The sequence below is a fragment of the Lygodium microphyllum genome, chromosome 1 (genome assembly GCF_053477565.2).
Source record: "Lygodium microphyllum isolate KBCC chromosome 1, Lygodium_microphyllum_v1.1.10, whole genome shotgun sequence".
NCBI classification, from domain to species: Eukaryota; Viridiplantae; Streptophyta; class Polypodiopsida; order Schizaeales; family Lygodiaceae; genus Lygodium; species Lygodium microphyllum.
Window position 1 is genome coordinate 9264077 of NC_141135.1, and position 72089 is coordinate 9336165.

General features: G+C 39.2%; 1 protein-coding gene across 1 annotated transcript; it reads right to left on the reverse strand.

Annotated features, from left to right (window-relative positions):
• Positions 1–28745: 28745 nt before the first annotated feature.
• On the reverse strand, positions 28746–34354 carry LOC148040826 (uncharacterized). Its single transcript, XM_087687052.1, has 10 exons — positions 33987–34354; positions 33570–33643; positions 33065–33272; positions 32123–32403; positions 31431–31585; positions 30943–31222; positions 30440–30565; positions 29930–30260; positions 29405–29632; positions 28746–29144 (listed from the first exon to the last, which is right to left on the reverse strand). Exons 1-10 carry the CDS (start codon positions 34060–34062, stop codon positions 28948–28950), a joined length of 1956 nt encoding a protein of 651 aa, XP_087543178.1. The 5' UTR covers positions 34063–34354; the 3' UTR covers positions 28746–28947.
• Positions 34355–72089: the final 37735 nt, after the last annotated feature.

The window sequence follows — 72089 nt, forward strand, 5'->3', positions numbered from 1 at the left end:
GGCTCTTCTTATCCATTGGGATGGGTTCCAAGCATCTCAAACAACTCAACGTGATTGTGGAGTGGTAGAAATAAAGGTTCTAAATGCTAGAAAAGATTCTACTATAGGTGTCCTTCGCGTCTTGTTTCTACCTTTGAATTCTTATAAAGCCCTACGAAAAACTAGTGACGTATTTCATGCCTTTTTACGGACTTTAATTACTAAGTTAGAATATCTTTATGTTAATGGTCTTGAAAATTTTTATAATTATTTAGTAAAATGTATATTTGGAGTTTCGATAGGCCATTCTAAAACATGCAAAATTCACGCAGTGTTAATGATCGTTACTGGGGACCATCCTGCACAATGTAAAATAGGCTCATTTAAAGGCAATGGTCAATTCTTTTGTCGCAAAAACAAAGCTCATGCAAGTCTGGATGTTAACAATCCATCCTTTCAAGGTAGATACATGTATGATTTAAATAGAAGCTAGGTTAGATATTCACCAATCAAATGAAAAGCTAGCGATATGGTCATAGCCTTATCCAAAGTAATAGGTGAGAGGGAGAATATACTAAAGACATCAGGGTTGTCTAGAGAGTCATCACTTTGGAGATTATACAACTTGTACATGTTAGATTTGTCATTAGATTTAGTATATGATACAATGTATATTCTCACTTAATTTATTTAGTAAATATATATCATCTCTAATGAAAAAAAATTCAAACAAGACAAAGAAATACATTGACAAAACTATACAAAAATAATCTATAAACTTGCTCCTCCTTCCATTCGATATGGACGATGGCCACATGCTCCAAGTAAATACTATGAAAGCTTTAAAGCACAAGAGAATCAACTTTTTATACAATGGTGTTTGCCATGGTCGTAAGCACTGTAGAGGGTATTCCAAAGGAATTTAGTGATCTAGGAATTCTTTTGGTGGATATAACACATGCATTCTACAATTATAATAGAGAAAAAGGTTTGTCTAAGAAAAGCATAGAAATAGTCTACACTTTGCTTATAGCTTGGCGCATTTGAAAATATGAATATTTTGGGCCAACCTCTTTATCACTAGAGTGTGTAGCACGAAATGGCAAGTTATTAGATGCCATTTTGAGACATGGCTCACATGCCATTTTTTGGTGTTATACCTTTGAGCGCATGGTATCATCATATATGGGGATTAAAACAAATGGCCAAAAGAACAAGGTATCTTATGTATCTTTTCATACCAGAAAGTTATTTACCATGGCATTTAAAGTACTACGTGAGGAAAGAGATGGCATTTTACTAGTAGAAAAAATACTTGTTCAATGCCACCAATGTATTTCACTTCCTGATGGTCTTGTGATTGCTAATCATCAGAGTTCTATTTGCCATCCACTACACGAGAATGGAATATTAAAACTTTCATGTGTTGCAAAGGCAAAGAGAATTCAGAAGGTATTATCTAGGGACCATGAGAATTCATCGTGCTTCAACATGATTAAATAGAAAGGAAATTATATATCTCCAAAAAAAAGGATCCGTAGAGGGCTTTTATGTGAAGAGAAAATGTATGTTCTACAATTTTTGTCCTTAGATGATGGTTACCTTGATGAGACTATAGCTACATGTTACCAAAAAGTACTTTATAATGGAGAAATTTACAAAGTTGGAGATTATGTACTAGTTTAAGTAGATAATACTTGTGAAGATGTCTCAAGCATAGGTCAATGGAAGGCTCGAATAACTAATTTCTTCTCTGTACAAGTGAGAGGTGTGAACTTTAGTTTTGTAAGCGGAGAATATTACAAGCAATGCATAATAAGAAAAGATGATGTAGAGGAGCTATTAGTCGACGTTAATACAAGGATGAGTGTGTTACAACCAGAAAGGCTTAGGTTTGATTGGAATTGCATACGACCCATAACCTCATTGCTACCTCGAGTAGGTTACTCATTAATATATGTATGTATCACATGGGTTCAAAATAAGGTATTTTTAAAATACCATTTTTATACATTTTTTATATATAATGATGCAATATAAAAGGGTTATTTATAGATTGAATAGAAAAAGGTTATGTTTTATTCAATAAAAATTTACAGATAAGGATATTCATAAATAGGCCATGAAGCCATGTGATATAGAGGATATATATATCATTATAGTAACTTCCCCAAGATTGCTATACAAATTTATTCCTATTCCTAAGGGTAATAAAATTATAGCTTATGAGACAAAAGATTTATCCCAATACACTAGATTACTAGAGTTAGGGCAACTTGGCTATGTACCTCCTTGGTTGGAGAAAGATGATATCGTCATAGGAAAAACAAAATTGACAAGAATAGAAATAACAAGTATTTTCATGCTCTAGTTAGAGAAATAATTGTGGAAACAAAGGAGTGTAGGCTAGTTCTATTAAAACGTGATTGTATATGTTCAAATATTTGGAGAGTATATATTGAAGAAAAAACATTAAGACAATGGGACACTTGTATAGCATTAGTCTCAGGCTTTGAAGTTATAAGTCGAAGGAAAGTAATCTTGTCTAATGGTGAATTGTGTTCTCTTCCTATGATGTGGAGTTTCTTAAACTAGAATTATTGTCATGTTCTTTTGAATAATTCTTTGATGTGTATATCACATCTTTTGGATTGAGTTGATTCTATGCATATGCATTGGATTATCCTTAAATGAGTAGAGTTTTTGAAAGTATTTTAAGTTACATGTCAATCTTGTCAAGTCACATGCATGTGTAGGCAACATCTTTGAGATGGCATCTCTTCTAGTAAGAAAAAAAATGATTGCCAACCAGCTCCACATAGTGCTATAGGCTCAATGAAGAATAGCAAATCACAAACATTGATTCCTAGAGGAGGCAATGTGGCTATGTTAGAGACTCCTTCATATGAGCAATTTTTTTGGCCTCCCTAATTGAATGATCATAACAAGAGCAAAAAATATAAAAATTTATTTTTGTTGAAGTTCTATAGATACAACCAAAATGGTGTTTATTGTGCAGACCATAGAATAGCTAAAAGTTGGCTAGATAGCCATTGTATACATCATGATTTGCCATATAATAAGGAATAACAACAAAAACTCATGTATATAATTGATGCAAATCATCACACTATTTTGCCTCTTGAGTTTCCTAGAGCTTCTTACATATGGAAGAGAGAAGATATATATGTTTATCTTTGCGATACTTTAGGTGCATGTCAGAAGAATCAGGAGGCAAAAGAAAAAGCAATGGGTTTATTTCTTGTAATTCATTTATCTTACTTCTATACTGTGGTTTTGTAAGAGTTGAATTTCATATTAAATACACATTTTTCTTATAGATGTAGGGAAAGTCTATCACAATACCTGAGGTTCTTATGCAAGAGGAAAGGCTACTAGAGCAAGTAGAGACCAATATTCATGAAAAATATATATTGGATGATGAAATTATCCAAGAAAGTGTAAGTGTATTTTTTAATAATTATTTTAATTTTTTATTTTCACATTTAAATATATAAACTTCATTCATTCTGCAAAAAACATTATAAGAAGCAAATAATTTTTATGATGAAGTGGTTACATTCCATAAGAAAGTGGAAGAAAACAATATGATTGTAATGGTGTGTACTTCCTTTCATATCTTTAAATATTAAGCTTGTAAAATATGAATATGTCATATGACTTATATGAAATAATGAAAACATATAGGATGTAGAAGAGGATGTGTATAAGCTGCAATTTGAGGATCAAGTTTTTTTTAATAATGAGGTACAATCATTTTTAAAATGTATAATCTCTATATTTGATCTTTAAAGTAGTCACAGATGATATTGATAACTTTCTTATATATTTCATGATTCTTTGCTATCAGAAAAACAATCATTCATGGAGCTATTAAATGACTCTACAAAGGTTTTATATCTTTACAATTGGTATATATAAAATAAAATTTTACTTATATTCATCAAAGTTTTTTTACAAAGGTTTTATATTGTTGTTGGTGAGAAAAAGTAACCATACATGCAAGGTAATTTTACATTTCTAAGTTAAATATTCGATTTTATCCTTGCAAGTCTTTTATATGAAGTGTATTTATCTAAAACATTGATGGTATTTTGAAGATGACTGAGAAAATGCAATCCAACATTGAAAGTAGAAAGATAAGTCATGAGAACAAAGCAAAGAAAAAAAGGTGTATGCTTTTGTAAAAAATTATTGTTCTTTTGATTGAGATTAGACTTTATATCGATTTATATGTTGATCATAATATAGGATCTTAGTTTTATCCAAGATTCTAAAAGATCTCATTCTTTATCACAACACAACAGAGCTCAATTATCTCATCTTATAACTACTTTAGTATGCTATAAATATTTACTATTATATTTACTTTATAAGTAAGGATTATAACTACTAATTTCATGGATCGCATTTTAAAAGTATTTCTCATTTATACATTATGGTTGTGTAGTATAAGTCTATACTTATGTTAGAATATTTATCCTTTATAGATTACAAGTGATAATATTGGATTGTTTTTATTACCCTTTATGTTTTTTCAACTTATATAGGTGGAAACATATGACGATGAAGATCAAGAGACCATACTTATGAAGTTTTTTGACATTCAAAATATTGATGTGTTATATTTATCATTGAAATCATCTTTCAACATCACGAAGAGAGATGCCACCTTTGAAGGGGATTGTAGAGAGCAAAATCCTTTTTAATTAAAAAGCTTATTATAGAGACTGGCTTCTTTATTTTAAAAAAAAGTGTTGTTACGAGAAATGTGAAACAGTGCACTAAGTGTTGATTATGTACTCCTACTAGACTGAAAATTTTATATTAAAACCCTTTTATGAAAATTTTAATTTATGATGCGTTGTTGTGCCGCTACACGGGCACAACGTGAAAAACTCTAGAGTACATTGTCATTCAACTTTCTTATTGATCTGGAGAGCCAATGTCATATTAGTCTCATTAATTTTAGTGTCCGTAGTGTGGATGGTTCCAAAATACTAGATTTTTGGACAACTTTAGCTAAATTTTTATACTATAGATATTGTGTCTTGTAAATATCTAACAACTGTAGACAACTTCCAGAATAGGATGACATGTAAAAGAAAGCAAATGGCTTTCAACCATTTTTGGGGGATTTTATGCAAAAAGGAGGATTGGCGAAATCGCATGATTGCGGTTTATAGGCACAGAACATCACTCCAAACTGGGAGAAGAAGAAAGAGTGATTTGGGAGAATTCTGGCTATGTGTCCTAGTACTTTACCCCCCTTTCAGAGTCAATGGAAGCATCAGATTGGTGGTCTGCGTAGTAGAGAGGAAGCTATTGTTTTATATATGTTTTTTTGGTCTAAAAGAGATTTATCTTCTCAGGATGCTGAAATAAATTGACAGGATTAACCTCTATGAGTATTCTTCTACATCTTCTATTTCTTTAAATCCCTTCTTTTCCATCTAATCCTCTCCTTGAATCTCTCTTCACCCTACTATCTCTTACCCCTGTGGTAGACTTTTGACCCCAAACGCTCTGACAGTTGTGGTGAGTCCGATGTGAAAGTCGGTAGTAGGTGTGTAAAGATGGGAGATTCTGCAGGTTCAAGTGGTAGTGATGCTTTACAAAAAATGATTCTGTTGTTTTTGCAACAACAACAGTTATTATTACAACAATATGTGTAAACTCGGCAGAAAGCAGAAAGAATTGATTCCTTAGTTGTGAATGCATTGCATGTAGTGGGACAAGAATTGAAGCAGTTTAAGAGTCAAAATGTTCGGCCTTTATTCGATTGTATGAAGAAAAGATGTTGTTTCATGGGGTACCACAGTATGCACGGAGTCGGTATTTCTCTCATTTGGCCATGCAAGCAATGCATGATCTGATTGATGAGTTACATAGAAGAGATGTTGATTAGGCAGTTTTTAAGAAGGCATTGAGAGAAAAGTTTTTCTTGGAAGATGTAGGATTGGCACCTAAAAAGACATTTACAGATTGGATTGAAAATTCCAATAAAGGGTTGGATGCTACATCTTTGCTCCATGGATTTGAATGTTGGTATGCACAGTTGGATGCCAATGAGCAGCAATCACTGGAGAGTCAGAAAATTGATTTGTTTTTTAAGGTTGCAGATATTGTCTTGCAGAAGAAGCCGAGTGGTCATTTAGAAAATGCCTCTTCTAAAATGGGGCTGAAATTGAATTAGGCTAATGTAGCTAAGACATGCATATGTTTGTAAAGAGAGAGTGGATAAAATTAAGATGGTGTATATGCACCACACTTGCCAGTGCTCTGAAGGGGCCTGAAATTGCAGCCAAGGCAGTTGTGGCTATGGCAAAACAACCGGCTATACCTGTTGACCTAGCTCTTAAAGGTGATACTGTGGGGATGAATTAATCAAAGGCATGTGTGATTTGAGGCTAAATTTGATAGAAATCTTTGCAAAGGTTCAAAAGTTGGATGTTAAGGTAAAAGAGAAGGCTCATGCAACAACCCAAAGACGGTACAAAGAAGGATATAAGAGGAGATGCATTTGGTGTTACAATTTACAACATGAAAAACGAGACTATACAGCCTACCCTGAAGCATAAGCAAAAAGGTTAGTCTTTTGGAAAGATGGTAAAATACATGCAACAAAAACTGGTCTTTCTATAGAGCCAAATTTCGGAAATGGTGGCATGTAGAAGAGGTTGGAAGAGATGGCTCCAAGGACAGCATTTGTTGCCATAGATGTAGCCACATATGGGTTGAGAATTGAAACGATAGATGAATCTCGTAAAGGAGGCATGGCTGAAGCAAAGTCTCGTGTTTGGATGCAATCATTAGATTGCATGGAAAAGGGCAAAATAGCAAAGTTTGAATTGGCTCATGCAAATCAGAGTATACGAGGGAGAATAGGATGGAGTTTCCCAAAGGATTCATTTTCAACCTATGCTTATTTGGCTGGGTTCATAATCAAGAAGCTCTTGTGGAATAAAAGAGAAGAAGAGATAAGGACACTATTGGTCCTTCCTCTTTGGGCCTATCTAAACGTATAACATGAAGTAAAATGGAATAGTAGAAAGAGGTTGAAAAAGCCATACATGAGCATGTTATGGAGGATGCATCTCAAGATAAGAAGCAAGAAGGGAAAAAAAGGAACAAGCAGCCCGGTTATAAGTTACAATCGGATCTTGAGACTGCCACAAACCTTAAAAAGGTCTTGGAAGCTCACAAACTTGGCGGTAGAGTGGAATTCAAACTTGGCAAAGTTCTTAGAATCACAAATCATGAATTTCACGATGTAATCATTGATATCCTGAAATGAAAAAGACAGTTTGATGGTGAAGTTTTGCAAGCATTGATGCAAGTTGACAAAGATATAGAGAAACAACTTCAGAGGGAATATGATGATGCATGTAACGCTGATTTGGAGTAGGTTGATGTTAAAAATGGGTTAAATGGTAGTGTAGACAGCAAGCTTGTGGCTAAAATTGGTCTTATGGGCAGTAGTAAGCATAGAGAGAAGGCTACGTATAATGGGGATGTCCATCAACAAGCACATAAAGAAAAAGATGCTCATTTTATTCCAAGTAGTCATTATTCATGAACGCATTGGGCTTGTGCTACAACATAGATAATTGTTAAAGTGGGTGAAAGAGAGACGCCTTGCATAGCTCTCTTTGGATCATGGTTCTAAAATCAATGTTATGGCACACAACTTGTATGAGAATGGAGGTTGACAGATGATTGATGTAAATTTGGGATTGTGCATGGACAACAAACAATTCATTAGGGGATCTTTATAGGGCTTGCACGAATGTACCTGTGCCTATTTGAGATGTTAGGGATGAATATCATTTTTTGTGCAAGATTCATGTAGTTATTTGGTGATTTTAAGGCATCCCTATATTTTGGAATCAAGACTGGAAAAAATATCCTAGATGATGATTCTTCATATGCTTGGATTTGAAGTAAAGATAATACAAAGACAGTATAGTTTCTCACTATTTGTGTGAATCATCCCCACAATCGAGATAGGCTACGGAATAATTCCATGCCACCTAATGCACAAGAGTTTAAGGGTTTTTTAGACAGCAGTTCTGTAAGTGGAGGCTATAGCAGTGTCTATAGGAAGATAATTATGCCTCTAAGAAAGGGAAAAACTATGTTTGTGTCTAGATTGTAAGAATGTATAGCATGTAGTCTTGGCAATTTTAAGAATATTTCAACCATATGCAGGGCTAAAAGGAAATATGTAGGATGGGCTAAAAAAGAACTAAAGACATATGGTTTGATGGCTACAAATGCAGGTATTTCAGGGATGGTTGATGTTCATATAGTGGCTGAAATTTCTACAACAAGTAATGCTAAAAACATGGTAGAAAAAGAGGTTATTTATGTTGACGCTTTAGAGATGTGTGAAGTCATTTAAGAGTTTGCTAAGCAAGAATGTTAGGGGCTGTAAAATAGGATTGAAGCAAGGGTGGATACAAAGTACAAACCAGTTTCAAAGAAGGTTAAGCCTATGGCTTTGCCTTTACCGCCTAAAAGTGATGGGTTGGCTGAAAAAGTGACTGAACAACCTAGTTTACGGGATCCACGTAGAATAGGACATAAATTTACAGCTAAAACTTTACAAAAGCTGAAAATTGGTGATAAAAGATTTCTTTTGCCTATGAAAAGAGATTATTTATTGCAGATGTTGGCAAGGCATGGGAAAGCCTTTGTGCTTCAGTCAAATGAAGTTGGATGTGTTGATCTGCAACCATAGTTGCACCTATGGTGATCTTTACAGTACCTCATGTACCATGGAATTTAAAGCCTATTTCAGTACCTCAGGCTTATTTGCCTAAGCTATTGGATCTTTTGAACAACAAGATCAGGTTGCGTATTTTGGAGCCTTCTTTAGCTCCATATTTGAATCAGTGGTTTATTATTCCAAAGAAGAATGGTTCTTCGAGGTTTATACAGGATTTACAAGTAGTTAATAAGGTCACTATAGGAATGTTGGATCAGGTCCAATAGTGGATGAATTTGCAAAAGTATTTACATGCAAGGCAATTTATTATATGGGAGATTTATATTCAAGATATGATTAGTTCCATCTTACATTAGAAAGCCGGGATATCACTACCATGAAGACACCACTTGGATTGGTTAGGATGTGTGTGCTTCCACAGGGAGTAACCAATTCAGTGGCACATATGATGAATGCTATGCATAAAGTTTTGAGGGAGTAAATCCCTTAGTTGACCTTACCCTTTCTTGATGATGTGTCAATCAAAGAATGTGATATCTATGAGAAGAATCAAGACTTGAATGAGAATGGATATAGAAGATTTGTGGTTGATCATATTGTTGATTGTGATAGGATTTTGAGCCGTCTTAAAGAAGTGCATTTGACTATGTTAAGAGAAAAGTCATTTTTTGGAGTGGAGGAAGTATTAGTTGTTGGGAACATGTGTGGACCATATGGGAGAAATCCCTCACTAGTAAAGATTGATGCAATTAGCTGGATGCGGAAGACACGTTCAAATGTATTCGAGGTGAGAATTTTTTTAGGTGCATGTATCTTTTACTTGATATGGATTCTATATTTTGCTCATATGGCTAAAAGTTTATATCATCTCTTGAGAAAAGGGCAAAGGTTTTGGTAGGGTAAACATCATACAAAGGTAGTTCAGAAGTTAAAGAGCTTATTGATTTCTGCCCCAATACTAAAAAGAGCAAATTATAAGAGTTGACATATTATTATCACCCTTGATACAAGCCCAATTGGCATTGGTTGGGAAGCGAGTCAGGATGATGCTGATAGGAATAGGAATACCATTCGGTTTGGAGCAAAGGTCCTCAATGAATAGTAACAACAATATTCTCAAATCAAAAGAGAGCTTTAGAGTGTAGTGACAGCCCTTAAGTGTGATAGGGAGTATTTTATGGGAGCTCATGTAGTGGTAGAGACTAATTGTCTACCTCTATTGGGCATGATAGTAAATTGCTCAACTCATGATATTGCCATGTTATTGTAGATTGCATATATAAAGTCACTTGAATATGATTTTCAGCATATTACAGGTAGAGAAAACCTTGTGGCTGACATGCTTTCACGAGCAAGGTTTGAAGATGAAGAGGAGCTAATGGAAGATGAAGAGGATGATGTGATAGTTGCTAAAAATGACTTTATGATAGTAGGGAATGAGTATACATCTGTTGTTACTTCAATAGATATAGCAGGTACAACTATTGTAATAAGGATTTCAATAGTAAGAAAAGAACTTACAGCCATGGAGAAGAGATGGGCAGTAGAGAGAAAGCATAATCAATGTTACGCTTCTATGAGAACACAATTTTTGGAAGAGTTGTATGAGAATGATTGGCTAAAAACAAGCCAATATCTTAGCCTCATGACAAAGAAGGCTCAGTGGTCTGAAGCTAAATTCAAAAGGATTAAAGGAAAAGCTTATGGGTTTTTCTTGAAAGATGGATATTTATGGAAGTATGCAAGCTATACATATCGAAGGATATGCAAGCTATACTGTGGATGGTTCAAAAATACAAGTTTAGCAAATTTTTTATATTATAGATATTATCTCTTGTAAATATCCAAAAATTGTAGACAACTTCTAGAATAGGATAATATGTAAAAGAAAACAAGTGGCTTTCAACCATTTTTGGGGGATTTTAAGCAAAAAGATAGATTGGAAAAATCACGCGACGTGTGATCGCAGTTTATAGGCAGAGAACAACACTCGGAACTGGGACAAGGAGTGATGTGAGACAATTCTGGCCAAGTATCCTGGTATTTTACCCCCCTTTCAAAGCCAACGAAAGCATCAAATTGGCTATCTGAGCAGCAAGGAGGAAGCTATTTTTTTAGTCTACAAGAGATTTATCTTCCCAGGATGCTGAAATGAATTGACAGGCTTCACCTCTATGAGTCTTTTTCTACATCGTCTATTTCTTTAAATCCCTTCTCTTCTGTCTACTCCTCTCCCTGAATCTCCCTTCACCCTACTATCTCTTACCCCTGTGGTAGACTTTCGACCCCGAATGCTCGGACAGCGTAAAGTTGTTTGCATCATTCCTATTCATTGATTCTTTAATATTCATGTCTTATAAAATTGATTGTATTGTTACATTTAAACTAGGATAATTTGTATGGTGATTAATCATTTCCATGAACTTGAACAGAGGAGTTTATAGATAGATAGAGTTATATCTAGCTAAAATCAATGAAAAAAGGGTTGCAATCATCCTCTTCTTCTATGTTTTCTCACCCGTGTAGTAATAGTATCCTTAACATGCCACCACTCTGTTCTAAGACCTGTCTCTATAGTCTGATCCTCTAACAAATCATGAACCTTGTCTTGAAGCTCAAGATCTACTACTTGTAGAAACAATTCCATTTTCTAATTTACAAGAGCATATTGTTCACAAGATCTAATTGCTCAAACCAACTCTTTCAAATTCTCTTAATAGCTATATAGCCACATAATACCCTTATTGGGTTTTAGAACCCACTCTTGGAAAGTCTTGTGGGTATTTAAACTGGTGTCTTCAATATAAAATTATTCCCAAAGTGTCTCCTTGAAAGCTACCCAGTCAGCATCATGTATGCACAATTCAATAACTTTAGTTTTCAATTTATGTACACTGACCCATAAAAAATATTTGCTCCATGCAAGTCGAGCCATCCCAAAGAACTCCATCTATTGAGCATAGGTACGCAAATATATAAATGCATTTCTACCATTAAACAACTTCATCTCATGCTCTATTGCTTGTAGAGCATTCATTACAACAATTCCTGTTTGAGTAGAAGCCTGCATTAGTTATTGTTATAGTTGTACCTGCATAAGCATGTTTATATTCTACACTAACTACTGCAAAACATCACTAGAAATTGTGCTTGAAGGTTCTCTCATTATGTCTTTCCTTTTAATGACCTTTCATGTCGAGTTCACTAATATCGGAGGGATTTTAGTGGAAAGGTCATATCCATCAGAGATTGGAGAGAGAAGAAAGTATAGAATAGGATATAGAAGGGGAAAAAAAGAATAGGCAAAAGATTCAGATGAATCCCAAGAATACTAGAAATCAAGTTATTTTCAAGACATATACATACATCATGAATCAATCATAAAATTTTCTACAAAGTTTGCCAAAGCCTTTACGCAATTAAAAAACAAAGCTCAATGATTCGAAACACTATGTATTAATAGAACTTGAGAAGCTAAACAAAATCCTTATATGGAACTCTAAATACACTTCAACTCTATGTATTCGTGATTAATACAGTGCTCATAAGCTGATTGTTTGATGGCTAAACTCCAAGACAAATGGTTCGCAGATTATCTAGACAATGTCTACTACTACTTGGAAGCAATCTCCAAGCATTACATCTCTTGGAGCTCCTTGTTATACCAAAAATGTGCACCAAACACAACCTTCTTCTCTACTGCTCAAACAAAAAATTTGATAGTTTCGTTGGCTCTGGAGGGAGGTAAAACCCTAGGAAAAATGTTCTGAATTCTCCTCGATTGATCCTTCTTCTTCTTCTTCTTGTCCAGAGTGTTGTTTACTGCTTGAAAATTGCACATCACGCAAATTCGGGAGCCCTTATTTTTGCATTAGATCTCCCAAACTGGTTGAAAGGCAACTTGCTTTTTGCATATCACCATATTCTAAAAGTTTTCTATATCTTTTTATGATATTTACAATAAATAATAGTCAAAATACTAAAAAATGATAAAATTATCCACAAATTATATATTTTTGAACCATCCATACTATGGACGGTAACATTAATGACTAATATGACATTGACTCTCTAGCTTCATAATAAAGCCGGATGATGATGCACTCCAGGGTTTTTCACATTGTGTCCACCACCTAGCAACATGACACTAGCAGCCCCGGGATCCCACTGTTGTTTGGAGGCATTGCCCCCCCTTCCCCCCCCCCCCCCCAAAAGTCCCCCACCGCAAGGTACTACCTCTTGGAACCCCCATCAAGGTGATAGTGCCCCGGAACCCCTTGTTGGGGGTGTTTCCCCTAGTCCTCCATAGGTGGGTACTGCCCCTCAAACCGCCCCTCCCTCCACTCGGGGTGTTGCCCCCAAATTCCCATGGTGACGCGTTGCCTCTCAATATCTTATTACTACTCTTGTCCGTAGATTGCCACATGGAGGGGATACCCCTAAGAACCCACAATTGGGATACTGCCCCTAGATCCACAACTAGAGATGATGCCAGGAGGCATATTCCACGGTGGATTCCGTGAGGTTTTACGGTGGATTCCGTAAACTTAGATGACCGGGGCTCATACGCAAAGAGGATTCTTTGTGCGAGAAGTTGATGGGGACGCCTGTCCTTTTCGGGCGTTTCATTAATTTAGTGTGTACATGGGTGATTCCATAGCGGGTGATTCCGCAAAATGCATATTAAATTAATAAACGTTTATGAGTTTAGAGTGCGCACTCGTAATAAATTAAGGTTAGGATTTATTTCTAACCAGTTGATTTATTTATGTAGCTGAAGACTGCTAGGTATTCACTTTTGTCGGTTTAATTGTGTTATTTTACTAACGATTGTGAATGCTTCAGTTGATGTGTAGAGATAGCAGCAGTGGCGGAGGAAAGCATTGGAGTCTAGCGGGTTTCTGATCTTTGGACTATATTTTGATTATGTCTATAGAGACATCGACTATTTATTATTATTTTGTATGCGCTTATGCGCCTGGATATGTTATTTTTATTTGGACATTGAGATTGGGCGTGCCAGACTCTTTGGGCACCGTCCATTAGCTTTATTTTCCTATTTTTGGTAGAAAGCAAACTCAAAAGCTAAAAGCTTGTCATATTTTTGTAATTGGGCTATTTTTGAGCATAAAGATTGGAAATATACATTAAATACATGCTTTGTGAAGCGCTCACACAAGGCATGGGGGAGATTCAACCCAATTTGTCTCTTGTCTCATGTCGTGCTTGTTTTTACATTGGTTTTTGTGCTAAAAAGTAGAGTGCTTTGTTCTTGGGGACCTTTGGGAATTCACTACGTGAGCTACCTGCATCCGATCTGCGCACCAGTGGTATCAGAGCGGAGCAGAGATCAAGGGCTTCCAATCGCTACCAATCTCGGGCGAAGGCGGAGCTCCAGGAACAAACGACCTCTACAGTCAATCTCGTCGCGAACCGTCGATACAGGCAGACTTCTGGCGATCAAGAACCCCTGTTTCCACTCTCAGATCGCGAAGGACCACTCTCTGTCGGCGGAGGACCACGCAAACATCTTCTTCACTAAAATCGTGGATAATACAGTAAGAAGCCATAACTTTTGCTTCAAAAAGCTTAGTCTTGAAGTTTAAAAGCTTAAGGAATTAAAGAAGTCCCCAAAACTTGTCGACGTGCTGTCTGAGGATGTCCGAAAATTCCGCGACGGCATCAAATCTATATTGAAGTCCTCCACGAATTGCGCCGTTTTCTGACGGCTCTTCATCTCCCCAAAGCTTAAGTTATTAAGCTTATTAAACTTAAGCTTAATTCTTTAAGCTAAGTCACACAATCCTCTGCAAGTCACACTGGGCAGACAAGTTCAGAAACTCCGGGTCACACACTTCAGAAGTCAAGTTTCGCAAGTCGACACTAATCAAGTACTGCAAGTCCTGCAAATCGGCTAAGTCCAGCAAGTTAACAACCCTGCAAGTCTGCTAAGTCTGCAACTCTGCAAGTCAGACTAAATCAGAACTGACTAACGCTCGAAACTCCTAGAAGACTTGTTCGTTTGCAAAAACTCTGAACTGGAAAGTTGTTCGCAGCAAGCTGTTTTACCTATCTGCAACTTCGTTGAAGTACTTTCAGCAAACAGAGACAGAAATATTTCAGAATTTCTGAAAATTGAAGAAGAAAATACCCAAAATACATAGCCTTGTAACCCCAAATTTGAGCTACGCTCATCCCGCTAACTGATTTTGAGTGAGAAAGGTTTGTTGAGTTTTACAGGATGACTACCCCACTTATGGATGATCCTATGGCTGAAGACGATCTACCCGAGCCTACCATGGAACAAAAGCTGGATCTTATCATGTTGCAATTGGACGAAGAGCGAAGAGCTAGGCAAGCCTTGCAAGCGCAATTGACAAAGCTACAAGGAACGTCCACTGATAAAGAAGAACCTCAAGCTGAAGATTTGATACGCCGTACCATCGACGCCACTCTTGAAGCACAAACCATTCGCAAGGAATCCAAGATAAGTAAACGAAGTTTCAAGTTTCGCACTTTCAATGGCATAAGAGAAGGAAAGACTGTTTTATCATTCATTAGCCAGTTTGATGACTATTTCCATGAGGAAACTTATCCTGAGAAAGATAAAATCAAGTGTGTTACTAATCATCTGATAGATAGAGCATCACTTTGGTGGACTGTCGTCCGCAAGAGTATAGAATGTCCTGCTACATGGGAAGATTTCAAGAAGAAGTTCATGCAAAATTTCCTTCCACCGCAATTTCATGAGAAGGCTATTAAGCAATGGGATCTACTTCAACAACGCGACCGTGAGTCTATTCCACAGTATACAGAGCGTTTTTGGAATGCACTCCTACAGCTACGCATGCTTGAAGACGTACCAGAGACGACACATAAGCGGAAGTACATGTCTGGACTTCTTGGACATTACTACGCTGAGGTGAACATGTTCAAGCCTGCTACCCTTGAAGACGCTATCTCCTTAGCTCACGACACTGAAGATAAGTTACGTGGAAGAGATCGACGACCACAGCCATTCCAAGCAAATGGTAATTATGGATCTAAACAATTCAATTCAAATTTCAGAAGGTTTAATCCGGGTCGTTTTTCATCACCATCTTTCCGCAAGAATTGGCCTAAACCACCCGCATTACCATCCACTGTCAATCCAAATCCTAAGCCTATCCAACAAGCAAATCCAAATATACCCAGACTCCCAGCCATTGCAAATAATTTGACCAAAGCCAAGCCCATCGTATGCTACAAGTGTCACCAGCCAGGCCATCTCGCAGCAAATTGTCATTCAAAGAAGCCATTAGCACATATCAACTACCTTGGAGCTATGGACGAGGACGAGCATGAGGATATGCCGGACTTCACTGAAGAAGAAGATGATCCTACTACTATTTCCGACACTTTACCAGGTATGCCTACTTTACATTCATTGTTGACTATGAAATGTATGGTGCATGGAAAAGAAAGAACTTTATTACATGATGACGGTAGTACGCATGATTTTATTTCAGCAAAATTGGTAAAGGAATTGAAATTGCATACTGTACCTACGCATTATCGCATAAAAGCTGCATTTTTAGGTACTAGGTACAATGGCACACAAGAAGTTCAAGATTTAGAAATTCAAATTGGTCTATATATTGAAAGAAGAAATTTCTTAGTTGTCCCATTACAGTCTAGCGACATTATTCTAGGAATGCCATGGAGACACCAACATAATACCAATATAGATTATTCCACACACACAATGAATATTAATTTTCAAGGAAAATCTATTATCTTATTTGGTATGCATGCATCTCATATGTTTCCACTGCTTTCGCATACTCAAGCAAAACGTGCACTACGCAAGAATACTAAATCATATCTCATTTGGGTGAATGAATTGCACGCAAAAGAAACTCATATGCACCCTAGGCATAAGGAATTTCTTGCATATTTTAAGGACTGTTTTGCAGAAGACCTACCACCAGGTTTACCTCCATCACGTCCACAAGACCATAAGATTGACCTAATACCTGGCACACAACCACCTTGCAAAGCCCCATATAGGCACAATCAAATAGAGCAAAAAGAAATCCAGAGTCAAGTAGAAGAATTACTAAATAGAGGCTTAATTCGACCTAGCAGTTCCCCATTCGGTGCACCTGTGCTCTTAGTCAAGAAAAAGAATAATACTTATCGGATGTGTATTGACTACCGAGCATTAAACAAGATCACTGTAAAGAATAGGTATCCTATACCTAGAGTTGATGACCTTATGGACAAACTGCAAGGATCTTCTATATTTAGTAAAATTGACCTTAAATCTGGATATCATCAGGTGAGGTTAGATAGATCCGACATATTTAAGACTGCATTCAGGACACAGTTTGGCCATTACGAATTCTTAGTTATGCCATTCGGATTAACTAATGCACCTGCCACTTTCAGTAGAATGATGAACCGTATTTTTCTAAAATATCAATATTGTGTGATTGTTTTCTTTGATGATATTTTAGTATTCAGTCAAAGTGAAAAAGAGCATTATGAGCATTTATCATTAGTTTTTCAATTACTGAAAGAAAATCAATTGTTTGCAAATCCTGACAAGAGTGAATTCTTTAAGACAGAAATAGAATATCTAGGTCATATTGTATCAGAAGAAGGAATAAAAGTTGATCCTAAGAAAATTGACGCAATATTGCATTGGCCTATTCCTAAAAATGTACATGAATTACGCTCATTCCTTGGTCTTGCTAGTTTCTATAGGAAGTTTGTACGTAATTTCTCATTACTTGCTTTACCACTGACCAAACTTCTTAAGAAAGGCATTGTTTATCAATGGACTGAAAACCAGCAGAAATCCTTTGATTTACTTAAACGTGCATTGACCAATGCTCCTGTTCTACAATTGCCTGACTTTAATAGACCATTCTTTTTAGTTGTGACCGATGCTAGCGGATCAGGAATAGGAGCTGTGCTTATGCAAGACAACCATCCAATAGCATATTCTAGTTCTAAGCTGAAACCCTCCGAGCTCAAATATTCCACTTATGACAAGGAACTCTTAGCAGTTGTACAAGCATTGAAACAATGGAAGCATTATTTAATGGGTTCAGAATTCATGATAAAGACCGACCAGCAAAGCATTAGACATCTACTTAGCCAACCCCAAATTTCTGACCGCCATATCAAATGGGCTTCATTCATTCAAAGTTTCCATCCTATCATTCAATACCAACCTGGAAAAGAAAACGTAGTTGCCGATGCATTAAGTAGAAGACCTGCAATTCATAACATTTCTATCATATCTTTTGATTCTTTGATTGCTATGAAAGACACATATCACCAGGATATTACTTTTCATTCTGATTGGCAAAAATTAGTTCAAAATAATTTCATTCCTGTTGATTCATTATCATATAATGATGGATTCATGTTCTTTGAAAAGAGACTGTGTGTTACTATTCCATTCCGATCTTTTGTTTTAAATGAAATTCATTGTCCCCCATATCAAGGTCATAGAGGTATCATTTCTACATTACGCATGTTAACTGAAGATTTTTATTGGCCGCATATGGATGCAGATGTGTCTAATTTTGTTTCTGAATGTCTGATTTGTCAAAGAATAAAGAGACATCATGGTAAACAGTATGGGTTATTAATGCCTTTATCTATTCCATCTAAACCTTGGGAACATATATCTATGGATTTCATTACTGGCTTACCAAATACTAAATCTAACCATGACATGATTTGGACAATTGTAGATAGATTTAGTAAGCAAGCATATTTCATTGCATGTAAGAAAACTTTAACAGCATCACAAGCAGCACAGTTATTTTTGAAAACTATTTTTACTAACCATGGATTGCCGAAAGTGATTATTTCAGATAGAGATTCTAGATTTTGTAATAATTTCTGGATTACACTGTTTGCAAATCTAGGCACAAAGATTGATTTCTCATCTGCATTTCATCCAGAAACAAATGGACAAACAGAAGCCACAAATAGCACTATTTTAGATCTTTTACGTGCATACACTATCTCTAAACCTCAGACATGGGATACTCATTTACATTTATTACAATTTGCATATAATAATACACCGCACACATCTACAAAGAAAGCACCTTTTGAAGTTATTTATGGATATAGATTATCTACACCTGTTGCATCTTTGTCTAATAGAATACAAAGTGCCGATGATATTGCTGTTATGCATAACACTATTTTTGATGAGGTAAAGGATATGATTGCTAAAGCCCAACAATCATATACCAAACAAGCCAACAAGAAAAGACAAGCCATGAATTTCAAAGTAGATGATTATGTTTGGCTTAGAATAGAAAAGCGTAGACTGCAAAGTGTAGATAGACATCCAGTTGTCAAATTAGCCCCTAGATTCTACGGACCATTTAGAATCATTCATAAGATTAATGACAATGCATTCAAGTTAGAACTGCCATCTCATTGGAAAATTCATAATACCTTTCATATTAGTTTATTGAGACCATTTAGAGGACAATTACCTATCCACCCTGTCTATGAAAACCCACCTTTACTAGAAGAAGAGACTGAAATCCTTGAACCAGAAGCCATCATAGATACTGACTACATGACCACTAGAACTGGCCGAAGGTATTCTAGATATCTCGTGAAATTTAAGAACCATCCTGTAGAAGAAGCACAATGGATGCACGCTAGAGACTTAAATGTTTTCCCCACTCTGTTAGCTCCACATTGAGCTAATAGCAATTGAGGTCAATTGCTATCCCACCCCGGGGGTATGATGCCAGGAGGCATATTCCACGGTGGATTCCGTGAGGTTTTACGGTGGATTCCGTAAACTTAGATGACCGGGGCTCATACGCAAAGAGGATTCTTTGTGCGAGAAGTTGATGGGGACGCCTGTCCTTTTCGGGCGTTTCATTAATTTAGTGTGTACATGGGTGATTCCATAGCGGGTGATTCCGCAAAATGCATATTAAATTAATAAACGTTTATGAGTTTAGAGTGCGCACTCGTAATAAATTAAGGTTAGGATTTATTTCTAACCAGTTGATTTATTTATGTAGCTGAAGACTGCTAGGTATTCACTTTTGTCGGTTTAATTGTGTTATTTTACTAACGATTGTGAATGCTTCAGTTGATGTGTAGAGATAGCAGCAGTGGCGGAGGAAAGCATTGGAGTCTAGCGGGTTTCTGATCTTTGGACTATATTTTGATTATGTCTATAGAGACATCGACTATTTATTATTATTTTGTATGCGCTTATGCGCCTGGATATGTTATTTTTATTTGGACATTGAGATTGGGCGTGCCAGACTCTTTGGGCACCGTCCATTAGCTTTATTTTCCTATTTTTGGTAGAAAGCAAACTCAAAAGCTAAAAGCTTGTCATATTTTTGTAATTGGGCTATTTTTGAGCATAAAGATTGGAAATATACATTAAATACATGCTTTGTGAAGCGCTCACACAAGGCATGGGGGAGATTCAACCCAATTTGTCTCTTGTCTCATGTCGTGCTTGTTTTTACATTGGTTTTTGTGCTAAAAAGTAGAGTGCTTTGTTCTTGGGGACCTTTGGGAATTCACTACGTGAGCTACCTGCATCCGATCTGCGCACCAAGAGATGTTGCCTACACACTCCCTATTCTACCCTACTAGAGATTCTACTCTTGAATTTTCACTAAGGTGACTTCTAAATCCCCAATGATATTACACATTTCATATTAGACATATTAAATATACACAATCTTATAGAATATGATTTAATATATTTTAATTTTATTTATTAATTATTAATAAAATTAAATCAAATTATATTTTTAAATATAATTTGATACTATATTTCATGATATGCACATAATACCATATATTAATATAACATGATTTAGACTAAAATAGTATAACATAAAAACAAAATACAATATGATACATTTTACTATTATGAACAAGTAGGTACTATAAGATTTATAAATATTTAACCACGATACAAATTTTCTTTTCATCTCAAAAAATTTCTAATTGATGGTGAAATTTCCCCAATCTTTATAGCTTTATGTCATAGGGAATGAAATCTCCTATTCTTTAGAGATCCTTATAGTTGCAACATTTAAGCACGAGCTCAATGCTTCTCATTAAATACATTGATCCTTGTTGTCATGTGGTATACATGAAATAAAGTTTTCGATCATTTGAATAAATATTTTCTTATGGAGATCACAAAGACTATTTATCCTCGTTGTCATGTGGAATACATACAATAGAGGCTTTGACCATTTGGCTAAATCTTGTTCTATGGACGCCACAAATAATTATTATCCTTGCTATCATCTAGGTTATATACAATACATGTTTTGACCATGTGGCTAAATCTTTTCTTGTGAACATCACAAAGACATTTAATCCTAACTCTTGTGTAAACTATTCCCAATAGAGGATTTGACCATCCGACTAAATCTTTTCCTATAAAGATCACAATGAATTTTTATTCTTGTTGTATGTATTTTGCTTGAGGTTTTTACCATCTTGCTAAATATTTCTCTATAGAGACCACAATAAACTTTTATCCTATTTGTCATGTGGAATATATACAATGTCAAAGGCTTCAATCATTTGACTATGTCTTTTCTCATGGGTCAAAAAGAATTTTTATATTTGCTATGGTGTGGTATATATACAATGATTTTTGAGTGGGTGGCTAAATCTTTTCCTATATACATTATAAAGGATTTTAATCCTTGTTCTCATGTCGAATAGATATAGTACAAGTTTTGGCCACCTGCTCTATCTTTCCCCAATTAGAATACGCAAAGAGGTTTTTGCTTACACAAAGAGTAGCTAATAAAATAAAGTAAAATCAAGGACAACTAAAAATGATAGAAGAATCCTTTCTTCTTTAGTTTAGGGCATAGTCCATGAGAAAGTTTATTTTTAGCCATATGGTCAAATCTATCCCCTTTTTGTAAGATGTTTCCATTAATACTTTGTATTATAGTTGTTGGACTCATTCTATCTAATGCTTCAGTGCTTTTTTCTTTTCAATGAAGCTTTATACTTCATTGTATTTAGCAATTTCATTACTATTTTCTTCTTTCTGAGAGGTGACAATATACAAATGATAAAATCTCCATTTTTTCACTTGGTAGTAGAGTGGAATTCACATTTGACGAAGTTCTTAGAATCGCAAAGCATGAATTTCATGATGTAATCATTGATATGTTGAAAAAAAAAGACAGTTTCATGGTGAAGTTTTACAAGCATTGATGTAGGTTGACAAAGACATAGAGAAACAACTTCAGAGGGAATATGATAATGCATGTAATGCTGATTTGGAGCAGGTTGATGTTGAAAATGGGTTAAATGGTAGTGTAGACAGCAAGCTTGTGGCTAAAATTGGTCTTATGGGCAGTAGTAAGCATAGAGAGAAGGCTATGTATAATGGGGATGTCCATCAGCAAGCACATGAAGAAGAAGATGCTCATTTTATTCCAATTAGTAGTCATTATTCATGAATGCATTGGGCTCGTGCAACAACAGACATAATTGTTAAAGTGGGAGAAAGAGAGATGCTTTTCATAGCTCTCTTGGATCATGGTTCTGAAATCACTGTTATGGCACACAACTTGTATGAGAATGGAGGTTGGCAGATGATTTATGTAAATCTGGGATGGCACATGTGGGCAGCAAACAATTTATCAGGGGATCTTTATGCGGCTTATCCGAATGTACGTGTGACTATTGGAGATGTTAGGGATGAATATCTTTTTTTTTGCAAGATTCATGTAGTTATTTGGTGATTTTGGGTTAGCCCTATATTTTGGAATTAAGGCTAGAAAAAAAATCCCGGATGATGGTTCTTCATATGCTTGGGTTTGGAGTAAAGATAATACAAAGGCAGTACAGTTTCTCACTGTTTGTGTGAATCTTCTCCACAATCGGGATAGGCTACCAAATAATTCCATGCCACCTAATGCACGAGAGTTTAAGGATTTTTAGACAGCATTTCTATAAGTTGAGGCTATGGCAATGTATGTAGGAAGATAATTATGCCTCAAAGGAAGGGAAAAACTATGTTTGTGTTTGGATTGCAAGAATGTATAGCATGTAGTCTTGGCAGTTTTAAGAATATTTCAACCATATGTAGGGCTGAAAAGAGATATGCAAGATGGGTTGGAAAAGAGCTAAAGACATATGATTTGATGTCTACAAACGTAGGTATTTCAGGGATGGTTGATGTTGATATAGTGACTGAACTTTTGTAGAAATTAATGTTTAAAACATGGCAGAAAAATAGGTTATTTATGTTGACACTTTAGAGATGTATGAAGTCATTCAAGAGTTTGTTGAGCATGAATGTTATGGGCTACAAAATAGGGCTAAAGCAAGGGTGGATACAAAGTACAAAACAATTGCAAAGAAGGTTAAGCCTATGGCTTTTGCCTTTACACTTGAAAGTGATGGGTTGGCTGAAAAAGTGACTCAACAGCCTAGTTTATGGGATCCACATGGACTAGGACATATATTTAAAACTGAAACTTTAAAAAAGCTGAAAGATGGTGATATTAGCTTTCTTTTTCCTACAAAAAAATCTTATTTCTAGCAAATATTGGCAAGGCATGGCAAAGCCTTTGTGTTTCAGCCAGATGAAGTTGGATGTGTTGATCCGTGATCATAGTTGGATCTATGGTGATCTATATAGTACCTCATGTGCCATGGAATTTAAAGCCTATTCCAGTACCTCGGGCATATTTGCCAAAGCTGTTGGAGCTTTTGAATGAGAAGATTAGGATGCAGATTTTGGAGGCTTCTTTATCTCCATATCTGAATCGGTGGTTTATTGTTCCAAAGAAGAATGGTTCTTTGAGGTTTATACAGGATTTACAACCAATTAATAAGGTCACTATAAGGAATGTTGGATTAGGCCCAATAGTGGATGAATTTACAGAAGCATTTGTAGGCAAGGCAATTTACTCTATGGGAGATTTATATTCAGGATATGATCAGTTCCATCTTGCATTAGAAAACCGGGATATCACTATCATGAAGACACCACTTGGATTGGTTAGGATGTGTGCGCTTCCACAGGGAGCAACCAATTCAATGACACATATGAATGCTATGCATAAAGTTTTGAGGGAGTAAATTCCTAAGTTGACCTTACCCTTTCTTGATGATGTGTCGATCAAAGGATGTGATATCTATGAGAAGAATGAAGACTTGAATAAGCATGGATGTAGAAGATTTGTGGCTGATCATATTGTTGATTGTGGCAGGATTTTGAGCCATCTTAAAGAAGTGCATTTGCCTCTATTAAGAGAAAAGTCGGTTTTTGGAGTGAAGGAAATTGCAATGTTCTGATGACCCCTCCCACTAGCATGCATGCCGCTATGGCCATTCCTAATTGTGCATTCTATCCCTGATCCGAAATGCACAGCTCACGTGGCCAACTCCTTGTTCATCCTCTCAGTTTTTCTGATGCCTCTGTGTCTACAACGCACTTCAATCCTCATCTCTTTTCTCACCATCTCTTCATACGAGTTATCGCCATGATCTGATGAAGAACTTGACCGAGTCCGCGCTTCATCCTTTTGTAGTCGGCCTGAGACTCCAAGCTATGATCCTTATTTTCTTCCCATGGAGTGCACCCAAAAACCTCCTCTTTTGTGTCCCTGAAGCACATATCCTTTTCCACTCCTTTTACTCATCCTCCTCTTAACATGCACCAAAGCGGCCCCAAGAGCACACTTGTATTCCAAAAACACATAATTGCTTTCCCTCACCTTCCCTTCTCCAAATTCAGTGCCCTCATCACTTCCCACGAAAACACTTGTAGCTTGAACAAGGCCAATTAGCCTTGGGTTACACTAGACAAAAATCCTCACCACAACGTTGAGTTTAGTATTTAAATGTATCCAAATCCGTATCATTGATTTGGCATAGATTTTCAACACATGTTAACTTCTTTAATGAGAGTAAAAATACATAACCTATTTTGAGGAGGATGTTTGAACTTGCTAGGATCATGGTCCTCTAGTGGAAATTGCAATTTAAATGTGTGAACATATAGTCTACTTATAGAAAACATTCAAGAGCATCTTTGTGATAGTAATCACAGTGAATTATGCAAAGCAACTTTTATATTCTTATTAGGGGACTTACACATTGATATTTTGATGTTCAATCAATAGTATTAGATGTTATATCTCAAACTATCAGCAAAGTTAGAAGGTTACATTTTGAAATGTTGATAGGATAAAATTTAGCATAGGAGTGGGCTTTATTCATTTATGGAGTTTGACATGTTAATTTAGGTATAATACTCAAAAGAACTTAGACGAAAGTAGACATTCAAAATGACATATATTAAAAAGTAGATGATCAATGATTCAAAGATTAGATGTTATTATAAAATTACACATTATTTTGTAAATATTCACCCAACATTAATAATTTGGACATCTTATAAGAAAAAGCATCATCCATGATATTGCAAACATGTAATATATTTTTAAAGGAATAGCCTAATGTATTACACACACATAGGCACTTAAATTTACCCTATTTAGATTGTAGCTCGATCTTGATATTTGAATCATAAGTAGCAATCTATATAGTCTGTGCACACTACAAAATGCAAGTAGCTCATGATCTCCTTACCTACAACATTGTGGAGAAACCCACCTGATGCATTTAGTTGGTAATACACTTTTGGTTAGGGTTTTGCCTATCTCTCTTCATATTGTTGGGCTTCTTCTTCTTTCTCTTTATTTTGTTGGGTTTCCACTTATCTCTCTTTATGTTGCTATGGAGAGGAGCTTCAACCACCATCAAAACAACCTTTGCCATGATGCTTACACCCATGGCTCCTACTACTACCACTCTCATGGGACGGCTCATGATGTCAAGACTCTAGAGTTCTTGTACCTCGATAAGACAAAGCTAATATTTCTAGAGTTACTAAAGATTATGCAGCCATTTATGGTCAAGAAGGCCGAGGGGTGGTCATGTACTCAAGCAGCGCAGCTAGGGTGGAAGGGTGTCCAAATAAGGCCTCTACCTCGGCCATCATTGTCTCTTTCCCAACCTCAAGCTTGGGTCTTGAGATAATGACTACCACCACATCAAAATTTGTATTAAAATAAAGAGAAACATCTACAAAAAACACAACATAGAAGTTGGACTATTACTATAGCAAACCATGATCATAGAAGAATAAACCAAACATCAAAGCAAATATAAGAACATGTATATTGGATAAGTTGATGATTTTTCTTTCCTTTTCTTCTAGCAACAAATAGCATAAATGGTGCACTCTAAGCACATAAGAAATCAACAATTAGATAAATTGGTAACTAAATGATTGGATTTATACTTAGATAACTTAGTAATTAAATATATACTTAGCCTAAGATTAGTGATGCTACCCTTAAATCATTTTAGCATAGGCAAGCATATTCAACCACTATAGCTTGGCATAGCCTAAGCTCAAAGCAAACAAATTAAAATCATGTTTAAGAAATGAAAAGTACTTGTTTTGCACATTTAAGAACTCATCAAAATACCTATTCGCATAGCTCTGCTCTTGCATTTATACTCATGGCAAAAATCATGTTTCTCTTGAGGGATATCCAAAACCCTAATGCATCAAATTAACTCGTAAGCATAGCATGAAAATTGGTGTGAAAACTATCAGAGATAGTTGCATTAACCTTCACGTTTAATTTGTCTTCCATTCTCTCATTTGTGTGCACCAAATTGCATGAGCAGAGATGGTAATGTTTGTGTTTTGCTACACAAAAAACCTAACTTTACCTTCCAGTAATGGTGTCCTTTCATGCCCATCCACACATAATAAACAAAATATACTCATAACAATAATGGAATCTTTATCTTATAAGCTTTGATAGAAGATGTGCCCTCTCCTTTTATAGCAACTACCCTTGAAAGCTCTCTCTCTCTCTCTCTCTCTCTCTCTCTCTCTATCTATCTATCTATCTGTGTATGTGACATTTCTATTTAGGTTCTACTTTTCTTTCAGTAAGAGGAAGCCAAAAATGACTCACCATGGTTTTAAATTGGAAACGTGTGTAACTTACCATTTAAAATCTCAAAAAAATTGGCTCTTGTTTTCATGTTTAAGTTAGTGTTTAAATGAGCTATCTGAGGTTGAGATATACCATCTAAGTAAGTGTGATATTGAATGGTTATTTTGACGTTCTTGTAAATCTCCATTGCCCTCACACATATTTGCTTTGATCTTGATGTAGTGAATATTGTATGCCATGTCTATAATCATGCAAAACAAGCTTTAGACTTAACCTTAAGGTTTGTAAAATACTTATAGACATGGCCTACAAGCTTGTTTTGACACATTCTAAAAGCTTGTAGATAGCCTTGGGGGTTGCAACTATAAGAAACCATCCATATCACATGTATTCAAAAGGTATTTTAAAAAAACCCTTTACATACATGTTATAAAAGATAGTAAAATGACCCCTTTTTCAAGAAAAACTGGCAAGTTTTTTTTCAAAGTGAAGAAAAACGATCCCTATTGTAAATGTGATTCTATCAATTTCTCTGAAATTTTCAATTAAAATGACCCTTCTGTTGATTGAAATGGTACAATTAGATTGTTTGAAGTGCACCCTTGGGTAGATAGCTTGTAGACTCATGGATAAACTATCATTCATAGGTTTGTTCATGACTCAACCTTTGAAGTCCCATAGAGGTAGCTTGTGGCTTGCAAGGGGTAACAAAAGTAAAATGAATTGAGGATGAGTTTGCACATAAATGGATTGCTAATGCAAATTTATGCTCACTAGTGTCATAACATGCACATTGTTTATATTAAACTTATACATTGTCAGTAATTCACACATATGGCTAAAAGACCCAAAATGTACATTCCAATCAAGATGCGGATATCATGACAAAACTAGATGTAACTTTATAAGTGTAATTAGATGAAATAATAAAAATTGGGAATGCTTTTTAGCTAGAAATTCACCATATATAAAAGTTGAAAATTTAAAAGTGCACCAAAATGAAAGGTTGTTTAAAGCTACCAAATGTTTTGATTATCTAATGCCATTGTAGTTATCTCCATAAGGACATCTGTCTTATGAGTCAATGAACTTACTTTTTAAAGTTTTCAACATAATTGGAAAAGGAGGTGCAAATCCTTCAATATGATTTAAGATGTACGTGCTATTGATAGGTGCATTGGAAATTTCCATTTTCTTTGAAAAAATGTACATCGTTATAAAACTTCATATGTACGTGCTCTTCGTGGATGTATTGGAAATTTCCATTTTCTTTGAACAAATGTGCACCATGACAAAACTCCATCTAACTTAACGAATATTGTTGGATGATAAAACAAGGGAATTGTTTTCAGTAGGAAATTCAACATCTACAAAAGTTGGACATAGACAAGTGAAAAATTCAATGGCCAAAGTTGGATTTCAAAAAGCTCATAACAAACCTATCAAAAGCTAGTATATATTGATCATGTGACCATATATATGAACAATTAGAATAACTCTATAAGAATGCATACTATTTAAATCAATGTTGTATTTTTATAAAAAATATTCATTCAATATGAAAGCTAATTTAAGATTGGGGAGATTTTGATTAGAAGCATTAAAAATCATCTTTTACTTTTGCCAAAATAGATGATGATCATAAACATGTCACTTTCCAATTCATTTTCACCTTGTAACACAAGCTTTTTGTCACATTTACTGTTGTGAAAGTGAACAAAATATTTATGTATAGTGTAGGCATAGCCACAATAATGAGCTTTTGTTTAGGAGGCTGTTGTGCTAGCTTTTGATCATTAGGGTAGTAGCAATGAATAGGAAGACTTAATGCTGCAATGGAACTTGCATGGGACATATTAATGGGGAAGACCAATTTACCACTAAAGGTGCAACCAGCAATTCAAAGTGAAAGTAAGAGGTACCGAAGCCCGGAGTCCTAAATAAACCGATGACTAGCACATTATTAGTGTGTAGATGAGGTAGGGACTAAATTTTATTTCTCATTATCAATAATATATTATCAATGATACCGAAATGGAATAGTCAACAAGGTGATTAAAGGTACAAAAGAGAAGATAAATTGTGGATGGTTTTGTGATATAGATTAGACGAGTATAGGGTACACTTTCAAAGCGTTTATGGATAGGATTGTCTTGCTCTATTATAAGAGACACAAGTGAAGTGCTACGTGTCTAGAAGAAAAGGGCGTGGGCATCCTATACTGGTGCCATTGATGGATGCGGTGCTGTTCAGGCCCGTGGAATTGGAGTTGCAAAGCTCGACGCCCGGGTAGACTCTGTTCTGTCCGAGTGTGTCGATGGCATATTGCTGGACGAGAGAGAGAGCGCTCCGAAGGCGGCCCATCACGACGTCGACGTCAACTGTATACACACACGTTCAGCAACATATTATATCGTAGACATATTACTTGTGTCATGTGGCGCTACACAACCCAAAATCAATCAGTACTATAGCTACGCTTAATTTATCTGGAATCATATCAAGGTAGCACTAACTTATGATCGCAAGCAGCCCCTATCCCAACTACTGCGTGGCTCATGCCCGTCTAGATGTAGAGATCAATGCTCCAATGTGCTGTGCAATTGGATATTTAATGTTCGACTGATTAGGTTGATCGTACCTGTCTGTGTTTTCACCAAGTCGATAGGTTTGAGGTTGGAGTTGATTGTTTTGTTGAGTTCTTGCCAGGCGGAGAAGTTGAGGTTGGTAAGCACGTTTTGCTGGCTAGCTTGTTGATAACTTAGCAGTGTGGAATTGAAGTTGCTGACGATGTCAGAGGACAGAGCCGTCACATCGTTCTCGTATTGAATCACGCTCCTTCCAGAGACCACTGATGGGGAATACACACCTGCGCAACCATGCGACAGTGCATGAGATCTTCTTTGAAAGTAGAAGGGCTCCTCTCATTATCAGGAAGTCGATATTGATGAGAGTCAATGTCGTTCCAGAGTATGATATCAATACACGTCTACTGCCCGTCTTTATAGACGAAGCGAAGCAAAGCACATTAAAGTTCTAACGACAGAAGCCCCTAAAACCGTTATGAGGACTTTTAGGTCCTTTGGAGATCGTTGAATCCAGCATATTTCAACACTCGCTCAACTTGCGGTGTAATTCACATTATTGATCACATAATCATTAGTACCTTGGGAAAATATTGCAGCCGTGCACAAGCCAATGACCACGAGCGTCATGACCCACGACGTGAATTGCTCGAGGAACACCTTCCAGTTCACACCCGACAGGCCCTCCATGATCCCAATCCCGACAATGGCTCCGGTGATGCACTGGCTGGATGAGGTGGGCAGCATGAATTGTGCCCCGATCATAATGACAAATGCGGTGGCCAGCTCAGCACACATGCCACGTGTCGGAGACAGCTTGGCCAGCTTCACCCCCATGGCACGTGTGACGTTGTAGCCGTAGGTGGCTAATCCGATGACCAGGCCGATGGCACCAATGAGAATGATCCAAACCTGGGGGCACCACATCATGCACGTAACATGAATTCAACAGGCTCCCATCACATCACAAATTTAAGTATATTGTACAATGTACAAAACTAGCTGCTAGTGCCATATTGCTGGCTTGACTAGCCCTAAGTAACGAGTAATTTGGCAGCCACTATTCAATAAAATTGTTTACATTAACTTACTTGAGGTGTGACTGATTTGGATAGTTTGCCATTCTCGTACACATCCCAGATGGTGGCGAGCGGACCAGCCATGTAGCCTACCTCACCAGCTCCATGAGCAAATATAACACAGATGGCAGAGAAGACCTGCACTTGCCCACGGACAACCAGTTACAGGTTAACCAGTACGCACAGGCCGGTAGAGTAATGGCTTATTTAACTTAGTCTCTAATCTCTCCATGAATCCGCTTCATTCTAGGGGAAACAATGGCCCAATTACAACGAAACTTGATCTGTCATACGAAATGCTTTGTAGTTTCCAATTCCTCTGCTCCTCGAACATTTTAACTTTTGCGCTCAGCCCTAATTATTTTTCTCATGCCCATGTAAAAACTTTCACCGACGAGTGCTTCGAATTATGGAATATTGACAATAATAATAAGACTGTAGCTAACCATGGAAGGTCATGAAATTCCGGCAAGGTTGTCTAATTAGAATATCTTGTTGATCGTTCGGCAATTTACCTGAAGGTAAGCAAAGACGTATTCGACATGGGGATCGAACTTCTCGGCAGCCTCATGGATTTGGTTGACGACGGGGTCATGCTTAACTACTTTGTGCACATCGACGTTCACGCCATGGGTGGCAGCCTTTGCCAGGCGCTGAAACAAGGACGGCTGGGCAGCATCTGCAGCTACTTGATGATCATGAGCTGCACCTCCTCCCAACTGTGCTTGCTGATCCGCCAATTCTATCGATCCGTCGCCATGCGGCTGCGTCGCAGTTTGCACGGGCGTCGATTCACTGTCAGAACCCGACAACCCTATCATCGTCAGCTGCTCATAATATATAATTGATGATGATTACCACTCACCAATGGTATATTGATTAATTACCAGTCACTCACACATTGATTTTACCAGTGAGCCAGTCACTCAATCTTTCTTAATTCTAGGGTTTGATCTTCTTTAACCATCATTGCTGATTGGTCTCATCGGTCTTATAATTATACCTTTCAATTCTCTTGGCCACCTTCACCTTCAACCAGGGTACTGCGATCAGCCCAGACAACACGGCCAATCCCACCGCAATGATGAGAGACACCCACACAGCTTTCGTGTCGGTCCACTTATCACTCGAGTGCTCATCGATGTACTTCTTGACTCCCTGCATTGTTGCGCATACGGCTACTACGGCGTCAGTAAGGTATATACCACTTAAAATTTAACCCTCTTCATTTCATGTGTTATTGATATTGACTCACTAAAAAAAAATCGATTACAAACTAACAAGATAGCCCAAGCCCCATCGAGGGCTGTAAAGACATGTCAAGATGGTCCATAAGAAGTATACTGCCCTTTTACTAAAGAGTTGTACCCAATATAAGCATTTTATAGAGACTATTTTGTCCATCAAGGGTAACGTATAAAGGTCCAAAGGTTTTTATTAAATGGCTCTAAATGTTTCGGTATATGATTAGGTATCCGTATGCAACAAAAGACTAGGTGTTTTAAAGGGTTTTATATTTAAAAGGTTTTTAGGATTAGGTAATATAAAGCCTAAATATTTACTTAGTTAATTTCTATAGGGAAAAATATCAACATTGCAAAACTTTTTAAGCTTGTTTTTAAAGGGTTTAGGATTTGTAAATAGGCCACTCATGAAACGAACACAAAGATATTTAGAAAAGGTGAAGGGTCCTACCTTTGTGAAAATAAAGTACATGTTGACCCAAGTCACTGCTAGGACGAGTAGAGGGAGCACCCAGAAGGAGAGTTGGAAGGCCTTCTTTTGACGAAGAACTAAGGTCCGAAGAATGAAGAAGAATAGGGCAGACGCTGCACCAGTCAGCACAGGTGCAATGAACCAACTAAGCACAATGGGCAAAACCCCGTTGTAAGGTGGAAAGTTGGCAGGTGCCTTGGTGGCCCAATTCACACCATCGCTCCCATTGTAAACCATTGCAAATCCAATGATCCCACCAACTGCATTGAACCCAAATAATCCTCCATGAAACTTGTTATACCCTTTCTAAATTTTCTTTAATTTGTGTACTATATGCATATAATCATGAATATCTTGCTTCTTTAATGTGTGTACCATATGCCTCATTATATGCATGTGATCGTGAACATCTTGCTTTAATTTGTTTGTGAGCATGTGATGTCTCTCCTCTCACACATTTTCATATTATTAATACAATGATTCAACTTGAAGCCCTCTTAATGTTTATGTTCTATTTGATGCAAGGCTTAGTCGATATTATTTGGACTTTTGTTTTGGACAAAATTCAAGCCTGTTTTTGTATGTATGTATGTATATGTGTATATACACGATGACTCTTTCAGCTCTTGACTCTCATCTCTCTCTCTCTCTCTCTCTCTCTCTCTCTCTCTCTCTCTCTTCATGAGTCCGTCTTCGTCGGTGCTGACTACTATTTTTCAATATAAGGTTCTGGACAAGTCATGGTTCTCTCTCTCTCGCTCTCTCTCTCTCTCTGTCTCTCTCTCATAACTCCGTCTTCGCGGTGATGGACAAGTCATGGTATTCATTCACTAAGAAGAAGAAAAACGAAAAGAAATATTGACACACGGAGAGAGAGAGAGAGAGAGAGAGAGAGAGAGAGAGAGAGAGAGAGACGCTCACTGATGGTGTGGGTGGAGGAGACATTGAGCTCCAGGTAGGAGGTGATTGCCAGCCACACTGTTCCCACTCCCAGCGCGCAGGCCATGCCATACGCATAAATCTCAGGCTCACGTTCGAAGCTCTGAAGGTCGGCGATGCCGCCCGCGATGGTCTGCGTCGAGACACGACCCAGCACCAACGCGCCCACAAACTCGAACACGGCCGCAATCTGCAGAGGCATCATCATCATCACCATCATCATCATTAAAATTGACATTAACATTACTGATTACGAAGACCCTGGGTAGGGTTTATCCACATCACATGCATGACAGCAGGATCGATGAAACCTAGCCAGTGATTTCACGGAGCCCCAATCGAGAGAGAGAGAGAGAGAGAGAGAGAGAGAGGAATGAGTCTAACCAAGAGGAAATGCTGTAGAAACATCCGTTTCTAACTCATCACTAAACTTATCACATCAGTTTTTAATGTTGGATGAACTGATATATTGCATACAGTTACTTACCACGGTCGCCTGCTTCAGGGTCAGGGCCTTGCTCCCAATCGAGGTACCAAAGGCATTGGCAACATCGTTTGCCCCTGCAGCGTTAAAACAGCAGCATATTTAGATTAGTCCTGAGGATTAACTTGCATGCTACTCATAATTAAATAAATACCCGATGGAATTCCAGTCCAAATTATGCATGTTACTCATAATTAACGAAATGACTCATGGAATTTCACTGCCAACATTGCATGCTACTCATCTGGCATGCATGCAGTGTAGCTGCAGTGATCAATCGTTATGCATAGCGAAGATATAGATAGATGAGCTCCACAGTCAATTAAATTCCGCGGAATCATTTTGAACTGAGCAAGGCCGATCGTAATTAATCCTGCTTAATCTTGAATTGCTCAGACTTGATGATTAGTGATTGATTACCTGTCCCCCAGCCGAACCCGAAAGCTCCTATGGCTCCGACTACGACCAACCACAGATACTCGTCCAGGACAGCCATGCTCACCCGGTAAGGAAAATCAGTACCCCAATCGATCAGGAGAGAGAACGATGAATATGCAGATGCGTCTTCTCTATCACACAAGTAATTGAGATAATTAAGCGCCGGTTAGGATATCTAGTGCAACAGCGCTCCACAGATCGTAGGAGTACTTTGCTATATGGCCTTTCGTCGTTCTTATAAAATAACCTGAGATCCCATTAAAATAAAACGATGACCGTCCCCACCTACGGAGAGGACAGCCAAAGGATACGGCAAGTACACGGAATAATCCTGGTAATATTCCGAGCTCCCTTAGGTGGAGCCGCGCAAGATGGTGCATCATCTCTACGGGCGTATCAATTGATATATCATGTGCTTGATTCAGGATATACCCTCGGCTTCACCGTGTCAAAAGCACCAAAGTCAACCATGACGAGTGGTTTTGCCTCGTTGCCTCAGGCGGTGTATTAGGGTAATGCCACACGCAGTCCTAATTGCTGAACTTTCTGCACTTTCTCTAAGTATAAAAACTCCGGTGACTCGCATTGTTCACAAAAAATATTTTTCGCAGCAAATACAAAAATCTAACTCAAATTTTTGCAGGGAGTTTTGAATCAAGTTACATGTATTTGCCATTTTTATAACTAAATTTTTTCAAAAGTTCGAGGTTTTAAACCTTCTTCCTTCAATTTTGAAAGTTATTTTAAAAACTTTGCAATTCACTTTACATTAAACCTCGGTTTTTTGTGAACACTACGGTGAGTATCTCAAGGTAAAGTCACACAAAACACTTGCTACACTCTCTCGAATTACAGCAAGTATTGTGTGTGGCATGTGGGCTCCTTTTTTCTCTCTCATACTTGTTATAAAAGGGAATGACTTTACTTACTAGTGAAGAGATGTGTAACATGTTTGCCTTAGGCCTAGGTCGCACCGAGGCGTATTAGAGGCAAAGCACAGGTTTGTAGCCATCTTCAAAATAGTGTAGTCACACCAGGTCTTCTTGTCAACAAGAAGCTTATCAAGCATCAAAGACATTGTGAAGCATGCGATTGGCTAGAAGCGGAAGCTTTTCAACATCAATTGTAGCAATGACCACGCTATTGGAGGATTTTTTGCACGTCGCCTTCAGCTATGAATAACTATTCGTTGGTGCTATTAACCCAATGCTAGCACTACGATTTTTGAAGGGTTAAGTAGGGGAAGGAAAGGGTTTCATGGTACGACCAAGGGTGAGTGGGATCTAGCTCTTAGGCCCTAGAAGTTCGGACAACTCCTTCCCACTTGCTCTTGGCTCCAAGTGCAATGCATAATGATTTTCTTATAACAAGAGGGCATGAACATATATAAATTAAATATATATATATATATATATATATATATATATATGTATGTATACGTATATATATATATATATATGTATGTATACGTATATATATATATATATGTGTGTGTGTGTGTGTATGTATGTATATATACATATACATATATATGTATATGTATATATATATACATACATACATACATATATATATATATGTATGTATGTATGTATGTATATGTATATATATGTATAAAGAAAAAGCGAGCAAGGAGTGATGGCTTATAGAATAGAAAAGCCTTACAAGCAAACACTTAGACTTTCGATAGAACAATTGCCACCTAGCCCCATTTATGGCTTGACTTTATCATAAAGTGACTTTATAATGTGTGAGGCCCTTTGTATGCATGTACATGCTTACACGTGTCATTACTTTTGAGGTGTGCTTGCTTTAAAGATTCCTCTATTACTCCAGCCTCCCCCCCCCCCCCCCCCTTCACATCCATAGTCACATGCAAATGTTTGTATACTTATGTCCGTAGGGCTACTTCCTACACAACTCCTATGAAACATGCCTTATAGCATTCACTCTTGTAATTTGGAACCAATTATAATTGTAACAAACCACTTCATCATTTTGCATTTACCTACACTCTCACTATTTACATTGAAACACACCACTTCTACTTTGAGCTTTACGAAAAAGGCCTTACTTGTAATGAGTTTGTATCAGCTCTTTTATTAGTGCAATGCATAAAATTTCAACCTAGATCTTAATAGAGTCTATTTAAAAAATAATAAAGGTTGATACGAAACTTTGGTTCTTTCAGGAGCTATAAGCTAAGCATCCTATTTGAATAGGGTCCTCTACATGACCATTTGTAATCTTCTAAACATGACATCACTAGTCTTATAGGTCCATTACAACATATTAACACCACTCCAAATCAACAAACTTTTTGTACTGATCATTTTAGACTATGCATTTATAAATTTTCTATGGGCTAATACAACCACTTAAAGTAGTAGTATCAAAATAGTGGCTAGTCAAGTTTAGCAATCGAATGTAAGATTTCAACATTGAAATCTTAGCTTGTCAGTTTGCTTTCTCTTGCTTGCTTATTGTTGTTTGTTATTCATTCTAGTTATGTACAAGTAGATATTTGGAGTAAATGGCATTGTAAGCCAACATTTTTCTCCATTTAATAGGTTTACGTTGGAGTATCATTCTACAAAAGTTAGTTAGTTTATTTTGTGGCTAATTATTTAGAAAGTTGAAAAGTTCTATTCTCAATTTTCTATATGTAGTTTGTTTGGTTGGAAAATGGTATTTGTAATTGTTTCATAGAATTGTTTTCTAATTTGACTTCTTGGTGTATGCATTTGTTATAGGATGGTAGTATTGTGATTTGTTTCACTTGTGTTGTTTCTAAGTTTCTACACATTATATGTAGTTCAATGTTTTTGACATGTGCATTTATTTTATTATCCATCACTTTATTTATTCAAGGTTCACTAAGTTGAGCACTATGTTGACCAAGTCTTTCACATCTTGTACCATTCCAGGATTTTTGGTCATGATTATGGTTATGTCCTTTGGGGTCTAATCATCTGTAGCCTAGCTATTCTTTGTGCAAGTTTTTGCATTTCTTCACCATATTGATGAAATTGTGTGTTATATTTCTTTAAGGTGTTAGCAAGTATATGGTTTCCATTGTGTAGAGTCTATATAAGTTTGTGTACACCTTGAGGAAATGATGCATTTGATAGGCATTGTGATCAACAACATATTGTTTAGGCTAAAGTTAATTGTACCAAGAACTATATATGCACTACTTAAAGCAAAATTTGTTCTTCTCTTTGCGTTTCTTTAGTGATTGATAACATTGTTGTCTCGGTTGTAGAATTGAATAAGCCATTTGCTCCATAGACATGTCTATCATTATTTAATAACATGATTTTATACTTAAATGTAACAAATATGTTATCATATGTTATCTTGTAGTCTTATTTTGGGTTTCAAAGAATAAGACAAGTGTTCGCCAAAAAGGGTGTGAAATTATATACCTTTTTTGTTATGTATTTCGAAACCATGTTATTATGTTCTCTAGTTTTTTAGGATGGAGGTAGATTACTTGAACCATTTCTTGTTTGGTGTACAAATATGTGGTTTAGTATGCATATGTTTAATTGTATTTTGTTGAAAATGTTAACAAGAAATTCATTGTTCTAATCCACTATTTGTTGAGATTCATAACAAGGGATATATTTTATCCAAAAGTTGGTGATGATTGGATTTGGTATTTGTTAAAGGTGGCTAGGCTAACCATTATAAAAGATAGCATTTTTCATGAACTGGTGGTATTTGGTAAGGTGGTAGATAGTATGCACACATTAACTCCGACTCTGAAGCTGTTGAAGAGAGATGAAAACAAGTGATCTAGAGTTCTAGCATAGATCTATGACTTACAAGGTTTCACCTATCTGAGAACTTCGGAAACATCTATGAGGATGGATATAATGAACCAAGTTGACTTTTTGGATAACAGACATGTTGCTGCTGCTGCTCCATATGACATATCATCAACACCTATTCCTTACTATTCTTGTCCAGAAGCTAAGAATGCGTCAAGGCTAATACTAAGGTTAAAAAGCCCTAGCCTATAAAGGTCATTCACACCAGCTAGTCTCCTCTTTCCCACACTTCCTTATTCACACCTACACTTGTCCAAAATCCATTGCCATGTTAAGTCCTTTCAATGATTGTCTATCTGTTGAGCCAAAAAAAATCCCAAAAAAAAAATCAATGTACCCAAAACTTCAATGCTATTCAAAGAAGTATGTTTCCAAAGCTCTATGCCATGTATGTCAAAGAGAACTTGTCGAGGCCATGTATCCATCAGTGAAATCATGTACCACACATTAACAAAAGGGATAAAGAACAAACATAGAAAAAGAGCACCAAGAACAACAAAGATTTGAAAAAAAAAAGATCTAGAAAAGAAAAGGATGCCAAAGAAGCATACTTTCTGCTACTACAAAAAGTTTTGCAAAAACTTTCCATCATGGATCATGTTTTCCCAAAGTGGATTTTTCCCATAGTGGATCTTGAATTCCCTTAGTGGATCTTGTTTCCCATAGTGGATGCAACAAACCCTACCAAGATGTAAAGTTTCAAGCCTTAACTTGACTAGGCTACCGAAGAGCTAGTCTCCTGGTCCATGTTCACATGCAGGGGGGCCAAAAAGCTAGCAAGGGTAGAGACTCATCATTTGAGGGGGGTGTTGAGAATAGCAAATGATGGTTGCCCATAGAGGCTAGATGTATGCCCTGAAGAGGCTAGAAGATAGACAAATGATGTATGTTCTAAGAAGATGGTTCAGAATCCCATATACACAGTGAGGAGAATGGTACTATTCAAAAGGCTATAAAGGCATGTACTTGACAACAATGAATGGCTTCCCCAAAATAATAGGACAGGAACAAAAGTTTTGCACGAAGAAATGATCCAAATCTCTTGCAGTCTTGTTGGCCACATGCATGCGCCAACCATGATCCACATTAACTGGTCATCTACCAATATCATGCAATCCACACACTATGACATTAATCTCGGATGTCCGTCTCACCAAGCTTGACTACCATCTCCATAGTCGCACGAGTCTAGTGACTGCGAGAAAAATGGCTACGAGGCACCAATCTAGGCACATCATCACTCTTCGCATGCTATACGGGTTGAAGTAAAGTCTAAAGAGTCTTCTCAGACTGTATAAATAAAGCTCCATCCTGTTCGAAAGTGCTCTTATGGAAAGCTATGACTCAGTTTGGGTAGGTGACAGTGATTCCAAGAACTTAGTTTCTCGATATTGTTTCTCTTTAGGTTCACGAATCTTGTCTAGGACATTAAGAGAAGTATGGACTCTCTTTTTTGCCCCTTAAGGGGTTTCTCTCACTTCTCTCTCTCTAAAAGGAGATTCCAACATAATATTATAATAAGAGATCTTCTACAATCAAGAAAATCTCATATTTTTATTTTCAATAGATTTCACCTATTATTTTATTCCCAAATTGTAGGATAAGGTCACTTTTCCTCAAAATCCTCATAACTGAAAAAATACAATTCTATTTTCTCTAAAAGCGGAGGCAATCATTAGTATACAACTCTTTAATGCCCTCATGACTTTTCAACATCAAAATATATTAGAATCATTCTCATTCTCATTTCTTAAAAGGGCGAAAGTTAAAAAACGATATAAAATGACGTACACATCATATTTTAAGATTATTTTTTACCCAGAGACACCTTTTTGAGTGGAGAATTTCCTTGTAAATGTTTATCTTTTTTGGGCAAGTATATGCCTATTTCTGGGCATTTTTTCATTCCCTCTCAAAGCTCTAGTTTTGTTCCAAATTTTTTGTACTCTTCTTCTTCCCTCCAGAATATGGTTTCTTACTCGTTTCTTACATACAAATTTTTCTAAAGTAGCACTCAGTACTATCTACAACACTCTCTACCTTGCTACAAGCAATCTCATGAGTGATTTTGATATCATTTGGTGAAATCAAATAATCTCTATCTACAACACTCTCTACCCTACTACAAGCAATCTCCCTCTTCAATTTTATGCTATGAGATATCTTCCTCTTCAATAGTCTATACTACAAGCAATGAAGTGATAATGGAGATATCTTTATTTTTTAATCTCTTTGATATTATTCTTCTTCACAGTTGTTTAATCCTTAAGAATCAATTCATAGAGAGAGAGAGAGAGGGGGGAAGAGAGAGAGAGGGAGAGAGGGAGAAGGGGGAGAAGAGAGAGGACTGTGTGAGATAAATTAGGAAAATAAGTGACGGAGTGATAGAGAGTAAATTAGGGCAGAAGATAAGATTATGTTATTGTTCTCCACTAGCCAAGCTTTTGTATAAGTGTGTTTAAATATCTTTGATCAATTTTTGTAGAGAGAGAGAGAGAGAGAGAGCGAGAGAGAGTATTTTGGATAGAACAGAAGATAAGATTTGATGCTAATTAGAGGTAGATTAAACGGTAAGATTATAAACTAATTAGGGGTTAACTAGGGTCTATCATGAGTGAAATCAAGAGAAAGAGATAAAATCCAACTAGGTAAAAAATAATACATATATAGTGAATCAAAGGGGTGTAATTGTGTGATTTGAATGTTAACCCAAGTTAAAATTGGCATATGTTTTTCTTTTGCCAAAATGCACGTGCAAGACGTACCAAGCGAAAGAGAGATACTCACTTTCAATTGGAGGATGAATATGCACTAATGTTCAAAAGAACTATGGAAAGGGATGATACGACAAGATACAAGATGCAATAAGAAAGAAATGCACGGGGGAAAAATGTGGAATTTTGGGTTGATGGGTGCATTTATCCACCCAATCCAGTCACTCAAAGGCCACCACAATTTGAAGGGCTTACATCATTTGAAAAGTTTGTTTGTGAAGGCAATGAAGGATTGTATGGATACACATGCAGACTTGTCACACAAGGATTAGCAGGGGTTTATCAAGCCTTGAAAAATATGCAAATAATATTACAAGGGAATAGGCTGTCTTTGATGGAAAATGATAGATTATTGGCTAAGAAGGATAGGAAGAACCAACGCCTTCAACAAGCAATGCATGTCATGGAAGATGCTATGTATGCTACATACGTGGAGAATATGAAGTTACAGTCTAAAGTTATGGATTTGGAGAAGGAGAATCGAAACATAAAGAGGAATCTCACAAAAACTTTGGAGATTGCGTCCACTTTAAAAACCAAAGAAGCACATTGGCAAATCCGATTAGTTAACCAATTTACCAATTAACCAAAGGAAGTGGACAATATCATAGACATATATATACTCAATCTACTACAATGAGAAATATGTTTCCTCATGCAGAGAATGATATTATTGCCAAAGTCCTAACCAAGGATATGCTCAAAAATGCATTGGAAAATCATAAATTCAGGAGCATCTTAGGGATGCGAGCAACTTGTTTACTGCTACAAATGCTCTGGGATTATGTGACAAGGTGGGAATGAGTTCTGAGTCATATAATATGCTCTATGAATAATTGGATACATGTTTTAAGCAAGTCTTCAAAACTAAGTGAGTAATGTCTCTACCAAAACCATTTAACATGAAGAAGGCTCAAAAACTACTAAATGAGAAAGTTTTAGAACTAATTGGTGAGCCAACATATCTGAAAAACACACATATATTGAAGTATGGTTCCAAAGAAGTTACATTTGTATTTAATGCATCCAACAACTTTGTATTGGATATATGTAAGGTTTAGATTGCTATGGTCAAGTTCTACAATATATCTATGGAAGAATGTAGAGGCAAGCTTAAGTTTGTCCTCAAACTTGATGAGAGTGAGATTATTAAGGGGCAGAAACTTGAATGTGTGAGTATAACACTTATGAATTGAGCATTGGATCCCAACATCGATGAAAACCATCCTTTATAGTTCAATGTACAATCAAATAATGAAATATTGTGGCTTATAGCATTTTTACTACACATAAACTAGGAAGAAAGGGAAAGATGGAAAGAAAGAATGGCTTGCCAAGGCAAGACAACAAGGTGCTCCAACACATGATCAAAAAGTCATGAGAAATGGAATGCTAGCTCCAATGGATCCAAACTAGTGCCCTATTTTGGAAATACCACTAATAAGGGTTCACTTTTGCACATTACATTGTTTGGTTAGAATAATTGAGAAGCTAGTATATGAATATATATGCTTTGCATACAAGATGAAGCCCATGTTAGAAGCTGATGCTACATGTAAGAAGGTAGAACAAGTTCTCTCTAACGTTGGATTGCATGGGGGCAGAGTAGAAATAAAAAAGGACGATAAAAAATCTAGTAAGAGTGGAAATATCCCTTGTAAACCATGATTTGAAGGACCCAAGGCTTGGAAGTTTATATCTCCACCTCGAGATGAGAAAGGCAATATACTTTTTAAACAACCAGAGAAGTATGAAGCATGGAAAAAGTTTCATCTTGCTGTTCCTGATTGGAGAAATGGGGGACAAACGAGGATTATGAAGGCAAAAGTGTGGATACACCTAGATAGATTAGCAGTTCTCTTACAAAAGTTGAGGTTTAGGGATGGTGATGCCAATCCATTTAAAGAGACAATTGCTAAATTTCATAAGTCCATGGTGGAGGTATGAACTACAAACAACATAACACACTACATGGTTAGTATTGTCACCACTACAAAAAAATATCATCATCTCGAATTAGTTTGTGTTTCTAACCTCTCTTCTTGTGCAGCATATACTTGAAGCACAAGGTCCATACTTTGCAGATCAAGGAAGTTTGGCAATATGGTCAACTCAAGGCAAGAACGATCTCACTGCCAAGCTCATTGTGATTTTCAAAAGGCAACTAATCATGGAGGTGGCATCAATGATTCCAATTCTATGAGGCAATTATTGCAATGGTGGTATAGGAGATTAGAGATACGATACGAGGAAGAAGAAAAGAAGTCCAAAACCTCTCAAGAAGAATTTATAAGTAGGGCAATATATGAAGTGAGGAAAGCAAGATATGAAAACAACACAACTAGACAACACCACACAAAATGGTTGGCAATCCAAGAGAGAGATGGCAAGAAATGGAGACCTAGATAAAGATAATTAATTTTGATGCATTTAGAGTCCACGAGAGAGCACAAGTACTAAGACACATCAATACTCCTATCTTTAACATGAGATGTCTTTCAAATTTTGTTTAAAATTTCAAAGGTTTGTCACAATGTTTTTCAAAGTTGATTTCGAACTATGTTTTTTAAATATGAAAAGTCGATTTCGAAATCCTAAGACAAAGATATGAAAGTTCCAAACCTTTGAACATTCACTAGCCTCTAGAGAGAGAGGGGTATGACGGGGGGTGGCAGGAGACAAAGAGAGGCAAAAATGGGGTGGATAAATGAAATGAAATGATAATTTTAAAGTTCATTTACACCACAGTAAGTTTAAAAGTTTTGTATTTAAGTCAAGTGTATCCTTTCATTTTTCCCCTTTACTCTTCACTCTACCCTCCACCTTTCTATCATTCATAATCACAACCATGGTGCGTTCCAAGCTTCCTATCAATAAGGTGCTGCAAGAGCAAAATCTCAACACTCTTCCAAATCTAGTGAGCGTACTATGAGTGACAAAGGTACCCTGCTAGTGGCTGACAACTGTTGAGATATCGAGCTCCACTCGTGATACGCCAGGGTGACCGTTGTATATTTATGTCACCGACTTGTCAGTTGCAGACGCGGTTGGTACACCGCCCATGAATAATAGCTACATGATAGCTATCCTTATCTACTCTAGTTCGTGGCTCAGTTAGTATGCCACCTTAGTTAGTTGAGTTTGGTTTGAGACCCATATATAGGGTTCTTCTATTTCTTTGTACTAGAGTTCTTTTGGCTTACACAACTAAGAAGAGGAAAACTGTTTTCAGCCTCCACCCTTGTGTGTCTTCCCCCATTGTGCAAGCAAGAAAGCTTCAAGCGAGACTCCTTCCTTCTCTCCCACAATCTTGACATGGTATCAGAGCCTTGTTCGTGGTAAGGAGCTCAAGAAAGCAAGCCAAGCTCGCGGTGGTCTGGTAATAGGAGCAGTGTTGCTTTCATTTTCTATTTTGGGAGCAGATCTCTGCAGGTAGCACAGCCGGAAATTGCAGGAGTGCATTGTCTCAGGTTGAGACGCCCTTCGCGGTGAAGCAAGAGAGCCCTCGGCGACCTTGTTTTTTTTATTTGAGGCCATTTCGGGGCCTGTTTTGCAGACGGAAGTTTTCTGCACGCACTCAGGAAAAGGCTCAGTTTTATGCTGTGCGACCACTGTTCTACAGGTCGGTGAAAAGTTACTGTAGAAATCGCATCGTATACTTGTGCGCAGAGACATTGGGAGTTACAGAATCATCCCTGTTGCTTGTTGATGCAAAGTCGTCACTAGGAAGTGACTGTGTGGTCAAATACCACTTTCGCCAGTTTTGCAGATTTGCCCTTGTGAGGGTGAAGCTGAGTTTTTGCAGTGACAGAATTTTTCGCAGTGTTCTGTAATGGCGTCTGATTCTCTCTCACAGATTGTCACTGAAAAGCTTGACAAGAACAACTTCCAAGCATGGAAGTTTAGAATGACGAATTTCCTTATGGGAAAAGGATATTGGGAATTTGTTGCAGGAAATGAAGAAGAACCAGTTCTTCCTGATGTTCCCAATCAATAGCAAATGCAAGCATTCAAAGCATGGCATGAGAGAGCCAGGAAAGTTATGTACTGGCTGTCTATCAGTATTTCAAACTCTATGATTGTGCATATTCAGGATGCAAGTACGCCAAAGGAGGAATGGGATACTCTGTCAAAAATGTATAGCACAAATACGCAAGCCAGGAAAATGCAGCTCAAGCAAGAGTTGCATAACGTGCAAAGAGAAAATATGAACATCAACGACTACCACATGAAGGTGAAGAAGATTGCAGATGCACTTGCTTCCATTGGGTCGCCAGTGGAAGATGATGATTTAGTTTCCGTGACCTTGAATGGTCTAGGAAAGGATTATGCACAGTTTCGGACATCCATTTCAGTTCGTGAAAGATTTCCTGATTTTGAGGAGTTGATTGCTCTTCTAATTTCTGAGGAGCAGAGAAATGGTGGTGCATCTTCTTCAGGAGGAACTTCAAAAGAAGCTGTCTTCTACTCAAATGCTGGAAGAGGTAGAGGCAGAGGTAGAGGAGGCCGATTTGGAGGCCGTGGTAGAAATCAGAATATGCAGCAAACTCAAGAAAACCAGTCCTATGGAGGAGGACGTGGTAACTCTAGAGGCAGGGGGAGCCAAAGAGGTCGTGGTGGATGGCAAAGAGGCCAAAATGCAAACAGTAATGTTGAATGCTACTATTGTGGTAAAATGGGACATATGGCTAAAGATTGCTACAAAAAGCAGAATGACATCATAAATGGAAAACTGCAACAAGGAAATTATGCATCTTCTAGTAGACAGGGTGATGACAGAAATGAGCATTTGTTCATGGTGCAGCACATGAACAATTCTGTGACAAGTGTAGAAGAAAGCAATGATGTATGGTATGTTGACTCAGGTGCATCAAACCACATGACATGTCATGCAGAATGGATGGAGGATGCAAGAAAAATGGAAAAACCAGGATTTGTGGAGACTGGTGATGATACTGCACATCCTATTGTGCAGATTGGAAAAATTCCCTTGTCTATGCAGGATGGGAAAAAGAAATACCTGTCTGATGTATTTCATGTCCCGAATATCACCAAGAATGTGGTTTCTGTTGGTCAAATGGTTGAACAGGGCTTGCAGGTCAGATTTAATCCTCATGGATGCTTTGTTGAGGATATGAAAAATAAAGGTCGCTTGATAGCAAAAGGAAAGAAGAAGGGCAGAATGTTTACATTGGATGCAGACATGTCTGAATTGAGTGCAGCAATGTTTGCACATGGGACCGGTGTAGTTGCAGATATTGATATCTGGCATAAACGCATTGGTCATGTTAATGTACAGCGACTTAAATCAATGCAGGCCCAAAATATTGTTGCAGGATTGCCAAAATTCAAGGTTGCAAAAATGCATAAGGTATGTGAAGCCTGTCAGTTTGGAAAACAGGCAAGGAAACCATTTCCTAGACATGTTCAAGAGAGTGAGAAGCCATTGGAATTAATCCACTCTGATGTGTGGACTACTAAAGCTGCATCTCTTGGAGGCTGTCATTATTTTGTCACTTTTATTGATGACTATAGCAGAAAAGTTTGGGTGTATTTTATGAAAAAGAAAAGTGAAGTTTTTGGGCATTTCAAAACCCTTAAAGCTATGGTTGAAAAAGAAACAGGTCTGCAAATAAAATGCCTAAGGTCAGATGGAGGGGGAGAGTACCTCTCAAATGAGTTTGCAAAGTTCTTGCAGGAGCATGGCATAAAGCAGCAATATTCATGCAGTTATACCCCACAACAAAATGGAATTGCAGAAAGGAAAAACAGGCATATTGGAGAGGTATCTCGTGCCATGCTCAATGAAAAAGACTTGCCAGATTTTTATTGGGCTGAAGCAGTTGCTACAGCAGTCTACATAATGAACAGGACTCCCACTGCAGCAATACATGGAATGACTCCAGAGGAGAGGTATACTGGTAGGAAACCACATATTTCTCATTTGAAATTTTTTGGTTGCATTGCCTATGTACATGTGCCAAATGAGCTGAGATCTAAGTTGGATCCAAAAGCTGAGAAGTGCATCTTTATTGGTTACTCTCTGCAGCAAAAAGGGTATAGATGCTATAACCCTTCTACTCGTAAGTTTACAGTGAGCAGAGATGTTGTTTTTGATGAGATGAGTAGCTGGTATAAACCAGTAAATGTGATTGATGATGTAGATGCACAAAATGGTAATGCTGCACAAAATTCACAGCAGCAGTCACAAAATATTAGTGGACCTGGAGCATCCTCTAGCAGTGGTTCACATTCTTCGCCATGGACAGGCAGATTGAGATCAGGAGAATCTTCTGAAGGCAGCGCAAATAGTGGTATGCAGGTATCACGAAAAGGAAAAGAGAAGGTAGATCAGCCCATGTTTGATGTGAATGCAGGTCACTCTTATGTGGATGGTGAATCCAGTGGCTCAGAACAGAGCATTGATGATGAGTTGGGTATTCCTTCTATTGTTACACCTGGAGTAAGGAAGACCAGGGATGTTTTGAGAGCACCTGGGAGTGAACCCACTTTGCGCAGGTCTACCAGAGTTAGGTATCCTGTGGATAGGCTGAAATATGATGGATTTACAGCCATTCACTATGCATATATGGTCAAGGTGATACAGGAACCAGAACCCACTTCTTTTGAGCAAGCCATGGGAAAAGAAAAATGGGAGAAAGCCATGGATGAAGAAATGGATGCCTTGGAAGCAAATGCTACATGGGAATTGGTACCTTTGCCTAAAGGTAAAAATGCAATTGGCTGTAAGTGGGTTTATAAGGTGAAGCACAATGCAGATGGTTCTGTGAATAGATACAAGGCAAGATTAGTAGTCAAGGGGTATGCACAAACATATGGCATTGACTATGAAGAAACATTCAGTCCGGTTGCAAGGATGGCAACTGTAAGAGCAGTCATTGCTATGGCTGCATCAAAGGGATGGTCTTTACATCAGATGGATGTAAAGAATGCCTTCTTGCATGGTGATTTGCAAGAAGAGGTCTATATGGAGCAGCCACCAGGTTATGTGCATGCTGTTCATCCTGAGTTTGTTTGCAGGTTGAAGAAAGCCTTGTATGGCTTGAAGCAAGCACCTAGAGCATGGTCTGACAAGATAGGACAGTATCTTGTCACTATTGGCTTTCAGATTTCCAAGGCAGATTTCTCACTTTATGTGAGAAAAACAGAGAAAGGTATTATGCTACTTGTCATTTATGTTGATGATTTGATTATGACAGGTGACAGTGATGAAGATATCCTTCATGTGAAAATGCTATTGAAGCAGAAGTTTGAGATGAAGGATTTGGGAGAGCTGCGTTATTTCTTGGGCATTGAGGTGATTAGATCACCAAGTGGGATACAGCTCTTGCAGAGGCAGTATGGATTGGACATGCTATCCAAATATGGGATGACAGGCTGTAAGCCTATTTCAATTCCTTTGGAGCAAAATGTGAAGCTGAGCACAGATGCAGGTGAGCTTCTAGAAGACCCTACTATGTACAGACGCATAGTAGGAAGCTTGATTTATATGACTATTACCAGGCCAGATTTGAGCTATGCTGTTGGATTGGTAAGTCAGTTTATGTAGGCTCCAAGGAAACCGCATTTGGATGCGGCTAGACGCATACTTAGGTATGTGAAGTCCACATTGCAGTATGGACTATTTTATGAGACTGGGGTTCAGATACAGTTGCATGTATACACTGATGCTGATTGGGCTGGTAGTATTTCTGATAGACGATCTACCAGTGGATATGTATTCTCTTTTGGGAGTGCTGCAGTCACTTGGAGCAGCAAGAAACAGCCTACAGTTGCCTTGTCGAGCACAGAGGCTGAGTACAGGGGTGCAGCAATGGCTGCATGTGAGGTAGCTTGGTTGCATAAGCTACTTTATGATATGCATCAGTCTACAGATGGGCCAGTTGTCATTTATTGTGACAACATGAGTAGTATACACTTGGCAAATAACCCAGTCTATCATGCTAGAACAAAGCACATTGAGGTGCATTATCACTATGTGCGAGAGAGGGTTTTACTAGGTCTTATTGATCTAGTTTATGTCAGCACAGAGGATCAGGTAGCTGACATATTCACGAAGGCATTGGGCGCAGAGAAGCTGTGCAAGTTCAGAGACCTGCTTGGTGTGCAGGAATTGGGATTGAGCTCGAGGGGGAGTGTTGAGATATCGAGCTCCACTCGTGATACGCTAGGGTGACCGTTGTATATTTATGTCACCGACTTGTCAGTTGCAGACGCGGTTGGTACACCGCCCATGAATAATAGCTACATGATAGCTATCCTTATCTACTCTAGTTCGTGGCTCAGTTAGTATGCCACCTTAGTTAGTTGAGTTTGGTTTGAGACCCATATATAGGGTTCTTCTATTTCTTTGTACTAGAGTTCTTTTGGCTTACACAACTAAGAAGAGGAAAACTGTTTTCAGCCTCCACCCTTGTGTGTCTTCCCCCATTGTGCAAGCAAGAAAGCTTCAAGCGAGACTCCTTCCTTCTCTCCCACAATCTTGACAACAACAACAGTGGCCCTACTATAGCTAATAATGGTTTCTCCTAATGTCAGTAAAAGAAGTAACCAATTGTGGCATTGACTTCTATCCAAGTAGAGTATAAGGCAGCTTGCTTTGCTGCATGTGAAGCATTATTGTTAAGGAGGATCCTATGGCATATGGGAGTACATGATGAACACCCAACATTGCCAAGATGATGTGTTGATAAGAGGTGCATTGCCATTGCCAAAAATTCAATTTGTCATACACGCACCAAACACATTCAGATCCAATATCACTATGTGCATGACTTGATCGACAATGGGATAGTAGAGCTAGCCAGCAGAGAAGAAGGGATCATATAACTCCATTGAATCTCTTACGAAGGATCTCCTTAGAATTTATCTTTAGAGACTCAGTGTGTTGAGTCGAGGATATAGTTCACTTGTTGGTGGATATTGAGGGAGGGTGTTAGATATGCTCAATGCCCCACCCTTGTAAGGTGCCACCAATGATCCATGGTGCTCTAAGTTGTAAGGCCCCCATACTAAGAAGAAGCCATGTTCAAGGATAAACATTGGTTGGGTCTTGACTTGTATACCAAATGAGGTCTATGTGACCAGATGGTTCTCTTTGTGCATCTAGCCTTTGGGGAGTTAGATAGAGTAGTCATGCTAGTAGCAACTCAAGGCACAATTCATCAAGTTGTCGGATGTGGGAGTTATTAGGGATCCCTATTTTGGAGTCTGAAGGCCATGAAAGCGGCCCCTAGCTACTAGCGGATCTCAAGGGGGTAAGTGGCCCCCCTAAATGGGGGTCTAGGAGCAGCACCCTCAACCTGACGATAAAGGAAATATTTCCCAAAATATTCCTTGGCCAACTAGAAAAGGTTCATAACATGGTCAAACATGCCTACCAGAATGCCTTTCAAGGATATAAAAGGAATACCCCTCCAAAGCCATCGTCAATCTATCTTTTACCCAATTAGAAATTCTTCCAGCTACCCTTAAGCTCTTTACCTATCATCTATCTAGATCACCATTGTTTACTACAAAGCGAAGGAAGTGAAAAATGAGGCATCAAGAGGAAAAGTGCAAGGCGAAGAAAAGGAAAAGGCACCCTACAAGAGAGTGGGCCTACAAAGAGTATAAGACGCAACCATGGAAGACGCAAGCTAGAAGACACACCTTTAAATATAAAGGCACAGTCAAAACCTCTATAAAAGAGAACCAGGCTCCCTCCTATGCAATTTGTAACAATCAATGGGTGGTAGGACTAAGCTAGAAAGAACGGAGGACAATGGGAAAAAGGGCCTATGGCCATGTAAGGAAAATGGGATAAGGAGATGACCGCCCACCAAAAGGGATTTAGGATTTTGTATATAAAGTTCAAAAAGTGAATGAGAGCTCATTCTTTTGTGTGTGACAAAGTGGACTCTTCTTCTTCTCTTCTTCTCTTCTCTTGCTTGCTTGTGAGTGCTTGAGGAGAGAGTGTGAGTGAGTGAGGCAATGAGTGTGTGAGGGTGAGGAATCTTGAAGAAGAAGCCCTCCTCCTTCTTCTCTATTCTCTTCTTCTCTTCTCTTCTATCGTCTCGCATGTGGCTATGGAGGATGGAGCTTGGAGGAGGAGGCTTGAGGATGCTTGAGCTTACATCACAAATCGTGGAGCTATCGGAGTTCTTGAGAGAGAAAGCAACATAATCGGGCATCAAAGTAAGCTCACTACACTCGTAGCGAGGGATAGCATGTTGACTATGTGAGAGGTAGCCATTAGTGCTCGTTTGAAATGCTTGAACAATAAGTGGTCCATGGGTCTTGGCGATTGAGCTTAAGCTTGCCTCTACAACCATCTAAGCTTCATAATGGAAGCGCACGAGTGGACATAGCCATCTTTATATTAGTTTGTTTGAAATTAAAGTAGTTTCTATTCTTCTCATATTTGACATGTGTTCTCTACTCCTTTCTCAGATTTTGTCTACTATGTCATGTAATTTCTACATATTTTTCATGTGAGAGCTAGTGGTAGGCTAATATAGGCATGTCCTATGGTTCAGGATAGGATTCTTGATCATGACATGATTATAATGAGAATATTGTGTGGAAGATGAGATAATGTGTCAAGAATCGCATGCTGGGGGGACTTGCTCAAGATGCTGTGCCGAACACACACAGAATGCACAAGGAGAAGCTCACTCAAGAGACAAGAAGAGAGATGGAGGCCAAAACGTTTTCTTGTAGGTTTTTTCTTCTTCTTCCACACACTTTTACAATGAACACAAAGTATAGATAAGATACAACATAAAGGAAAGTGGCTTACTAAGTCAAACAATGCATAATTGACTACACTAGTCGACTGGCGCTATAACTATGCCAGCTGTAAATAGGTGTAATAACCTGAATATAATAAGTAATGAGTGACTGGCCATGTGAGAGTCATAATGACCATCAACGTGCTAAGTGTAGACATGTGGACCCATCTAACTAGGCGGTCCATCATTAATGGCCTTCGTGAAGATGTCAACTGTCTAATCCTGTGTGCTGACATACACCAAGTCAATCTCACCTGCTAGTACCTTCTCTCTCACAAAGTGATAGTGTACCTCAATATGTTTTGTCCTAGCATGGAACACAGGGTTCCTAGCCAACTGTATACAGCTCATATTGTCACACTAAATGACAATTGGACCTTCCACCTACACATCTAAATCAGTCAATAACTTTTGCAGCCATACTTTCTCACATGCTGCAACAGTAACACCTCTATACTCAGCCTCTGCACTCGACAAAGCAACTGTAGATTGCTTTTTACTGCTCCAAGTAACTACTGCACTACCAAGAGAGAATATGTATCCGCTGGTAGATCTTCTATCAAACATACTACCAGCCCAATCTGCATCTGTGTATCCAAACACCGTTACATCTGTACCTGCCTCATAGAAAATTTCATAATGTAATGTGGACTTCACATATCTCAATATGCGACTGACTGCATCCAAATGTGGCTTTCTAGGTATTTGCATAAACTGCCTCACAAGACCAACAGCGTAGCTCAAGTCTGCCTTGTAATGGTCATGTAGATCAAACTCCCCACTATCCTCCTGAACATAGTAGGGTCTTCTATGTCATCCCCAACATCAGCACTCAACTTTACATTCTGCTCCAACGAGACTAAAAGTGGTTTACATGATGTCATACCATACTTGGACAACATATCCAAGCTATACTGTCTTTGGGACAGCCATATACCATCATCACATCTGATCACCTCAATGCCAAGGAAGTACCTTAGCTTACCTAAATCCTTCATCTCAAACTTCTTCATCAAAAAGTCCTTGACTTCAGCAATCCCACTATCACTATCACCTCTAATAATCAAGTCATCCACATATATGACTATGATGACCAAACCTGCATCTCCCTTTCTTACAGAAAGTAAGTAATCAATATCAGAAACATAAAAGCCAATATTGATAAGATACTCTCTGATCTTGTCAGACCATGCTCTAGGTGCTTGCTTGAGCCCATACAGTGCCTTCTTTAACCTCCACACATACATGGGATGCTCTAAATCTTCATAACCTACTGTTGATCCATATACACCTTCCTGCAAATCACCATGCAAGAAGGCATTCTTCACATCCATTTGCTACAACCTCCAACCTTTGGCTGCTGCCAATGCAATTACATATCTGACAGCTGCCATCCTAGTAACTGGACTGAAGGTTTCTTCATAATCTATGCCATATGTCTAGGCATAGCCTTTTGCAACCAGCCTAGCTTTGTACCTACTAATAGAACCATCTACATTGTGCTTAATCTTATAAACCCACTTACATCCAATAGCTTTCTTGCCCTTTGGCAATGATACTAGATCCCAAGTCTTATTGGCCTCTAATGCAGCCATCTCCTCATCCATTGCTGCATCCCAATGAGCATGACCAACAGCCTCCTCAAAACATAGGGGCTCAACATCCTCAATCACTTTCACCATATAAGCACATTGGTGAGCTGCATAACCTTCAAAACCAAATCTGTTAACAGGGTATCTCACCCTGCTAGACCTGCATACCACTGGATCACTCAATGGAGTCTTTGCATTGACACGTGCTCTCTGCACACATGGAGTCCTCACTGAAGGAATGCCAAGCTCATCATCCAAGCTGTCTGAGCCACTAGAGTCTCCATCAAGAACCACATCAATGCCATCTGATACTTTATTATTTCCTTTGTCTTTACTTGTAGTGCTACTAGATGCACCTGAAGATGTAGAGCTACTCCTTAGTCTCCCACACCAAGGACTACCAGATGATGTCTTTGGTCCACTAAGAGTCCATGATTCTTGCTTTTCAGCCTGCACATGAGTATCATGATCATCATCATTATCCAATGCATCACCACTAGATACATACCAACTGCTCATTTCATTAAAGATGACATCCCTGCTCACTCTGAACTTACATGTGACAGGGTTATAACAACGATACCCTTTTTGCTCTAAAGAGTATCCAATAAAAACACATTTTTCTACCTTTGGATCAAGCTTCTTCCGTAGCTCATCTGGCACATGAATGTATGCAACACAGCCAAATACCTTCAAGTGCGATACATTAGGCTTCTTGCTAGTAAAGCATTCTTTAGGAGTCATACCATGAACTGCAGCTGTGGGAGTTCTATTCATAATATAAACAACAACATGAATAGCCTCAGACCAAAAATACGTAGGCATATTGTTTTCAGCCATCAAGGCGTGTACAACTTCTGCAATATGCCTGTTTTTTCTTTCTGCAACCCCATTTTGCTGTGGGGTATACCTGCATGTGAATTGTCTCTTTATCCCATGAGACCTCAGAAAATCACTGAACTCATTCGAGGGGTACTCTCCCCCTCCATCTGACCTCAAGCACTTTACTTTCAAGCTTGTTTCTCTTTCAACTGTAGTCTTGAAAGTTCTAAAGTGCTCAAATGCTTTACTCTTTTCCTTCATAAAATATACCCACAACTTTCTAGAACAATCATCAATGAATGTGACAAAGTATGAACTACCTCCAAGAGATACATTTTGTGTAGGCCCCCAAATATCTATATGCTTACATCTCTGTCATGTGAAAAGGGTTGTCTTGCCTGCTTACCAAACTGACATGCTTCGCATACCTTATGAAATTCTACAATTCTAAATGTAGGTAAACCTGTAACCAACCCTTTGGATTGCATTAATTTCAACCTTTGTACATTTACATGTCCAATGTGTTTGTGCCAAATTTCAATATCTGCAACAACACATTTTCCTTTAGCATACATATCAATATTCATAGTAGGGATTCCAGCATCCAGAGTAAACATACATCCAACTCTACTTCCCTTTGCAACCAACCTGCACTTGTCATTGAAGTCTTCTACAAAGCAGCCCTTTGCATTAAATCTCACTTGCAGTCCTTGCTCTACCATTTGACCAACTGACACCAAGTTCTTTGTAATCGATGGCCCATGTAATACATCTAAAAGACTCTTTGTCTTACCATCATGCAAGGACAAGGAAACTTTTTCAATGTGTGAAATTGGGTGGCATGAATCATCACCCGTCTGCACATAACCTGTATTTTGCAAATCCTACATCTCTCCAAACCATTTTGCATGGCTGGTCATATGTTTGGATGCACCTGAATCAACATACCAAACATCATCCTATGTTCCCTTTCTTGTAATAGCATTCAACATATGCTGCATAACAAACAGACGTTCATTTTTGTCTTCATTCTGTCGTGAAGACGATGCATAGTTTCCTTGCTGCAACTTACTACTGCGAATATCATCTTTCTTAGCATAACATTGGGCTGCAATCTGACCTGTTTTGCCACAATAGTGACACACAATACCAGAGTTGTTAGAACCTCTGTTCTGCCATCCACCTCTTCCTCTAAAGCTCCCTTGTCTCTAAAGTTACCATGACCTCTTGAAACCTGCATATCGCCAAATTGCTGATTCAATATGTTTTGCTGGTTGTCACTACCACATCCTGTACCACAGCCTCTTTAAGAGGACCTACTACATCCCCTTCCTAAACTGTAGTAGAAAGCTTGGACCAGTTCACCATTTCTTTCATACGAATCACTCTGCACATTGATCTCTTCGATAATCATGAGAGAGATCAGCTCATCAAAATCTGGAAATGGCTTCCGTACATATACTGAAGTAACAAATAATTTCCATGCTTTCTCATTGTTAAGGCCACTCAGAGTGGATGAAACCAAATCATCATCATCTAGCATTGCATCAATCACTGCTAAAGCATCTGTAATGCTCCTCACCTTCAATACATAATCATTGATAGACATTTTTCCTTTCTTCAAGGGATTCAACTCTTGCTTGAGTTGAATCTTTCGTGCCTTTGTGTTTACTAAAAACATACTCTCAAAAATCATCCAAGCTGCATGTGAAGTTTCTGCATTCCTAATATGTCCCAGCATAGTATTATCAATTACTGCAGATAGCCAGTACATCACTGTTTTGTGTTTCGCATTCCACTCTTTCCATGCTTTTAACACATCTGCAGTCGGAGGGATACCCAGCTCTGGCTCCTTTTCTTCACATGAGACAAACTCATAAAGGCCCTTTCCAATGAGTAAGTTCGTCACACGGAACTTCCATGAAGGGTACTTGTTCTTGTCGAGCTTCTCAATAATGGGATTTCCACTATTCTCTGCCATTATCACAAACAAGGGTTATAGCACAGCAAGCTAGTCTTCTGCAATCTTCCACAACATGTGCACAGTAATACACCAAGCAACCTTTTTCACAAATTGCTCAACAGTACATGTAATCTGCAACCTATTTACAAAAAAACCTTATGTTTGCTTCCTACAAACACCTCAAAAATTACAAATTCGCAATCTGTAACTTGTGCACCTACTTTCGTTCAATACAACCGAAATCACAGTATACCCTGAAACTGTTGTCCGCAACCTTGCGACTCTAAAACATGGCCTAAAACGGCCTTAGATGCCCAAAATAATTGCGGGAAAGTCCTAAAGGGCCTATCTATAGAATATACAGTGCTCTCTCGCACACCAAATCTCACAGCGATCTCGGATTTTTTGCTCGACCCTGCTTCCGGTGCCTCCACAGGCACTATCCAAGAGAGAGAGTGGAAGGATGGGAGAGCTTCTTGCACGTGGCTTGCTTTCTCGAACCTTGCTTCTTCTCCTTCACTTTAGCCTTCGAAATCAGCCTCTCTCAATGGCACGGCTCTGATACCATGTCAAGAATCGCGTGACGGGAGAACTTGCTCAAGATGCTGCGTCAAACACACATAGAATGCACAAGAAGAAGCTCACTTAAGAGACAAGAAGAGAGATAGAGGCCAAAACGTTTTCTTGCTGGTTTCTTTTTCTTCTTCCACACACTTTTACAATGTACACAAAGTATAGATAAGATACAACATAAAGGAAAGTAGCCTACTAAGTCAAACAATGCATAATCGACTACACTAACCAACTGGTATTATAAGTATGCCAGCTGTAAATAGGTGTAACAACCTGAATATAATAAGTAATGAGTGAGTGGCCATGTGAGAGTCATAATGACCATCGACGTGCTAAATGTAGACGTGTGGACCCATCTAACCAGGCGGTCCATCATTAATGTCCGCATGCGTTGAGCTTGTCATCTCAACATAATGAACATCAATAATGATTGTGTCCTAACTTATTGTGTTTATTCTCTATCTATTCTTGACACTATGACATTATTGTCATTGTCTTATTTATTTATATGGTTCCATAATGATATTGTTTAGATTGAGAGAGGCAGAGACAAAATGTAGATTGAGAGAGGCAGAGACAGAGTGAGGAGCAAGCATGCTCTCATCTTCTTCATTCATTCATTCTCACTTAACCACACACATAGAGTAAGTGTATACAATAGTACTAAGGTCCATAGGACCATTCACACTGGGTCTAAGACCACTGACTTATTTAATGTCGCACACTTGCTGATACAGCTGGACAAAACTAATGTCGGTCATACATACTAACAGGAGAATAGTATGAGCTTAATATTCTAACACTCCCCCTCAAGCTCAAATCATCTGATGAACTCCAAGTAGCTGTCTAAAACTACTAAACTTATATTTACCCAAAGACTTGGTAAAGATATTTGCAACCTGTTCATCAGCCTTCACATGCATAAGATCTACTCTCCCTGTAAGAACCATCTCTCTAACAAATTGGTAGTGTACCTCTATGTGTTTTGTCCTGGCATGGTTTAATGGATTCATTGCCAAGAGTACACTACTGAGATTGTTACATAATAAGGTCATTGGAGCATCCACCTAAATATCCAAATCAGCCACCATAAGCTTGAGCAGCCATGAAATCTCACATGCTACCAATGCAGCACCCCTATACTCTGCCTCAGTACTAGACAATGCAACCGTTGGTTGCTTCTTGCTGCTCCAGTTGATCATGCCACTTCCAAAGCCAAAAGCATAACCACTTGTAGATCTGTGATCATATGAGCATCCTTCCCAATCCGCATCTGTGTATCCACTAGTTTCAAGGGCTTACCTCTCATATAGAACAACCCATAATCTACAGTGGAAACATATCTCATAATCCGCCTAACAGCATCCAAATGTGGCTTCCTTTGCTTCTGCATAAAGTGACTTATGAGCCCAATTGCATAACTCAAATCTGGCCTAGTGATGGTCAAGTAGATCAGACTTCCAACCATCTACCTGTACATAGTCGCATCCTGAATTTCAGCTCCAGTGCTAATGTCCAACTTGACATTCTGATCAAGGGGTATATCCAATGGTTTGCATTCAGCCATGCCATACTTCTTCATCATTTCCATGGCATAATATTTCTGCATCAGCCATAAACCATTTTCAGCCTTGATTACCTCAATACCCAAAAAGTACTTCAATTCATCGAGATCTTTCATGTCAAATTCAGATTTCAGCATCTTCATTACATGCTGTATGCCCAAGTCATCATTACCAGTGATTATCAAATCATCAACATATATGACCAGCACTACCAAGCCACTGTCAATCTTCTTTGTAAATAGGCTGTGATCAGCCCTACCAACAGTAAATCCCAACCTCTGCAAGTAGTTACTGATCCTAGCATGCCAAGCTCTTGGAGCCTGCTTCATCCCATACAGTGCCTTTTTCAGCTTGCATACATAATGTTGAAAATCAGGGTAAACATACCCTTCTAGCTGAACCATATAAACATCCTCTGCTAAGTCACCATTAAGAAATGCATTCTTAACGTCCATCTGCTGTAATTTCCAGCCTCTAGCAGTAGCCAAGGCAATCACAGTGCGTATGGTTGCCATCTTGGCAACATGGCTGAATGTTTCCTCATAATCAAGTCCATCCTGTTGGGCATACCCCTTAGCAACCAGCCTGGCTTTGTACCTTTCCACACTGCCATCCGACTTGCATTTAATTTTGTAGACCCATTTGCAGCTAATGGTCTTTTCTCCTTCAAGTAGTAGCACAAGATCTCATGTCTTATTTTCAGCCAAGGCATTCATTTCTTCATCCATGGCTGCACATCAGTTCTCATTTTCCACTGCTTCAGCATATGTACCTGGTTCTTTGATCTCCATCACTTTTGTCATGTAAGCATAATGCTTTGTAGTGTAGCCACTATATGTCAACCTGTCAACATGGTATCTGACCCTCTGTGAGCATCTAAGCCGTGGTGCACTGCTCGATTCCCCTCTCTCATGAAGCGGAATGTACCTGCTCTACCTTGCACCAGGCATATAGACAGTCGGAATACCAAGTTCACTGTCTAAAGTGTCAGTAGACTCATATCTAGAAGTCATTCTACTAGGTGTCATCACCCCATATACATCCTCAGTAACTTTCTCTTTTCCTTTGTCCACGACATCATATCTCCCCCTCATTGACATATTGGTGTCAGTGGACGGTGAGCTCCTCAATCTCCCTATCCATGGGGATGTTGTCTGACTACTAGGTCCTATCATAGCAGTGCTTTGCTGCATATCAACTGTGGATACATGAGTAGAAGGCATATCTGATGGCACTGTAGCCGGTGATACATACCAAGAACCCATCTCATAAAAAATAACATCCCTGCTCACCAAGGTCTCCCTGGTAGAGGGATCATACCATTTGTATGCCTTATTCTCCTGCGAATATCCAATGAAAACACACATGTGCTTTTGGATCCAACTTCTTCCTTTTTTCATCTGGGATATGCACATAAGCAAGACAACCAAAGACTTTCATGTGATTTACATCTGGCTTATAGCCATATAGCTTCTCAAACGGTATCATCCCATGAATACCTGCAGTGGGAGTCTGATTCAAGATATACATGGCTGTTATAACAGCCTCAGCCCAATAATAGAGTGACATCTTCTTCTCATTCATCATGGCACGAGCAGCTTCCATCAAGACCCTGTTCTTTCTTTCAGCTATTCCATTCTGTTGAGGAGTGTAGCTGCAAGTAAGCTACCTCCGTATGCCATTTTGAGCCAAAAAGTTGTCAAACTCATTTAATACATACTCCCCACCGCTATCTGATCTCAAGCAAGAGATATAGCAGTCAAATTCCTTTTCAACCTACTTTTTAAACTGCTGAAAAACAACAAACACCTCATCCTTTGTCTTCAGAATGTAAACCCAAGTATAGCGATTGTAATCATCAATGAATGTCACATAATACTTCGAGCCTCTCATGGATGCATTATGGGCTGGCCCCCAAACATCAGAGTGCACTAACTGCAGCAGACGTGTACTCTGCCTTACATGCCTGACAAATGGCATCCTTGACTGCTTACCAAACTAGCAAGCATCACATACATGACCAATATCTGAATATTGGAACTTGAGTAAACCTGAAACGAGCTGTCTTTTCTGCATAATTTGCAACCTTTGCAAATTTACATGCCCCACTCTCTTGTGCCAAATTTCCAAGTCACTGATAGTGCCAGAACCATGGGCAAACATAGCCGAATTCAGCTCTGGCAAGGTAGCATCAAGAGTAAACATTCTGCCATTCCTGTGACCACGAGCTATCAACTTGCATCCATTACCAAACTCTTCAATAAAGCAACCATGCTTGTTGAATCTAACCTGCAAGTTCTACTCCATCATCTGACCAATAGACATTAGGTTCTTCGTTATCGAAGGAACATGCAATACATCATGCAAATTTTTCTTTTTGCCATCATGAACCATAAGAGGCACTTTGCCTTTATGCTCAATGCTTTACCACGTGTCATCACCTGTACAGACATAGCCATTTTTTTCAGCCACCATATCAGTGAGCCAATCACCATGAGGAGTCATATGGTTCGATGCCCCTAAATCAATGTACCAAACTGCATCATCAGTGCATTTTTCAGCAACTCTATCTTTTACATACTGCATGGCAAACAATCTATCTCCTGAAGTATCATTTGCCTGACTAGATGTAGCAAAATGTCCATGTTGTTTGCCTTTCTGATTGCCCTGCTTCTTCCAGCAATCCTTGGCAATATGCCCATACTTTTCGTAGTAATGACAATCCTTATCCTTGTTCGGATTGTCAGATGGACGTTGTTGTTGCCGAGAGCCTCTACCTCTAGGGCTAGATCTCCCCCTGCTTCTAAAGTTTCCACCACCTCTTGCATTCGATACCTGCTGGTTGTTATTGCCATAGGATGCATTTTGCTGGCCTCCTCTGCCAGATCCATAGCCTCTACCACGGTTTCCATGGCCACATTGATTGGAATAGAAAATTGCATCCTTGTTTTTAGAACTGCTAGATCCTATAGCCAAGCCAAGCTTAACCTCTTCATGGATAAGCAATGCAACCAGCTCATTGAAATCAGGAATTTCAGCCTGCACAGAAACAGAAGTGTCAAAATACTTATACTCAGACCCCAAGCCATTCAAAGTGACAACAACCATGTCTTCATCTTCAACCTATGAACCAACAGATGCCAACTGATTTGCAATGGTCTTAGCCTCCGTGACATAATCCTGTATAGATCTGCTCTTTCTCTCCATGTTGAACTTCTGCTTCAACTGTATCTTCATGGCACTTGTGGTTGTGCCATAATACTTGACCAAAATGTCCCATGCATCCTTAGGAGAGCTACAGTTCATTATCTGCATTACCATGGCATCTAAGATACATAAAGAGAGCCAGTGCAAGACTCTACAAGCTCTTTCTGTCCAAGCTCGGTGTAATTGTCTTTGATCAACCGTAGGTCGATCTGGGAGCTCAGGTTCATCTTTTGCTCCAGTCATCAACTCCCAATAGCCTTTTCCTATTAAGAAGTTCTCAATGTAGAACTTCCATATGGCATAATTGTTACTGTCCAGCTTTTCCCCCACTATCTAGGTTATGTTGTTAGTCCTCTCTACATTAGCCATGTTGTACCAGACACTATTTAGTCACTGCCTCACTTCCTGCAAACCAACAAGTATGACTAACCAAGTTTAATCCTCAACTGTTTATGACAATTTTTTGCAATTAATTGTAGTAAAAAACCAGGGTATTTCAGCCCAATGATAGCTCAAAATAGTCCACAACCAGTGGTCTAACTCATAAGTATAATAGTCAATACATATGCTTTGGAGTTGCTTCAGCTTAAACTCCTGCAACCTCACTGCCAGGGTAAATACATACAATCTAAAAACTATAAACTGTTAGTGACCAGTAGCTTATTCAAAGTCAAAACTGAGTCATATACATGTCATACATGTCCCAAACCTTCATAGACAACTGCTAGTACATGTAGCAGTCCAAATATAACCATACGGGCACAAGACAGTGCATAGACAACAAGTAGAAGTGTCAAACTTCCTCCTCATAGATTGCAATCAACAAATGCTTAGTAAAACCTTGTCTATCCAGCTCCAAAACAGCCTCAAATTATTTCATACATTCACTTTGAAGTGTTAGGTTCAATACATGAGCATTCGGATCCCATAGACATCCTGTCTTCACGAATCCAGGTCATAGATTGCATTTACAGTTAGCAACCAGTCAAGACAGTGTCACTACAGTAATTTCCAGCTCCAAATTTCAGTTTTTAAGAGCCTTCAATGCTTATTTTAATCCCCAACACATTCAACATCCATATCCCATACCATACATCTTCCTAAAGCTAATAGAAGGCATGTATTTCTTCAAGACCAATGAGTATATATTGATGATAGTTTATGATAGTTTTCAGCCTGTCATAAACTCATAGATCTCAAATCTTCCAGCTCCAATGCATGACATCAAGTCTATATGTCTTCCTGGCATATATCTGTGCTTCAATGATGCTTCTGAGCATGTTTGAATGCTCCTGTCTCATGTTAGAGATGCATACGTGCTGTATGTTACTTGTATACAACAGTCCATTATTTATTCCAGATCTGTGATCAGTCCTTCAAGTTCATTAATGAGTCCATGATCAAGTACTAACATATCCAGAACTTCAATGACCTTCCAAAGAGCATAGACAAGCTGTGTGTCAATCTATGGATAATGGAGATGATGATTTGCAGACCATGAAGGTATCAACACAAACACGCGCAGTCACGCTCTTTTCAGATCTTGGAGCAGCAGCTAATGTTGATGATAATGATGATGATGAGCACTCAAATGTGCTCAAGGATGCTCCCAAAGACTCCAGACAAGTCTTCACCACTGCCATGAAGCATAGAATCTCACATGAACAAATGCATACCTTGGAGAAACAATGGCAGCCTGTTTGGTCTTGAGAAGTCCTGATCTTCAACTCCTGCAAGTCTTCTTGACTTCCTCCCGCTCTAGAGAGCCCGCCTAGCATGGCTCTGATACCATGTTTAGATTGAGAGAGGCAGAGATAGAGTGAGGAGCAAGCATGCTCTCATCTTCTTCATTCATTCATTCTCACTTAACCACACACATAGAGTGTGTATACAATAGTACTAAGGTCCATAGGACCATTCACAATGGGTCTAAGACCACCGACTTATTTAATGTCCCACACTTGTTGCTGATACAGCTGGACAAGACTATACATACTAACAGGAGAATAGTATGAGCTTGATATTCTAACATATATTTGTCTCTCATTCTTGTAATCCTTTATCCAATTCCATCTAAAACTTTGATTCTTTTTGCTGCAATTGAGTTTTTTATTCGAAATAAAAGGGAATATTTAGAGGTTCCTATATAATAGAGGGGTTTTGAAAAGTTGACGCCATATTTTGTACACAAGTTGAAGTATAGAAATAAGTGTTGTTGCATTCAACATGTCCAAATTTTTCTCTTAAGAGAAAATTTTAAGCCAACTGTGTCAATTATGAAGAGGTTTCCATGGGAAACAATGCCTATTGTAGTTGTCACATTTGCAAATTTGTTGAGAATGGTCATTGCAATATGAACACTAAAAGTCAACTCAATGTCCCCAAAACATGGGAGAGCTTACTTTGTGCCTAAGTTGAAAACTCTACTTACAATGTGATTAAGTGTTTGCAAAGCAAATGTTTGAATTGTGGTATACAAAATCTACCATCTTGTCCACGTGAGGTGAAGAAATAATCAAAATGTATCACTATGAAAATATTCAAAGATATTGATGTTGATATTGACCAAAAGGGAAAGAAAAGTAAAAGAAAAATTATTTGCTTGAAGGAGATAACCTATAGTGGATTGACAATAGTGTATAGAATGCACTTGCAAAAGTTTATTGTTCACAACTTCACTACCAAATGGTAAGAATATCAATTCAAATTGTGTTTGCATAGATTCAATGAGTAGGTAGTTGTGTCTATCATAAACTTTGTAGAGAATTACATTTCAAGAACAAAATGAGATATAGTCAATGCATTCACTCTCCAGTGAAGTTATACTTTTGGTTCTTATTATGTACTTTCAAAGGTTTCATATAGTTCAAAGGACTCTTAATTTTTAAATCAAATAATGGTAGATCTAGGTTGAGTATGCACAATCTCATTATTATGTACAATAGAAAAGCACAAAGGTACTTACTTTCATAAAGCTTGAATCTAGGAGACCGTGATATTGCTATATGTTAATAAAACCATTTAACCATGTCCAATATCCTTTCATCCCATTGTGGGAGTAGACAAGTGTACCCGATGTGGAAAAGTACTCCAAGGTAGTACAAATGATAAGGATGCTTCCAAGGGAGCATGCACAAGCTTTATTTGATTATTGTCCTTAAAACCCATACCGCATGGCAAGCACTGTACGATCAAAAGGTTGAGGCATGAAGAAGTTTCTATCACATTAGGCATGGGAAACAAAATCTAAACATTAGGTAAGAACATGTCTCATACACAAGCCAAAAATTTCGAGTGAATTTGAGGTTTGCAGAGCATTAGCTCACACTATTTCACCTCCACCTACAAGGAGGAAATATTAGTGATAGATTAGCATTCTATAAGAGAACTCCAAACATGGTTGAAGCAAAGCTAACAAGAAATCATGGTCTTAAATCGGATGATATTTTGAAAGGTAGAAATGAACTTACGTTTAATGACTGACATATATCTCTATGTCTTTCTCACTAATCTATTGAATCATTATATTTAGGTTGTCCCTATTACTTTCATTGTGACTTGAAATTTTATATTCCTCAATATTGTCTTTTTAGCAGGCTGTCAATCTCAACTCAAGTGTTAACCCCAAGCCAAGAAGGTGAAAAGACCAATGAAAAAGCAGAAAGAAGATGGAAAAGGAGCAAGGATAGGCAAGCGGGCTCCAAAGCTAAGCCGGGGCCAAAAGCATAGTTTTAAATAAAAGGCACCTCAAAAACTCCAAAAAATTTTGTAAAAGAACTCCAGGCTCCCTCCTGTGCCACCTGTAAAAGAATAGTCGAATATAGGCCTAGGGCACGAAGCAAAAAGAGGGAATTAGAAAAAGGGACCTTGCCACAATGGCCGGTCATGTAAAAAAAGGATGGGTGCCCATGGGGTTTTAGGGTTTGTATATATAAAGTTCAAAAATTGAATGGAAGCTCATTCTTTGGTGTGTGCCTAACAAGAGCTCTTCTCTTCTTCTCCTCTCCTTGCTTGTGTGTGCTCTTGAGATAGGGAGTGATTGTGGGAGTGAGGGAGGGGGTGAGTGGAAGTGAGGGATCAAGGGGATGAAGCTCTTCATCATCCTCTCTTCTCTTCTCTTCTCTTTCCTTCTTTTGCGCGCACGGCTATGGTGGTTGGAGCTTGGAGAAGGAGGAGGGTTGAGCATGCTTGAGCTAGCATCTAGGATCGTGGAGCTACCAAAGTGTGGAAGAGAGGAGGCAACTCATATCGGCATCAAGGTAAGCTCACTATACTCGTAGGATTGAGGGTGTGTCGCTATGTGAGAGGTAGCCATTAGAGCTCGCTTGGAATGCTTGAAACAATAAGCGGTCCGTAGGTCTTGGCGGTTGAGCGAAAGCTCCCACATTTCGGTTCCGTTGTTGGGACCAGGATTCAAGCTTGAGCACTTGCGCACCCCATATCAAGCATCGAAGTAAGGAATTCTCCCTCGAAACGGATCTTGAGGTAGGTAGGAAGGTTGGGTTTTTTTATCTTCGAAACAAGTAAGTATTTGGATTAGTTTGTTTGTTTGATGATTGGAAAATAGGGAGAAATCATGTCAGTTTGTTGCTTTCGATTCTCGTTGCATTTAGTGTAGAATAGCATTAAGAAATCAAACCGGGAAAGGGAAGGGTTTACTGTTGCAAATAGGGCAAAACAGGGCATAAAACATGCAAAAAATGGCAAAAGGCTAGCTTCGGATACTTAATATCAGCAAGTGAATGATTGAGAGTGGCAAAGCCCTGCCCGGGAAGGGGTTTAAGGGCTAGGAGGCCAAGGGAGAGCTCATTTGTACCCATTGTAGTGAGAGAGAGAGAGTGAGAGTGAGAGAGAGAGCCCCCATGAAGATTCGATTCGATCGCATCATTGGAGAGCCTACCGCTCACCCCAGGTATGCCAATCACTTCCCTTAGTGCCTTGGCTAGGATCTAGAAGTTTATGCAGGGGATGAGTGCCTGACTAGGGAGATTCAATCGAAATCATCATTGCATGGCATTCGTCACGCCGCGTTCAGCTCGTGCGAATGGCCCTTGTTAGGCCGACTCCCAAAATCGGCCCTCCAACCCGCCCATTGGAACCTCGACCCAAAAACCCTACTCGGCCCTCGAACTTGGCCCATCCGAATTACTTGACTCGGCCCGTCTGAGTTACTCGACTCGGCCCTTTAACCAAACTAACATTCGGCCGCAAGTCCACTCGGCCCGAGTGTCCACTCGGCCCAGGACATGGTACTTGGCCCTCGGCCCAACTTCTGGCTCAGCCGGTTGGAGTAACTCCACTCACACCTCGGCCTACGAAAAAACTTTTTGCACTCAAACATTCGGCCCATCCAAGTCACCCGCTCGGCCCCTGCAATTCGGACCAGTTGGGCTAAGTGTGTGCCTCAACTCAGTCTCAGAGATTTGACTTGACCCAACTGGAGCTTAGTGGGGCAACTTGTCGTAAGCCTTCCTGACACTTAAAGCCTGATTTTGGTGCACCGAGTAGACAAAATCATAAGGTATGGCCGCTTAACAGTTTGAGTGGGCTGTTGCGATACCTAGAAACCCAGAGAATTAGAGGTAACCCGCATAGCCATAAAACCCTAATCAAGCCCAACACAAACGGTAAGGCAACATAGCCGAGAGGCCCTAGATCCCTCCTAGACGGCCAGAGAATCGATCTACCAAGCCTATCAGGCCCAAGGGTGCATGAGACGCTTAGAGGCTATCTGTTGCACTCACCTTGAATTTCCGCACTTGAAGGGCACTTAAGAAAAATTGAAAGCCTGATTGAACACACGTGCACCAGAAAGAACACCCGCACGAAGTGGAGATAACTTGAGAATTGCATTTAATAAGTCAAGGAACTCACTCAGATAAGCCACTCAAGGAACCCACAAATAGGAGAGAACCCATGGATGGAGACAAACCATCAACACACAAAGTAGGACCAAGCAAGCAGCGCAAGTGAAGGGGATTTGACAAACCCACTCAATCCGATTGATAGCTTGGCAAAGCATAAGAACTCAACCATGGCAGAGGAAAGCGTGGACCTCAGGTCTAATGAGTGGGTGTCTTCCTAGAGGCTATTCAGCAAAATTGGTCAACAGCTATGATGCACATGCCCGATATGAGCACCGCGGTCGGACAGCAGATGCTATCATCACAGACTTAGAAGAAGAGAGGAAGCTAGCCCATAAGGCGTTGCAAGGCATAGTCGCATACAATAGAGACCAGTAGATTAGGAGCCAAAGGCAAAGCATGGAGTTACGCAAGGTACAGCGAGTGCTGAACTTAGCCGGCAGAAACTGAATGGATCACAAAAGAGCCCTAGAAGCAAACTTAACGCTAAGCAAACTTCTTATGAAGCGCTTGTTAGACAACACCGTAGCAAAGCAAAGTGCTGCAGCGTTAGCAACCTCAGTGCTAGCAGGGTTAGGAGCAATCCAAGGCTCTAAGAGCCAGTCTAAAATCCCAATAGTCGCAAAGCAACTCGACAAGTACCAACCCCATGACAACCCATACAACTTTGTAGAGCAGCTCGAGCAAGTCTGCGAAGCTAACGACCTCAGTGACCTAACTCAGCATTCTCAAGCGTTCAGACTCTCGTTAGGTGACAAGGGCAAGACGTGGTATACAAGTTTAGACGCTACAGAGCGGGCAAACTTCAACAACTTCAAGGATCTCTTCATTAAGAGATTTGCCAAGCCTAGATACTTTAACAATCTGCTGGTGCAATTGATGAATGTCAAGCAGAGAAGGACGACATTCATGATAATGTAACCCACGTAAGGAGCCTCTTCAAGAGAATCCCTATAGGTGAACGACCGACTAAAAGAGCAATTTCAACTGTGTTTATCAACGAAATTCGAAAGGAGGAACTATATAAGGCTTTGGTAGCCAACTTGAGCTTGCAGCGAGACATGCTAGCTAGGGTTTTTGAGGAAGCTATCAGAGTTGACGACCAACTGAAAGAGAGGAGCTTCCATGAACTCCAATTTAGAAGAAACCAGCTTGTGAGGTTTGGAAAGAGCACCAACCTTTGGTGAGTGACCCGCACCATCATCCCAAGATAAGGGGAAGGCCACCGAGACAAACCACAACTTGGCTGACGTCAAGATGGAGAGAGTCAAGCTGCAAGACCTATGGAGACAACCAACGCATCCACACATCCAATGTGTATAGTGTGGCGGAAAACATTTGCCAGTCGAGTGTAAAGACCCTCGGTTGAGACCTTGCGCTAACTACAGCAGGTTCGGTCACGATGCTATGCATTGCTGATTGCCCAGGAGACTTCCGTACTCCCAACCATATGGTCAGCCTTACCTAGCAAACAGACCGCAACCACTTTTAGGAAGGGGAGCCCCATAGGCCCTTCCTTTGCCTAATGACATGAAACCGACTGTCCCTAGGATGGACATAAACCCCATAGGTATACCTAGGCCGCCTGGTCCCTATGTGACCCATCCACCAAGTGATGCTCCAGTCCACTATGTGGAGGAGCCAAATGAGGAAGAGACTTACTTATACCCTTATGTCTCTCACGACGAAGAGGGTAACACCGTCGTCATGGACTATCGACCAGTACTAGTGATGGCGTTAGGAAGGGGACGATGTATAGGCCTAAGGGGGCAGACGCAGGATCCAATCATCTATTGGACCTGTGGACACCCAAGCCATGTCTCATCGCATTGCCCAGAAAGGGAGCAACAGAACAGAGACAAGGCTGACCTAAGGTGTGTAGAGTGTGGAATCGCCCATCTCTTCGTCGATTGCCCAAAGTGGAAACCTTCTACAAATTCAACCGAAGTACCATCTGTCCCATTGGGGTTGTTCAGTGTCGAGAACCTTGATGGGGAGGCCACGCCCATCCCATTGCGGGTCATGATCCGTGCCCAGACAAAGCAGGCCTAGCAACCTTGATGCAACCTCGATGGGAAAAAAGAGCCACATGCGAAGGAAGAGGAGGCTGGAGGCTAAGATCACACTGAAAGCTGAGAATGCTACAACTCTACCTGTTGGAAATAAGGTTGAGGACGCAGAGACAGAAACTTTAGTCCCCCAAGATGGCCGAAAAGGGGAGTGCCAAGGTAGGGGAGTACCTGCGTCCAAAGAGCCAACTCGAGGCCATAGAGAAGGTGAGGGACTGGGTAAAAGAGGCACAAGCGCACTTAAGAGATGCTGAGCCCATCCTAGAGGATGGGAATGAGGATCTCATCAGCATGACTACGGCACACTCACCCCCTCAACCAAAGTCAGGAAGGGCAACTGCACCCCAGACAACACCCCTTAGGGCAAGCCTTGATGCTGAAGGCCCACAAACTAGTCACAGCCATTGGCCAGGACAATTCGGCTCAAGAGAGGGATGAGCAACCACAACCTCCTCACCACACTAGTGACTACCCCAGTGACATTAAGCCTAGGAGACCTGCTTAAGAAGCACCCCACCCTATGGCAAAACCTCAAGCAGTGAGTCCAGGAGTCATGAGAACAGGCATTGGATTTGCAAGATCGGGACGTAGAAATAGAAATACCAAGTCTAACGCTACACTCTGTGCCAAATCCTTGCACATTAACACTTTCTGGGAAGGCACCAAGATGCATGCAATGTTACCAGTCCTAGCCTTAGGAGACACAATAAGAAAGGGGATCATAGAAACGGAAGCTGGGGTTAGTGTGTTAAGCCATGTGGTACTGCAAACCTAGGGAAACCCACCTGTTGAGATCGCTCGATTTAACGTCACACTAGCAAATGGCATGAGGGTGAGGCCCTTTGGGGTACTTACCAGTAAAATTTGCACGTGTCCAGTTCTCAATTGACTTTATAGTCATGAAGGGGGTGGATTATGATGTCCTGTTAGGCCGACCCTGGATGCGCAATGCCAGAGTTATTGAAGATTGGGGTAACGGCTTGATATTCTTAGGCAATAGGACGAAAGCTGTGAGGGTGGAGATGGACACTTGGAAAACCTCACCAGTCAACTTGGATGCCATCTCCTCGATGCTCAAGGGTGATAGTCAGGTCAAGAAGTCTTATGGGCCCTTGACCAAGTATATCCCATGTCCAGAAGACGAGCAGGATTGGATGCATATCCTTGCTACAATAGACCTGCCGATCTCGGACCAAGAAGCGCATGAGCAAGCCATCACGATGATGGGCGCGACCGACGGCACGCCCACTATACCAGTGTGTATGATGGAAGGAACCCATCTTGGGAGACCTAAGCTCGTCACCTTCCAAGTGCCATGCAAAAAGAAAGAACTCCAGGAGGCCCTGGAATACTTAACAAACAAGCTGGCTAACAACTCAGTAGCAAACCTCATGCCTCTCTAGGACCTCTTAGTAGGCGAATTCGAGTGGCAATGGACCAAAGTGCATGACTTGATCCTTATGTACAACTGGGCCTTAGTCCCGGATCAGCGACAAGAGAAGTACCAAGCCCTACGGGACGACGAATCAGCTAGTGCAGAGGACTCTGACAACGAGTACAAAGACTGCCAACCCTTCGAGGATGAAAGTGAAGGGGAGGTGGATTCGATAGAGTACGACATGGAGGGACATGAAATAGAACAAATACGAGCGGATTCCAAGCCGCAAAAAAGAAGTGCATACAAGACAGAGCGAGGACTCATGCACATGAATTGTGATCATGCCTGGTTAGAACACATAGTAGCCATAGACCTTGAGCAAGTAGGCCTAGCTCAACCAGAGACGATACAAGTGCTTAGAGCAAAATCACCATTTGAACAGCGACCACCAGAGAAGACCCCCTCTTCTAGCGAAGATGGCGAGTTTGACTCCAAGTCAAAAGTGAGCTCGAATAGCGACCCAGAAATACCTAGGCCATCCAAGACCTGACGCACAACTGGGGACTTACTTGTCCACTTGAGGCGCAAACGATTGAAGCAAGAAAGAGCGAACCAACCCAGGGACACCCGAACAGACGAGCAATGAAAACCACGAGACCTTCTGAAATGATTTACAAAATTCAAGAAAGGTGATAGGGTAGTGATCTTGATGGGTGCCAAATGGCAAGGGCAAACAAGCGAACCAATCGAGGGACCAGCCAGGGTCAAAGAGGTGGACTTAGCCCGGGAAGGGGAGACACCCCCACCAGTCTTCATTGCCGATGACTTGGCTAAGGACGAGGAGGCGAGTCTGGTCGCCCTCTTGCGAGAGTATGTGGACATGTTTGCATGGTCCTTGGAAGAGCTTAAAGGGGTAGATCTGAGTGTGGTGACTCATAACATACCCATGACACTAGATGCAGCACTGGTGAAGCAGTGACTGTACCCAATGAATCCTAAGCACGCTCATGCTGTCAAGGAAGAAATTGATAAGCTGATGAAAGCATGATTCATTTACAAAATTGAACACACATACTGGGTATCACCCATAGTCATTATAATGAAGAAAAATAAAAAAATTAGAGTGCGTCAATTATAAAAAGGTGAACACTGCTACCAAGAGGGATAACTATCCATTGCCATACACCGAGCACATGCTTAGAAGAGTGGCAGGAAAGGAGGCCTACAGTTTCTTGGATGGCTTCTCAGGATACAACCAAGTGCAAGTACATCCTACCAATAGGCATAAGACTGCCTTCGCCATCGAGTGGGGCATCTTTGCATACATAGTCATGCCCTTCGGGTTGACTAATGCCCCTGTCACCTTCCAATGTCTCATGTGCACCATATTTAAAGACATGCTTCGCAAGGAGTTATAAGTCTTTGTCGACGACCTTTGCATTCACTCGACCTGGATGGAACACTTGAACAAACTCCAAGCAGTCTTTGATCGGTGTCGCCGATTGCCACTAACTTCTCGAAGGTCAGGTCTATTGTCCACCTTCCAACTACAAGGGATTTCAATGCTTCTTAGGCCATACAGGATACTATCGACAGTTTGTGTTGAATTACGCATTGATAGCAAGACCGTTGTACAAACTACTGATTGT

Bases quoted from the DNA above. Each gene is read 5' to 3' on its own strand.
- LOC148040826 (XM_087687052.1), bottom strand. From the start codon at position 34,062: ATGGCTGTCCTGGACGAGTATCTGTGGTTGGTCGTAGTCGGAGCCATA. The intron at 31,586-32,122 runs GTAGGACCCTTC...GCAACAATGCAG, and splicing joins TGTACTTTATTTTCACAAAG to GGAGTCAAGAAGTACATCGA. The intron at 30,566-30,942 runs GTAAATTGCCGA...GGGCAAGTGCAG, and splicing joins ACGTCTTTGCTTACCTTCAG to GTCTTCTCTGCCATCTGTGT.